The sequence below is a fragment of the Microtus oregoni genome, unplaced genomic scaffold, assembly GCF_018167655.1.
Source record: "Microtus oregoni isolate MIOR12 unplaced genomic scaffold, Mior012 000010F_ref0000083, whole genome shotgun sequence".
Classification (NCBI taxonomy): domain Eukaryota; kingdom Metazoa; phylum Chordata; class Mammalia; order Rodentia; family Cricetidae; genus Microtus; species Microtus oregoni.
The window spans coordinates 27,467,353-27,539,441 of NW_024543069.1; the positions used below are offsets into that span (position 1 = coordinate 27,467,353).

The following is a 72,089-nucleotide window of genomic DNA, read 5'->3' on the forward strand; positions in this document are numbered from 1 at the left end:
AGAGCAATGGCATGCAATACTGAAGTACTTGGCTGAGGGGATTGTTTAGTAACTTAAGCGATGTTTGGCATGTTTCAGTTGAGCCTTTCTATCTATACCAGAAACTGGAACTAAAAACCAAACAAACTTACAGAGTAATGAGTGTTGAGAAACTGTTAATTATTAAATTTTCATATCCCATGAAAGGTAGGTAGTCTCAGACATGCAGAATTATATTGATAGTAAAATGGATTAGGGCAAAGATTTTGGTGCTGTTTTTAGGTTTCAGCCAAATGGCAGGAGGAACAGATCAACTGATTTTAAGGTGGTCTGCAAAATAACCATAATTTTAAATACTGGAAACATACTGTGGAGTTGTGATACTTCATGATACCTTTGTAAATACACTTTATAAAAAAGCAATCTACATGGATCACATATAGGCCATGCAGCATAGCCTCCCTGCTTTTAGAGAAAAAAGGTAAGGTATGCGCCACCATTCTCAATGTATTGATAAAGTTACTTAGATACTGTGTTTTTTTGTCTTCTCATAGGATATGAGATGCACAGTCGGACAGAAATAGGTTATACATTTTGTATAATATTAAATGTAGGTTGGACAAACAAAAATGACACTAATTTTTGAGGTAAAAGATTTGTGCTCATGGTAAATGCAGAAGGAAAAAAAATTAATCTGAATGTCCTTTCAATCATTTTTTCTCCAGACAAGTGGACACTGATGTTTTCAGTATCAATGCGGATTTGGACAGAATTATCTTGTTAGTAAAACTAACTTAATGGAAATAAATTGAAAATGTGTTATTTTAGTACTGATGACCTGGAAAGTAAAACCATCTGAAACCATAGAAGGTATAATATAATCCAGTTGATGTGCTAGAGTAGGTTAGAAACACCTGGTTTAATTTGTATGCAAAAGTGATCTGGCAGACAAAAGAAACTTTTATACAGCTCCATATATGTGGGACATCAAGAGTGAGATGAATCAACCACTATTATTTTTCTAAATATCTGTGAAAGTTTGGGTAAACATTGACTTTGTAAAATAGAAACGATGAATTGATTTTAACGCATTTTTATTTTACAATGTATCTTTCATACTTGTTCTAAATGGCAAAATAATGTTTTTTTCACCTAAATAGTCATTGTATTGAATTAGTTCAGTGATGAGGTGAGTTTCCTCAATGACTTGGATTGGGAAGTTTAACATTTGAAGAAAAAAACATTGCTGGGAAGAAATTTTCTTTTTGCTGCTCTGGCAGCTCTTTCGTATGATGCCTTGCAGAAGCCACAGAGCGAAACATCAGCCTGTAGTCAATGAAGATTGAAAAAAAGATAAGCATAGTTACCTTTTTAAATATTAATGTCATGAGTCTATGAGAGAACAGTGGGACTGAGAAACATGTAGATAACCAAGTAGGTAAAGATAAAATATTTCAATTAGCAGGAGCAAGCAAACACTTGGCTCACAGGAGAAATGAATCTTTCCTGACTCAGCATAAAAATAGCAGAAGGTCAAATAAAATGAAAATAATAGTAGCATACTAAATTATTGTCCAAAGTTCCCCACATAAAGATAATCAAATTTATACGAATGAAGAAGAGGTAGAAATATTGTCACCATCTTAATGTTACACAGGTATGGTTGTTTTTTATACAGAGAAGGTCATTTAGCCAGGACATTGTATGAAATATTTGGTTTTTGCTATTTCTGAATTAACGGAAATCTCATTTGACTATTTAATAATTACATACTTGGGATATTTTACTGAGATAGAATGCATTATAATCATCTCATACGCCTTTAAAAAATTTAACTTGGTAAAATGAAAATATGTAGGTACAAATAATTTTCTTTAAAATGAAAACTATTTTTGCACATTACTTAATTTAATTCCCAGAACTGATTACAGCATTTCTTCATTCATCAACCATAGGTTTAATGGGTGTAATTTTACTTAGAAAGAAATAGTGCTAAAGTAAGAGAAAGTAAAACATTGACTTAAGGGACTTTTCTAGAAATAATTTTGAGTACTAATTAAACTATATTGCAGTTAATGCTTTCTGAAAAAAACATGGGCAAGAAATGCTTATATTTCAAAATGAAATTTAAATATTGTCTATATAAACCATTATAAACACACAATTAGTTCTCTAACAATATGTAAGTGTTATAAAATAGGCAATATTTGTGTTGTGCTAAATTTAAATATAGGTGAAAAATATGGGCTAACATACAGATTTTTTAATATACTAAGTTAATGTAGATATATAAATGCTCATGTTATTCTTATGGAATTTACCTTATTTGAAACTTCTGAAAAGGAATGCTTAAAGATGTGATATGAGAGAAACAGAAATGATGCACAGAGCCCAGCTGAGGCTGAAAACCTGTAATTGGTACTCTTCAAAATGAAGAGATTTAATCTTGGTCCACTAAAGAGTACATACAATTTACTGCATTCATTTGAGGATTAACAAAACAGTAGATGTCCCTTAAAGTTTTGAGTGGACTTAGTTGATAAAAAGGCCTAGAGAGAACTATAAGAGAAGACTGGTGACTCAAATGTGACATTTCGATATCTAAAGAACAGGTAGAAAATTACAACCAGCACATATAGTCAGAAAGGTTAGAGGAAAAATAGAGAAGACTTCAATACAAACAAAATCACAGAGTTGTGCAAGAAGATTGTAACCTTTATTGCAGATGCTACAGAAACCTTAAGGTAAAAAGTATCCCTCTGAATTTCAGACAGTGGGAGGGAGTGCCATTCCTGGAGCAACAAGAGGTCAAAGTTCGAATGGAGACATGCAGAAACCCAGAAAGCACAGGGCATGGAACCATGGAGAAGGAGCCGAGCGCTCAGGGCGATCTTAAGGGTGCAGTAGATACCTACCCTCCAGGGAACAAGGGGCAGAGTGGACACCAGCAGGAACATCAGGAAATGCAAGAAGAGGGCCAGCTTCATTGCTAGATAAGAGGAATAGGTCTGCCTTGTTAAGTGGCAAGAGATGTGCCTCCAAGTTTGTTGTTATTCTGATTTTTACAGTGTTAAGATTCACTCCACACAGAACTAACCATTCTGAAGGCACAAACAGGTGGCTTTGTTACAGTTGTTCTATGACATAGCAAAAAATTTCACTGTTACTGTGTGTCTAGAAATATAATCAAATTATAAAATTCAAACAGTTACTAAAATGATGGTAATGCTAGCCAACTGCTGCCTTTAATGTGGTTCGGGATATCCAAGGAGTGGCACCTCCATCTTGTAGCAAACACCCAATTTTTCAGGAAGCACAAAAATGACTGCTCCCACTCAAGCAAGGCTATGGTGAAGATGAGTTTTCTATAAAAGTACTGTATCCTTATATTTATATATAGTAGATAAAGATAATCCCCTAAACTCCCCTTGTCCTTCTCTCCCCTCCCCTCTCTTATCTGTAATAAAGCAAACATATCTTTCAAAGGAAATTGTAGACAGTCTGCATTTAAATAAACAATTTTGATGTGGGTCTATTGGTCTACACTTGTAATCATAGAACTCAGGAGGCTGAAGCAGGGTTAATGATGACAGTCTGAGGCCAGTTCACAATGTATAGCTAGAATATGATCAAGCAAGACTATTGCCAAACTCTGTCTCAGTAAGCAAAACAGAGAGTGTGCGTACTTTAAATAGTGACAAGAAATTTCTCTTTCAATTAATATTGACAGTAATTTTTAAATATTAATTTATTTTATTATTGGGACTATGTGTTCATCTATGTGAGTTTATGTGTTCCCAAATGCACAGGAACCTTTGGGGGCCAGAAGAAGATGTCAAATTCTGTGGACATGGAATTACAGGAGGTTGTGAATAAAATGTGGGTGCTTGGATTCAAACATTAACAACAGCTAGTACTTTGAAACACTCGGCCCTCTCTTGAAACACACAAAATTTAATTTTTTTTAAAAAAAAAATTGTAATCTTCAGGAAAGATTTTAGTGAGAAGAACAGTGAAAAGGAAAATCTTTTATCCATGATCAATAAGAGCCACTTAATCCTGTTTGAATGTTTTAAGAGAAAACATGGGGTGGGGGAAGAACCAAAAACCAACAAAACAAACCAAAAGCTATGGAAAAGAGAGAAAGGACAAGGGAGGACTGTGAATCAGAACATACCCAGACATGCGGAGTGCAGCCGCTGCTAGGAGACCTGATTGACTATGTACACTCTTTTCTGTTATTCAAATCCATGAGAACTTAGCTCAGGAAGTTCTTTGGAAGAGCAGACTACAGATGAAATAGACCTATAAAACTGAGCCCTAAGTCCAAACTAAGGAGTAAAAGGAAGATTCCTAGGAAAACAAAGGTTGAAGAAAGCAGACATGTTGAGGCCAAGAAATCTGCAGCCAGAGGTGGTTTTTGTTCAGGTCGAGGCTTGAAAGGTTGAGGATTCACTTTCTAAACCACACTAAAGGGAATGAAGTTGATGCAGGCTCCTGCATGTGAGCAACTGGGCTATCTAATCTTGTCTGAGAATATATATGAATATTTTCACTTGGAGATTCTTCATTTATTCAAAAGAGAACAGGAAGTTCTACATACAAAGAGATGCAACATTGAATGCCCATTTTGTGTGTAAAGGTATAAGGGAAGAGAACAGAAGCAAGTTGTGAAAGGACATCAAAGTTTTAGGACCCCACCAACACGCACACAGGTAAGTTTCCTATTTGCAATGTCTGCCTAACAGATCTGCTGAACTCATTCACCCATGCGACCATGCCACAAAGAAGGAAACTGATGTAAAATTCCCCTCTCTATGTATTAAATATGTTTTACTACCATTGGTTAATAAAAAAAAAAGTTGACTTGGTCTATGGTATGGCTGAATAGAGCAAGGCAGGAAAGCTAAACTGAATGCAGAGAGAAAGAAGGCAGAGTCAGGGAAACACCTTGTATCTACTGAAGGAGAAGCAATGCTGGAACCTTACCAGTAGGTCACAGCCTCGTGGTAATACATAAATTAATAAAAATGGATTAATTTAAGGTGTAAGATTTAGTTAATAAGAAGCCTGAGCTAATAGACCAAACAGTGTTGTGGAAGGTCCCTCTCTGTCTATGTGTTACTTTCACTGGTTAATAAAGGAACAGCTTTGGGCCTATAGCAGTGCTATAGGGAAACAGAGCTAGGTGGGGAAAACTAAACAGAATGCTGAGAAGAGGCAGAGAGAAATGACATGGAGCTACCAGAGACAGACGCTGGGAATTTTACCCAGTATGCCACAGCCACATGGCGATATATAGATTAATAGAAATGGGTTAAAGTAATATAAGAGTCAGCCAATAAGAAGCTAGAGCTAATGGGCCAAGCAGTGTTTTAATTAATACATTTTGTGTGTGATTATTTCAGGGCTGAGCAGCTGGGAACAAACAAGCAGCTCTTTCCTCCAACACAGTGTTGTAGTTAATAAAGTTTCCATGAGATTATTTGGGTCTATGTGGCTGGAAATAAAAAGGCAGTCTCTGCTTATAGGAAACAAAGAAAAAAAATTGCAGAGATTTAAAACGCTTTACCAGAAACTATTATAATAGTGATTCCAAGAGATTAGCTAGTTGCAAATAAGAATAATTGGTGTTAACATTTATAAGAGAAGGGTGGGAGTTGTGTATGACTGTAGAGCATTTGCATGAGGCCCTGAATTCAATTTTTTAGACTGTGGGTGGGGAGGAAGATGATTGATTGAATAAGAGCAGTTCCCATGCTTCTAGTTTCTAGAGAAGCAAGTTTAGTTCCAGCACCCATATCCGGCTGCTTGCAACAATCTGTATTTCCACCTCCAGGGCCCTCTCCTGTCCTCCACAGTTCTACAGACACACAAGTGGCATACACAATGAGGACTACTGAGAACACAAGAACAATGGCAATGGGTTTCTGATCCTACTGCACATACTGGCTTTGGGGGAGCCTAGGCAGTTTGGCTGTTCACCTTACTAGACCTGGATGGAGGTGGGCGGTCCTTGGACTTCCCACAGGTCAGAGAACCCTGATTGCTCTTTGAGCTGATGAAGGAGGGGGACTTGATGGGGGAGGGGGAGGGAAATGGGAGGCGGTGGCGGGGAGGAGGCAGAAATCCTTAATAAATAAATAAATTTAAACAAAAAACCCAATAGTCCAAGAATCTCCATTCCAAATAGTTTAGCTAAAATTTATAAACTGATGTGAAAACTGGCATATGATGTATTAATTGAAGATATTCATAAATTATATGGAACAAACTGAAAATACCCTCATATGGTCACTGAGCATGAGGGATCCCAGGTTAGTTATCTGCTGGTAAAATGTCTGTATCATGTCTGTCTGGAGATCCAGAGAAGCAAGGACATCAGTGTGTATCACAATCAAGTGCAGAAGAATATGAGATAAGAAGTTCTAACAAGGTAGCCAAAGGAAATGAATTCTTCCTCCATCTTGGGTCCATATGGGCTTCTGTTGAACAGTGTGGAAAAGGACCATCCAGCTCCTTCCAGTCACCAATTCCAATGAAAATTTCATGACCAATATTCAGAGCTCACCCAGAAATCTTGGGCAATATTAGAACCCTGTGACACACTCACGAAGAAACACAGAATTAAAATTTGTAGTAAAGGTATAGGCCTGGAAGATTAGAAACACACTAACAGAGACCCAATGAAAATAGACGTGTACTCAGGGAAACTGTTTAGTGCGGCACACAGATTAAGAGATTAGCAGGGAGGGGCCCAGCGATCTGCTGGTCATCTACAGTGTTTGGTGACTTTGAGATGGTTACATGCTCATGTTACTACCGATTAATCTTGTGATTAAGAAAGTTTGTGGCCATAAAGTAGTAAAAGCTATTAGTTACAAATACAATATATTGCAAGAATAATATTTAAAATTGTCAATAGAGGAAGATAACATGACATTTTCTATTAACTTTAAAGAAGTAACAACTGGATCGAAAGCATAAAGTAAAACAATTAGAAATTTAGAACACAAATGGCACGGTTGAATTAAGGCAGATATACACCTATATATTGAATACAGGAAATTTATTTTTGATGAAATAAATCATTTTCATGAAAAGAATAATAGCACAAAGCATAATGACAAGGTTTAATATTTAAAATATAAAAAAGGATGAACCAAAATGTTTATATCTATATAAATAAATCTTAAGTAAATGTAATCTTAAATAAATTGTAATAAAATTACCCTATTACAGATTAAGGTGATTAGTGAACAATTGCCACATTTTGCATTCTATTTTGTTATAAACATCATAATCAATAGTTTGGAAAGGAACTGGTTTATTTGACTTACATGTCCCTATTCCAGTCTGTCATTGACTGAAGTCTGAACAGGAACTCAAGCAGTAACCTGGAGGCAGGAACTGAAGCAGAGGCCATGGAAGAGTTCTGTTCATTGGCTTCCTTCATGGCTTGCTCAGTCTGCTTTGTTATACCTCTCAGGACAGTTTGCTCATAGGTGGTACCTCCCACAGTGAACTGGGCCCTCTGATATTAATCATCAATGAAGAAAACGTCCAAAGATTTGAAGTGAGTCCAATCCGATGGAGGTATTTTCTCAATTGAGGTTTTCTCTTCCCAGATGGCTCTAGCTTGTGGCAAGTTGACAAAAGTTAATCAGCACATTGAAAAATCAAAGAAATATTCAGAGCCAGTCATTGTCATCCCTTGCATAATTAACTTTGGGAATAATAGAAAAATTAAACCATATTTAAACCAGAAAAAAGATTTGCTTAATGCTCAAAGAGGATGACTTTTGACAAAGAAGGTATACCCACAGAGGGAATAGGTGAGAGGAGCTAAGAAAAGTATGTGGAGAAAAACTGGTGCAGTGTTCCCTACGTGGTGAGCTAAAATGGAGCCAACGGCAGAACTCACTCAGTTACTGTATGTTTTATATGTACCTATTCCATATATAAAATGGATGGAAAATATTTAATCAAAGCTTGTGACTTGCATCAAAAATTTACAGAAATATGGAAATGAGGTTATAAAAGAAAAATTTAATTTCAGCTTAGGATCTGTAGAGCAACAGAAAACAAAACCTCGCGGTTTGAAAAGAATAAATACTTACTAAAGATAAATGCTTTCAAAGGAAAAACTGTTTATTTCCCAGTTGGTTTTCAGTGAGTCCACATTTAAGGCCTGGGCCTCATGCCTAGCAGTAGATGGCCTGTTCGAAACAAGCTCAGGGATATTCTTGGAGGTTTTTTGTCTCACTGAACTTCCCCTCCACTGGTCTTTTGCTTATAAACTATGGCTTCTCATTTTGTTTTTATGGGATTTCTCTGTGTGTAAATGAGTGTTTTCCTGCATCCATATACGCCTCTTGCGTTTTAACTTGGGATCTTTTTGTTTACTTGTTTGTTTTGTCCTTGTCTGGTTTACTAGTTCCTATTTTTATCTTTTTATTATTGGTTTTAGATGCTTATTTGCATTCTAGTGAGAGAGAAAGAGAAAGATAGGTGGGTATCGGAGTGTGTGGCAAAGGAGGAGGATCTGGGAAGAGTGGGGGGAGGGGAACCATAATCGAATATATTGTATGAAAAAAATTGATTTTTAAGAGAAAGGATAAAAAAGTAAAAGACATTGTCTGGCAGAAGTTACTAACAAAAATAATGAAATGCTCCATCCTTGGAGAATGTAATTACACACACACACTTAGATAAAAGGACTTCAAAAGGGGATGACACCTGATGGGAGCATCAGAAGCAGGCACTGCAGCTCACTGTACAGAGTGAATTGTTCCACACCCTGCAGAGGTAACACCTTTTGAATTACTTCATCTTCTTCCATATGAGTGAGTTTTGTTCCAGCCTCTGATGCTGTTTCTTTCAAACCTCTCTCTTCCTGACTCATTCCTTGACAAGTATGAATCGCTTAGGACTTCACTGAACACTAAATTGAGGCTGAATACAGAGAGCTGGACTTTGCAAAAAAAAAAAAAATCTTTCTAGTCAAGGACTTTCAAATCCAGCCCCTAGTTCTCCCTAAAGCATATACTCAGCTTCCTCAATTCAGTGCGATTTTAGGGTACTGTGCCACAGTTCGAGACTTTTCCTCAAGGCAGAGCTGAGGCTGGCTGCTGTGGAAACTCCTCTTTGTTTCCCTTCTTGTGGTGTTGCTATATTTACTGTCTCATATTCAGTGTGGGAAACCATTTTCCTTTTTATTTATTTATTTTTTTTATTTTTTTTCCATTTTTTTATTGAGAAAAGGAGAGAAAAAAAAACAAGTTTCCACCTCCTCCCAGCCTCCCATTTCCCTCCCCCTCCTCCCACCCTTCTCCCCCTCCTCCCACCTTTCTCCCCCTCCCCCCACTCCTCTCCCCCTCCCTCTCCAGTCCAAAGAGCAGTCAGGGTTCCCTGCCCTGTGGTAAGTCCTAGGTCCTCCCCTCTCCATCCATTTCTAGGAAGGTGAACATCCAAACTGGCTAGGCTCCCACAAAGCCAGCACATTACGTAGGTTCAAAACCCCGTGCCATTGTCCTTGGGATCTCATCAGCCCTCATTGTTCGCCATGCTCAGAGAGTCCAGTTTTATCCCATGCTTTTTCAGTCACAGTCCAGCTGGCCTTGGTGAGCTCCCAATAGATCAGCTCCGCTGTCTCAGTGGGGAGAGTAAAGGGAGAAGGGGAGAATGGGGGGAACTTGGGGAAAAAGGAGGATGGGGATAAAGGAAGGTTGGATAGGGGAGCACGGAAGCACAATTCTTAGTTAAGGGAGCCACCTTAGAGTTGGCAAGAGACTTGAACCTAGAGTGGCTCCCAGATGCCCAAGCCAAGGTCCCCAGTTAGTTCCTTGGGCAGCTGAGGATAGGGAACCTGAAATGACCCTATCCTATAGCAATACTGACGAATATTTTGCATATCATCATAGAACCTTCATCTGGTGATGGATGGAGATAGAAACAGAGACCCATACTGGAGCACTGGACTGAGCTCCCAAGGTCCCAATGAGGAGCAGATGGAGGGAGAACATGAGCAAAGAAGTCGGGACCACGAGGGGTGCACCCATTTTCCTTTTTTCTCTTAGGCCATTTCAAGTGACTTTATAAATCTGTTTCCTGTTATTACATTTACCAGAGCTTTTATTAGATTGAGAATCTCTTATACATGCATGTACCCACACACATACATACACACACAAGCACAGACGTGTATACACTTTGCTTCTGTAATTTACGATTTTTCTGTACTCTTTTTTCCTATAGTGTCTCTAACTCTCTAAACTCCCACACTCCCACCACATGTGCTACGACATCTGGTAACAATTTCCTACAGCAGAAAAGTCTTGATTTATTTATTGTAGTATCCAGGACACATATTTTTTTTCTGAGTGTCTTTCTTTATCAACTTCGCTTATCTTTTCACCTTCTCTCAGACTTCTTGTTTCCTGATTTGTATACATAAAACATATTAAAAACTTTCTTTTTGGATGTTGTGTGTTTATGGTATCTTACTTACATTTATTTAAACATCTGGATTCTTTTGGTGTTTTTCTTGGAATAAATTTATAATTAATATATAGTTTCGTTTCCCTTCTCCTTAGCCATGCCTCCTATCTTTCTGGAATTTTTAAGTGTTTTATGTCAAATGCACCCACTGGTTGACTTATTCAATTTACTTCAGTAATTAGCATTCATTCTCAGGATGAAATGCTTTATTTTGTGAAAGAATACATCTTGATATTCTGATAGCTTCTGAAATAGTAATTCTTTATGTAGGGATTCTGCTTAAAGTTAACTATATTGTCATTAATTCAACTCTTATGAAGAAATTCCCCAGAGTAACTGGTCATTCTCAACTATATATATTTAATTTTTTCATTAGTGTGACACCCAATATTTTAATTAGGGAATTTCTGCCTTTTGGGGAAAGAAAACATGCCTTTTGATTGTTGATTATGGAAAACATCCCAGCTCTGACTGCTTTCGTGTTGAACCTTTGGTGGTCTATTTCAATACATTTTTTTTTTAATTTTTAGACTCATTAGGCTCAATTAAAAAATGTAACCTGCATTTCTTTGTATTTTTTATGTCATACTGGCTTGCTTGCTTTTTAGAATTTGAGTGTAATTTTAAAATGCACAAATTTTGATTTATCAATAATCATCACAGAAATACAAATATATAAATGAGTCTAAGGAAGGAAATATATTATACAACAGAAAAAACTCCTATAGTTATTGAAGATAGAAATAGAATAATGTTAAGTTAAGTCATGTGCTGTGGATAATAAAACTCAGCTATATAGAATTGCTAACTCTAGCCCAGAAAATCTATTCATCACCTGCATTTCGTACAATTTGTTCAATAGTTTCCGAGACAAGGAAAGCCAAAAATTATTAGAGAAGAAGAAAAATAAATAAAGCATATCAGTATACATTAAAATTATATAATTTCTTTTTTATTTGTATTTTTGTATAATTTTAATGATAATATGTTCTGTTTAATTATTTGCATAATTCTAAAAATAAATTAGAAACAAAACATTATTAATGCAGGAATTGTAATGAAATAAGACCATTAATATCATGCTCTACAAACAATACTGATTTTATTGAAGTAAAAATGATAGTGATTATAAAGACATCCAAGCAGATTTCCATTTCCATTAAAAATAACTTTATTAATAGTATTCTGCTCTTGAAAACAAATAATGTAAATGCTGTGTTTAAGCGGCATCAAAGATGAATAATTTTCTTACAGTTAATTAGACTTTCTTCCTCATCTTCTATTCCTTGTTTCTTCCCTTTTGGACTCTTGTTCCTCTCTCTCACTTTTACTTTCTGTTAATCTTCTATGCATCTCACCGCCTGTTTTTCTTCCTTCTCTATTGCCATTTGCATCCTTCACCGTCTATTATTCTCTTCTCTCTCCCTTTTCTGAAATAAGTATGCACATTTCAATCATATATAGTAGAATTAATCAGCGGCTCTTATTTGTGCGTTATGAAGTGATCCACATTTTATAAGCAGAAGAGAATAGAATGTTTATACTGCTTTACTATTGGCCCCTAACTTTCTGCTTTCATTTTGGTGGACAGCGTGGCTTGAGCCTGTGAGGAGTATTTATGACGAGGAACAGCTGGTGCTGGTAAATGATAGAGTCCTTTTGCGGTCCTTACACTGTGCACTTTTCATAATTGCATGGTTCAAGTTTTAATTTAGTTTTTCAGCCTTTCCAAAATGTAACAGCAATTACCAAATGACCAGGCATGAAAAATCTATGACAAGTAATCAATTATGAATTCTACTATAAATACTGCAAAAGCTGCTTGCTTCTTTAAAAGGAGGCACAAAATAAAATGCTCAGTAAGAAGATTAGCTCTAAACAGTGCAGAGAGAAACATAGCTAATTGGAATTTCTCTAGATGTTTTTAGAAATTTTATTTGAGGATGAGTGCTGTGAATATCAGAGATGAATGGGCAGAGGATTCCTGTGAGAAATTAAGAGAGATTGACTATGTGAGCTGCAAGTGGAGTTCAATGATCAGATACACTCCATGAAACCCGTGATCTGAACAGGTGAGCATGGCTGTTCTGTAGCCAATGAGAATAGACAAGATGAACTGATGGTTATAATATTGCACTATCTACAAGACACATGATAGCAACGTGACAAGAATATTATTTGGGTGTTACTCTGATTGCTCTTTCATTGGGTGAGATATTCTTGTAGATAGCAAAATGAAAAGAAAAGTCATAAGTATTTGCGGGAGTTTTCCAAAATCTTGGTCAAGGATCTGTGGAAGAACGATTCTTCACGGGTTCGTGGTGAACTTGCATAGATCTATGAAGGTCTTATGGACAAGATAATCAAACTACCCTTACTCTCTTATGGGATGCTTTTTGATATTCCTTATTTTTAAATTTATTTATTTATTAAAGATTTCTGCCTCCTCCCCGCCACCGCCTCCCATTTCCCTCCCCCTCCTCCGATCAAGTCCCCCTCCCTCATCAGCCCGAAGAACAATCAGGGTTCCCTGACCTTTTTGATATTCTTGAGTGCACACGTGTAGAACGTATACAAGGAGGTTTGATAAGTTTCCCTCGTGGTTTCTCTGAGATCTGATTCTGACAGTTTCACATGACTTGCTGGGTTCTGATGCTGAATTAAGATTCTGAGAAGAGCATGATTGGAAAAACAAAAACAAACGAACACACAAACAAAAAGCTTATCTGGCTGCTACCTGAGGACTATCAGAGGTGATACGTGAAACCTACGATAACACAATGAGCACAGATAGAATGATACAGCTGAATGACAAACTTTCTACTAGAAGAATTGAGCCTATCATAGTCACCCCTATATGTTTGTACATACATGAGAATCACATATCAGGGGCATACTCACTATTAATGCTTGATTGTGTAATGTCAATGTTATAAAAGTAAAGTAAAACACAGGATATTACAGCACAATAGGTCCTAACATGCGGTGGGGATGTTGCCATTACTTTAGAAAGGTGATGCTCTGATGTATTAATGTCATCCTTAACGCAGGTTACATGGCATGATGTTCAATTTTCTTATGTTTACATATTCAGTGGGTACCCAGATGTCTATTTGAATTTAGCTCTGTCTTGGTGAACATTTTCATGAATTGGTAAAAAAGGTTACCATTAATTATGTTGGGGTACTGAGTAGAATAAAATGATAAGGATGAAGATGCTGCTCCTTTCTGAGTTGAATCATCCATTGGTGTCTGTCATTAGGAACCAATGACAGGCACCAATACTTCTTGAACTTCTGTCCTTCGATAGGAACATACATTATGCATAGTAAACATTCAAAACATATATACATGCAATTTTAACCCATTCTATTATCTACTCAATTCATAGACTACTTTCTGTATACATATGATCCTAAAAAAAATTTAGTATGAGTTGGCCTATCTGGGTGCAAGAAATTTGTTTGGAAAATCAATGCAAAATTTCATAGAAAAGTCGAAATGTTTAAGGGATGTATATTTTACTTTGCAAAAATGACTAAAAATAACACCTGAACCAAAAACTTGATTTATTAAATTCAACTCTAGACATTGGTGTCAGTTTGGATGCAGCTATGGTGTTTACTGTGAAGAATTATTCCTGTTTCTGGGGTGTCCGTGTGTTTAGCAGCAGATTATAAAGTATGTGTTAAATGAGCAGTTGGAAGGAATGAGTTTGTGGAGATGCAGCTGATAGTGTTGTAATGTGGTTGGCATTGGTGATGTACTACGTCAATTATTTTCCTGCTTGTTACTTTAAAAACAAATCACGGCTATGTATGGTGACACATACCATTAAACACAGCACTTGAAAACCAGAGTCAGGCAGATATTTTGAGTTCAAGGCCAGCCTCATTTTACATAGTGAGTTCCAGGACGTTCAGAGGCATGTAGTGAGACCCTGTATCATTAAACCTAAAACCAAAAACCAAGGCAAACAAAAACCCAACCCAAACCAATCAAAATGACCAAAACAAAACAATACCCACCAAATCTAATCACTCAATTTATGTTTTGGTGGTATTATCTGTCAATCTTCAGTCCTTATATGTTTTCCTTCTTTAACTGCCAGCTCTTGAGCACACCTACAAAGACGAAAAAGGAAGAGAGAGTGAGGGAGAACTGCTGATTATCACCTGTGTTTACACTGATAGAACTTCAAGGCAGAAGGGACTTGGTTCCCACTCAGGCTTGAGACAGCAACAGAACGCATTGATTGGATGAGTCTAACAGAGACCTCTACTGGACACCTTTGTAAGGCTGCTTAGGATAAATCTGTCTGGAATTGAAATGTACTATCAAGAGAAAAGAAAGATGTGCCCACATATCAGGGACTATTTCCAGAATCAACTCAATAAAATAATCTTGATAATTAGATTAGTATCTCCGAGTTTAAAGAGACTAGTGCTTTTAACTGTTTTAGAATATTCCTTACTCAGTGTTTCTCTTTTACATGCTACTAATGGACTATTAAAGCCATATATAATTCTAAAACAATAATAAAAAGTGGCATAAATGAATATAAAATATAAATGTTATTTGAAAGTCATAATATTAAATAATTCCAAGTATCAGAAAATATAAAGTGTCATCTTTAAATATTAATAATAAAATTTTATGCTGCCACTCTTTTACATAATGTTTTGGTAACATTCAATTCATATATTCCTACCAATAATAGCAAAATGACCATATTCATAATTACAAAAGCCATGTTTTTATAGTCACCATTTCCAAAGATGCCAATAAGAAAATATAATTTAGTAGTAACTTCCATTTTTTCACACATCACACTATACAGTAACAACTTTGAAAAACATAGAAAGGCAGAAAATTAAACCCCAATCATAAAAAAATGAAGACACAAAGTCATCAAATACAAAGATAATATCTGTGCACTTGGCAGAAAGTGAGTTTAGTCACTTGAAAATTCTTTCCTTCTATAACTTATATAAAAATAGTTATCATATTTTTAGAAGTGCTTGATTCTTTCAACCAAGTGTGTTAAAGATAAAAGACTAGACTCTGTTGCAGCAGATCATTTGGTGCAAGCAAGCAACTTATCTGGCTATTCTATCTAAGACTCTCTTCTGTTGGCAAAATTATTTTTAAGAATTGTGTCCTTTATAGTGCACATCCTCAGACCCTCCACCTTCCTGCATCAGTCTCAGTTTGAGTGAAATGCTTGGTGCAGGGATCTTCAGCATTGCACATGAAAAATCTGTTGCTTTTCCTATCTCACAATTTTGTAATGAGTCCTTTGTACCTGAATAGACAAGGACTCACAAAGCAATGTCATATTTGAAAGAAACTGTTGTAGGAGCTGCGGGCCTACGTTCTTGGCACCTGGCCGCCCGCACAGCTAGCTTTATACCTGAAATAATTACACGGAAACTGTATTTATTTAAACACTGCTTGGCCCATTAGTCCCCGCCTCTTATTGGCTAGCTCTTACATATTGATCTAACCCATTTCTAATATTCTATGTAGCACCATAAGCTGGCTTACCAGGAAAGATCTTAACCTGCGTCTGTCTGGAGTAGGAGAATCATGGCGACTGACTGACTTGGCTTCTTTCTCCCAGCATTCTGTTCTGTCTACTCCGCCTACCTAATTTTCTGTCCTATCAGGGCCAAGCAGTTTTCTTTATTAATTAATCAATGAAAGCAACAGATAAATACAAGACTCACCTCCATCAAGAAACAAACCAAGTAAGTTCAGGGTAGATAAGGAAGATTATTCCATTTAGTTATTTTTAATACTTTTTCTTTCTATTTTCTTTCATTAAAATTAAGCTTATTTTGAAAAACATATCTATCTTATGTTATTTAAATGAGATTTTTTCAAATAAGTAATTCTAGGTATAAATACACACTAATCATCATTTTCATCTACATAAGAGTTTTAGATTCTGAAATAATACATGATTTTTTAAGTTTACTTTAATTTATATTAATTTTGTTTGCTTGCTTCATACACTGTTGGTGATCTGCCGTAGCTTGAAATTTTACCTGAAAGTTGCTTTCTAGACATTTTAAACAGCATCTGTCCCCACAGTGCAAACATGTCAAAGTTAGTTTAATATCAGTGTTAAATCCTGGCAACTAATCTTTAACTACAATTTGATTCTTCTCAAATATGAATCAGGTTATTGATGTCTAATTACTCCCTGTTGACATCTGACTTTTCATCCTCTTATATAGTAGCATGAAGCCTTCCTGACAGCACAGACAGGCAATGCTTAACAAACTCATGCTATATTTCCCCAATATATCTATCCTTGCTTATCTGCTTCATAAAACAATGCAATAAATAATTTACATGTTATGAAATATACACATCTTACTTAATTAATTGAGCATAAAAAGACTGTTGCTTTTCTACTTATATCTCCATTATTTAACTTGTTTAAAATGTTGGTTTAATGCTGTATGAACAAAAACAACAGACTTGATAAGCAAGGAAGCCAATGCAATGGATTCTGTTTGCCAACCCTCCTGCATTTGACTGTTGATCAGGATCTAGTACACTCAGTTTGAACATGCCGTTTTCTAAGGACAGCATTCTAACGTTCTGCTGCGCACAGTGCCCCCGTGTCTGCGCTCTGTGCGCTAGCACCCAGTTTGCGAGCTTCAGTCAAGGGGGCTGGAGGTTAAAATACACACACACAGACAGAGAGATAGTGATACACAAACACACAGAGACAGAGAGACAGCGATACACAAATACACACAGACAGAGAGACAGAGACACTGGTTATCCTTGAATTCCCTAAGAATGCCCCCTTTATTTGTGTTCAGGGGCAGATTATATAGAGATAGCCACGCCCCAGCTAAACCCACCAGAAACCATTCTCCTGCCATTAGGAAATCCTGGAAGTCTCGCGCTCAGAGCAGCTGTAGGCACTCAGATCAGGGGATTACAAGAAATTCAGGATCTGGGGTCTCACTGCTCCCAACAATGTTCTCTTGTTCCCCTTGCTTCTGCTGCAAGGACTGTTTTCATACAACAAAATCATCAGTGTTTGGATGAAGGACACCAACCATCTTTCATGCTCAATGTCTCTGTCTTCCGGTAAGTGCCTGGAGGCTGTGCTACTCCTATCTTCATTTTTGCTCTCCCGCATATTGCTACTAAATCAACTTAGCTACATGCTTCTCTACTTGTAATTCCCAAATAAAAAAAAGAGGTATGATTACAGAAAAAATATTAATATATTCTACTGCACCTTCATGGTCCTTAGACCCAACTACAATTTCAAAATTATCGCATTTGTGCATGCACTGTGTTTAATCTTTGTTATTAGTCAAGCTTACTGCTATATTTAAGTTCATTTACTTTCTATTTTTATTCTATCACAATTATCTAACTATATTGAAAACCCTAAATATTCTCTCCCTTTAAATCTTCTGTAGAATGAAATCAGGATCCCACACAGTTTACAGAAGTTCTCCCGCACTGAGCTATAACTCTAGTCCTTGTGAGTACATGAGATGATTTTGTACATAAAACACCCAAAGATGCCAAGGAAACACTAGTAGAACTAGTAACCAATTTATTAAAAGATATAGGAAAATATACTATCAAAATTCTCATTAGTAACTTTTTTATGCATCTGAATTTGTTCATAAACTGTGAAAGCAATCCCATTCTCAGGAGGTACAAAATAATAAATACTTAGAAAAAATTATACTACAAGAGTAAAATTCCTGTATTAAAAATACTAAAATATTTGACTACCTCCCATATTCATAGGTAGGAAGAGTCAATATTGTCAAAATCCTGAGACTACACAAAACTATCTAGAGATTTAATAAAATCACCATCCAACACTGGTAGCACTGAAATCTTCAGGACATTAGCAGGAGGTACAGAGGAAACACTACAAGATATTGAGCAAAGGCTTGTTTTCTGGATAATATAGCAAATACCAGAAGGCAAAAGCAATAATAACCAAAAGGAGCAGAACAGAAGTTTTCAAAATACCAGACTGGAAGATGTAATGTACAGTTGACCATAGAGCAATATTGGATAAAAGCAAAGATATGAACAAATAAAACATGACAAAGAGCCTAAGATGAAGCAGACAACCACAGTCAAAAGTTTCCTGACAAAATGTCAGTCACACGCACACTGTAGAAAGAACACTTACCCAAAATTTGGGGGATAGAGAACTGGACATTCAAATGCAGAAAATTCATACTTGACCCATAACTCTCACTTTTTACAAAAAAAAATCCATCTGATGTCTAAAAGTAACTCCTGAATTATGAAACTGTAAAAAGAAAACACAGAGGATGCTCTTTAAGATATTAGTGAAGAAAACTGATTTCTAGATAGGAACCCAAGCAGGACAGGAAAGAATGAAATATTAAGAAATTGGATTAAATTCAATTAGGAAGCTTATACAGTGCAAAAGAAACAATCAATACTGAGGAGATAATTTACAGGACATGAATAAACAATTGTCATTATTCTTTTGAAAGGGTGTGATAATACACCAATTACATTTTTAAAAGTAAAAATGTAATAAAAATAATCAAGCCAATTAAAAATGGGCAAATGATCTAACCAGGCGCTTCTCAAATGAAGAAATGAAAATGGTCAACAAGCAATAGATTATATACCACTTTTTATATTTACACACACATATATAAAGTATATATATATGTGGTTGTACATATAAACTTTATATAATGTAAACACACAAATATATATAAGTTTCCTACAAACTGTTGAAACCTGATTGGTTATTCAATACCAAGTGGCCATATACACACAAACAAAAAAATAAAAAATGGACTCAGCTGGTTGAATCCATACATACTTTTTTCTATGTGTATGTACCTCTGTGTGTAAAATATTAATAAAGATAAGAATGATGTGGCTGCTTTAATTTAATTGGCTCCCATAATCTCACAAAGAATGGTACTATTAAGAAGTATGGCTTTGTTGGAGTGGGTTTGGCCTTGTTGGAGGAAGTATGTAACTGTGGCTGTGGGCTTTGGGGTTTCCTATGCTTTGGACATGACCCAGTGTTTCAGTTGAATTTCTCTTGCCTACAAGATGTGGCTCTCTCCATTCCAACACCATATCTGCCTGTGTGTTGCCATGCTCCCCTTCATGATGATAATAGACCTGACTCAAACTGTAAGGAATGCACCCAATTAAATATTTTCTTTATAAGAGTTGCCACAGTCATGGTGTCACTTCACAGCAATGTAAACCCTAACTAAGACAGAAGTTAGTCCCAAGGTATTTCTGTGATAGGCCTGAACATGTGTCTATTTGGAAAAATTTAGACTTTGGTACTTTGTGTTTATAAACCAGTGGAATATTTTAGGCCCTGACAAATGGGTCATATTAGTAGAGGTATGGAAGACAGAGGTGCTAAGAGTTATTTGAAATATGGGGAAGGATACTCACTCAAGAGGTTTCAGAGTAGAATTTTAGTATGTTGCCTAGAGATTGCTCTTGTGATATTTTGGTGAAGAAAGTGGCTGCCTTTTGCTCTTGTCTAAAGAACCTAGCTGGCTAAAGTGAAGAGTTTTGAATTAGTTCTGTTGACAGAAGAAATCTCAGAACAGCCCAGTATAGACTCTGTCCTGTTGATATTAGTGATAACTCGGATGAAAATTTACAATAAAAAGGAGCAAGCTGAGAAAGGAAAATATTTAAGGAGAAAAAGAGCACCAGAAAGTGAATGGAGCTAAATTCTGTGTTCAAGAAGACAAATGGATTAAGAAATTGAGTAAAGGGAGTGGTGAACTCAGAGGAAGACCCACCCAGCTATATTGCTAATTTATGAAGAGGAATTAGAGAAAAGCAGGGTATGGTGGTATACACTTCTTTTTAAAATTTACCTGTTTTTTATAATTTATTTTATTTTATTTCTTTTAAAAACGCAAACAATGCTGGGCAATGGTGGTGCATGCCTTTAATCCCAGCACTCAGGAGGCAGAGGCAGGTGGATCTCTGTGAGTTTGAGGCCAGCCTGGTCTGCAATTGCTAGTTCCAGGACTGGCTCCAAAAGCAACACAGAGAAACCCTGTCTCAAAAAAAAATCAAACAAAGTATCTTTTTCCATTTAAATACTAATCCCAGTTCTCACTCCCTCCCCTCCTTCCCTTCCCAACACCTAGCCCTCCACCCCACCCACCCATCCACTCCTTAGAGAGGGTAAGGCACATTACTTTGGGGAAAGTCCAAGGCTCTCGCTACTATATCAAGGCTGAGCAAGGTATCAATTTAAGAATAATGGGTTCCCAAAAAAACCACTACAAGCAGTAGGGATAAATTCTGGTGCCACTGCCAGTGGTCCCATAGTCTGCCCCAGTCATACACCTGTCATCCACTTTCAGATGGTCTAGTTTGGTCCAATGCTGGTTCCTTCCCTGTCTGACTGGAGTTGGTGAGCTCCTATTAGCTCAGGTAAACTGTTTCATAGAATGTCCCCATATGGTCTCAACCTCTTTGTTGGTATTCTCACTCCTCCCACTCTTCAACTGAACTTTGGGAGCTCAGCCCAGTGCTCTGCTACAGGTCTCTCGGCCTCTGTTTCCATCAGTTCTAGCCAAGAGAGTGCAGGCCCAAGACAGTTCTTTATTAATCAATGATAATCACAGCACACAGAGGGGAATCCTGTTGGAGAAGGGAACTACTTATTGGTTCCCGGATGCCCGGCTAGCTTAGACCCCAAATAATCACACAGAAACTGTTTTAATTAAATCACTGCTTTAGCCCACTAGCTCAACTTCTTATTGGCTAACTTTTACATCTGAATTTAACACATTTCTATTAATCTGTATATGACTACATGACTGTGGCTAACCAGCTAAAGTTCCCAGCACCTGTCTCTTGGCTAAAGTTCCCAGCATCTATCTCCAGTGACTCAATGGATACTCTCTGACTCTGCCCTTCTTTCTCTCAGCATTCAGACTAGCTTTTCCTGCCTATCTAAGGTCTGCCTTGCTATAGGTCCAAAAGCAGCTCTTTTTTTTTTATTAATTAATGGTAATCACAGCACACAGAGGGGACTCCCACATCAGAATCCTACACCTGAGGCTGGTGGATCTCTGGAATTGAGGTTGGTTGGGTCTTTAGAGCAAGTTTCAGGAAAACAAAACTTAGGCAATAAAGGTAAATATCAAAAGCAGAGGTATATATTCATGGCCCCACTGTCGCCCTGTGGCTTACAGAGGTGAAAGCCATCCATAGCTCAGCTTTTGTGCTCAAGACCTAAACTAGTATAAAGACATCAGCAGTACAGCAAAAGAGACAATATATTTATCTTCTCAGCCATTAATCCAAGGGACCTGATTTTCTTATTGGAAAATGCTGTACAAGCTAAAATTTGAAAGACAGGAATACTGCTTTTAATGCCAATATTTATTTTGTTTTTACTCACATAAATTTCTTGAGTTCTAGTCAAATTCCTATTTTAAATAGTTGTTCCATCTTGTTACCATGCATATATATATATATGCATATATATATATCACAAATTATAAGTTTTTAACCCTTCACCTGCTTAATATCATCTGTACTATTTTGAATTTGGAGTTATTACAAAAAAAGCCGGTGTGAACATTTAGCTCCCTGAAAATTCTGTTTCATGCAACTTAGATTGAACTAGAAAAATTTTTTCTAGGCTAGATGTATCACTCAACATTTCATTTCAAATAGCAGTGTGTTAGGTGTTGAGCTTCTATGTGTCCTTGTCAGTATTTGATACAACTATCAATTTTCAATGTCTTTTGATGGATGGATAATAGATAAAGAAGGGAGAGAATGAAGGTGCCTTTTAAGAATGCATCAGTGCTTAGGATTAATTTCCTAAGTTCAATACACCAAAATTTGCAGAAACAGTACACAGTAGAATCAACAACTCATTAATATCTTCTCCTCTTATTCCTTCATTTTGAATTTCAGTTCATAACTAACTGTTTCTTTAAAGATTTTTCTGGTCTTAACTGCTAAATTAAGTCACATATTGACAGGATTTTACCAACTCCCTCTTCATATATCCCAGACACCTAAAATTTTGTAATAATAATAATGTTTAATTAGTAAGCATCACTTACCATCAGTTTGAGTAAAGCTCCATGATGACGAAGAAGTTATTTATTTTGTCTATACATTATCTCTAAGACCCTTCTTTAATTCTGTCATAGACATTAAATAAATATTTTTAAATTATTATATAAATATGTTGTTACAAGATAATTCATCTTTCAAATAAGAACCTTCATCTTAAATTTCCACATTCCTGTTTATAAAATAGGCAATTAAGATCAATTCCATGAATTTGAGATGTAGGAGTTGTAAATGTCACAGCTATGAAAAGAAGACATTTTAATGTCAAACTCTATATACTTAGAGATATAATTTTTAACGTTATTAATAAAATATATTACCTAAATATTGCTGTAATATCAAGGTTCAGCATACTTTTCCTTTTACAGAAAATCATTGCTTTCATCCTCCATGGACAAATACTCTCAGACACCTTTATTAATTTAAATTCTCTTTTCACGAGACATTACACTTTAAGTATCATTGGAAAGAATTTGTGATTATATCTTGATAATCATTAGAAGTTAAGACTGGAGACATAAATGTTAGTATACTATTTCCCAATAAATATTTGTCTGTGTTAAATTAAGAATGGAACCTACTAAGCACAATTCTCCTGAATTTTATTGTTACCAGTGCTGTTTTTTTTTTTTTTTTTTTTTTTTTTTTTAATGCTGAAAGATCCCCGCGGCAGTAGGCAGCAGAAATGCTGTAGGTCCCAAATAGTGGCAGCGGGCCATGTGGCGGCAGACAGCAGGCCCTGGGAGCAGCCAGTCCCAGGCAGAAATGGCTGCTGGTCCCCGAGCAATGGCTGGTTCCAGGCAGGGAGACACATGGCAGATGGGCAGAAGACAGAAACATAGATAGGCAGGACATGCAGGGTGAGGTTGGATGTTTATACAGGGGGTTAAGGAGAAGGAAGGGTGAAGGGGGGGACAGAGAGAGAGGGAGAGGGAGAGAGAGAAGAGGAGAAAGAGACAGAGAAGGGGGGAAGCAGAGAAGTGGGGAGAGAGGCAGAAGTGAAGCTGCCTCTCCGAGAGGAAGATAGAAAAGAGAGGACAAGCTCAGGCGGGAAGCTGAAGATCAGCCTGCATCATTGGATGGGGGAGGGAGTGGGCGTGGCTTCGTGGCTTGTCTCTTAAAGGGACCAAAACCATAACAACCAGTTTTGTTTTGGAATCGCCGAAAAACTGGGATTAATACAAATTAAGCTCAATTTATTTATTGAAAACAATTTTATGGACCTGCCACATTGCCATGTGCTGACAATGCGTTGCCATCAGCCTGAGGGAGGGGGGACTTCGTTCTCAAAGGATTTCTTGTTGGGGGCAGGGAGGAGGATGGGGCTTCCGGAGCCAGTGGCTGCCTTGATGGTGACGTCATGCCTGCGTACTTCCGCTTCGCCCTGGCAGAACCTTGGCGTCCAGACCCCGTGGAGCCCGCCAGCGTTGTCTTGGCCTTTTCACCTCTCTGAGCAGTGTCCCTGGGACCAGGTCAGAAATATGAGTGGCAACAACTTAAGTGGGAACGATGAGTTTGATGAGCAGTTGCGACTGCACAAATTGTATGGAGACCCCAAGGATGGTAACACCCAGAATGACCCCTCTGGAGAAACCGATTCTTTGGGACAACTGCCCGCTGACATGCCCTATGAGTGGGACCTTGATAAGAAGGCTTGGTTTCCTAAGATCACCGAAGATTTCATTGCTACATATCAGGCTAATTACGGCTTTTCTAGTGACGGTTCATCTAGTTCCACCGCAAATGCCCAGGACACCAACATGACGACTGGAGAAGAACCGCAAAGAGAAATCCCGGAAGCCACTGACTCCAAAAAAAGGGGAGAAAAGAGAAAGGCCGATTCAGGATGGTTCCATGTTGAAGAAGACAGAAATACAAATGTGTACGTGACAGGTCTGCCTCCAGACATCACAGTGGATGAATTCATACAGCTTATGTCCAAATTTGGCATTATTATGAGAGATCCTCAGACAGAAGAATTTAAGGTCAAGCTTTACAAAGATAATCAAGGCAATCTTAAAGGAGATGGGCTTTGCTGCTATCTAAAGAAAGAATCTGTGGAACTTGCACTAAAACTTTTGGATGAAGATGAAATTAGAGGCTACAAATTGCATGTCGAGGTGGCAAAGTTCCAGCTGAAGGGCGAGTATGATGCCTCAAAAAAGAAGAAGAAGTGTAAAGATTACAAGAAGAAACTGTCTCTGCAACAGAAGCAGTTGGATTGGAGGCCTGAGAGGAGAGCTGGACCATCCCGGATGCGACATGAGCAAGTTGTCATCATCAAAAATATGTTTCACCCCACAGATTTTGAGGATGATCCATTGGTGCTGAATGAGATCAGAGAAGACCTTCGAGCAGAATGTTCCAAGTTTGGACAGATTAGGAAGCTCCTTCTGTTTGATAGGCACCCAGATGGTGTGGCCTCTGTGTCCTTCCGGGAACCAGAGGATGCTGATTATTGCATTCAGACTCTTGATGGAAGGTGGTTTGGTGGCCGTCAAATCACTGCTCAAGCCTGGGATGGGACTACAGATTACCAGGTAGAGGAGACGTCAAGAGAAAGAGAGGAAAGGGTGAGAGGCTGGGAGGCATTCCTCAATGCCCCTGAGGCCAACAGAGGCCTCCAGCACACGGATTCCATCAGTGCTTCAGAAAATGCAGGGCCTTCCAGAGGAAGGCATTTTTCAGAGCATCTGAGCATGTCTAACACAGGTGCTCAGGAAGCTATAACTGGAATGGCATTTGGAGAAACTATCAATGGAAATAAGTTTAAAAAGGCAGAAGATGGATTCAAAATTGAAGGAAAAGCTTTTGAAAAGGATGCTAAAGAAGGTGGGTCTGATGAAGATGACCCTGAGAGAGAGTGTGAAGAGGGCTGCACCAAGAGAGAGAGTGAAGAAGCCCTCCCTGAGAGCGAGCTTGAAGAAGGTAATCCTAAAAAGGAGTCTCAAGAGCATGGTCCTGAAAGAGAATCTAAGAAGAAAGGCAAAGATAATTATGAAAAGAATGGCCTTGCCAAAGTGTCTGAAGACAGTGACCACAGCGGAGAGGCAGAGGCAGACAGCCTCAAGAAAGAGTCAGAAGGTGATGACTCAGCATCTGAGGAAGACTGCTTAGAGAAGCAGTCTGAAGATGGCGTTGACAAAGACTTAGAAGAAAATGGTGTTAAAAAAGCTTTCGACCAGGATTCCTCCGACAAGGAGTCGCCTGAACACACTGAGAATGGATCAGAAGACAATGACAGTGACAAATCAGAATTTGAAAAAGGCTCTGAGAGAGAGTTTGATGAAGTCTTGGATGAAAAGGAGGAGGAAGCAGTTGTATATGAAAGGGTTTTTAAGAATGAGTCTGATGAGAATGATGACGACTTAGAAGCAGAGAAGGAGTGTGGGGATGCTGATGACAAAGAGGAAGAAGATGACATAGATGAGAAGCTCTTTGATGACTCTGATGAAAAGGAAGAGGAAGAAGATACTGATGTAAAGAAAGATGAAGATACCAATGAGAAGGTATTTAAAGATGCTTTTAGTGAGAAGTTTTTTGAGGAGGAAGGTCTTAATGAGAAATTATTTGGTGATTCTGATGAGAGAGGGACTGTGGGGAATGTGAAAGAAGATGGGTCTCAGTCCACAGACAGCAGCTTTGCCCTGAGTAGTGATGATGATGATGATGATGATGAGGAGGAGGAGGAGGAGGAGGAGGAGATGGAATCCTTTCCACTTGCTTTTTAGGGAAGCCCTGTGTCTCTATCTGCCTGTGCTTCAGGGTCAGTAGTAGTGCATAGCAGTATGATGCCATCAGACTAACATCTCAAAGGTTTCTGTTCTCACCGGTACCATTGCATTTAAATATGTTTATTGGTTCTTCAGTTAAAACTTCATAGTTACAATGCAGGTAAACTGGATACCTGTTTTCTGTTGGATTTGTTAAATGTATACAAAAAAATATTTTTAAAATATCCTGATTGGAATTTGTGATATTCAGAAATAAAGATGAATTGATAATATGCAGAAAAAAACAATTTTATGCACAAATTTATCTTCAAATTTATGGATAGGCCGATACAAATTAAATTATGAGACATGGTCCAGGACAGGCAATGAATTAAGCCTACTGTGCTTGAATGTGTTTAGTGACAGATAAATCATCCAACATAAACCGTTACTGAACAGCATCCTATAGATAGGAAAGAAAACTAATAATAAAAAGGTTTACAAAGTAATGGTTCCTGATAAAGTTCTTTCAAATAAATATAGACTATCCTTCAAATTAATTGTATTTACAATGAAGCAATTTTCAATTAATTTTGTCATTGGTTATTCATAAGGAGTAATAGAGCATGATTATATGCTTAAAAAATTAGTTTTCCTATTTTTAATTACACATTTGTAATTGTGTCTGTGTATAAACACATCATGAATACAGCTGCTCAAGGAGGCCCGGGGCACTTGATACTCTTGGAGGTGGAGTCACAGAAGATTGTGATCCACTTGATATTGTTGCTCATAATCAAACTCAGGTCCTCGGCAAGTGCAGTACCAACATGTAACGGCTATCTTCCAAGCCCCCAAATTTCATCTTTATGCATAGAAAAAACACAAATGAACTTAAAAAATTCAATGATTTAATATCATAACTGGTAATGCAGATCAGATTTCTATACATCTAAGTAGATGTCACTTTAGGCTTCTTGTTCTTATTCTGAGTTGGAGAGCTGATCAAGCTAGCTGTCTTTGAATGTGACCTATCTTCTTTTAATCATACATTGGAAAGGTGCTTGCATACAAGCTGTGTTCTTAGTTATATTTAACTTATATTCCTCAGTAATTATACTGTTTCATATACACAGCCTGATAGAAGCATGCCTCCCAGTCTCTCGTTCTTCTGGGATGATAATGGTGTATAGGTTGACAAGACAACTTTGTGGGTTAAATGTTGTAATCATGTACAATAGAACTTCTAAAGTACCAATGATTATATTACTAATGTCATCTAATTATTAGCTATTGCTTATTGTTCTTATGAATTAAAGTATTAAGACAACTTTAAGAAAACTGTAAATATTGGTAGGATTTCCTATGAGTTGTGAAATGTGTTCTTGATTTTCTTCTAGTATAAGATAAACCAATAATGTAATATTAACAGTTGCAAGATTTACTATGTTAAAAATAAGTATAAATTTCAAATACTGATATTTTATATTTATTTATTTATTTATTTATTTTGGTTTTTCGAGACAGGGTTTCTCTGTGGTTTTGGAGCCTGTCCTGGAACTAGCTCTTGTAGACCAGGCTGGTCTCGAACTCACAGAGATCCGCCTGCCTCTGCCTCCCAAGTGCTGGGATTAAAGGCGTGCGCCACCACCGCCCGGCACAAATACTGATAATTTAAAGTAATTTATTTTGTGAACATTTAAGAGATGTGTAATATTCTCTACGTTTTGTCCTATCTCTCTATCAGTATTGTTTAAGGTGCAACTGAGGAGTTTAATGAATTAAGATGAAGTTTGGATGGGTGCACCCCTCGTGATCCTGACTTCCTTGCTCATATTCTCCCTCCTTCTGCTCCTCATTTGGATATTAAGAGCTCAGTCCGGTGCTCCAATTTGGATCTCTGTCTCGATCTCGATCCATCGCCAGATGAAGGTTCTAAGGTGATATGCAAGATATTCATCAGTATGGCTATCGGTTAGGGTCTGGACCTGGATAGAAGTGGGAGGACCTTGGACTTACTGCAGGGCAGGGAATCTGGACTGCTCTTCATTCTCGAGAGGGAGGGGGAATGGAGTGGGGGGGAGTGAGAGAGGGGGAGGGGAGAGGGGGAGGGGGCGATGTGTGGGAGGAGGGAGAGGGAAATGGGAAATGGGGAGGAGGTGGAAATTTTTTTTTCAACAACTAAAAAAAATAATAATGAAAATAAATAAATAAATTTAAAAAAAAAGATGAAGTTTGGAGTTCTAACCAAGGACCATGTTAAAGCAGAACTGCAGAGGGCATCAGGATCAAAGCTTTCTTCTCAACCCAGTCAAATCGTTATCCTCAGTTCACAATGAAGATCCAGTTTACCAGTCAAGCCAAGGTATTTTCTATCAGATCATACTGCTTTTCCCCAATTGTCTAAGGAGCGTATAAACTTCAGAACAGCACAGCAAGTCTATTATGTCTGTATGTATTGGTGTTTGTGTGGGAATTGGAATCTGGGAAATCTCAATTTCCATTAAAGATAACACATGAATTACAATATAATCAACTTGGTATTGCTTTCCATACAAAGCAACATTTAAACTTAGCAACTGATATCTTTCAATTTTTTTTAAAAAAAATCTGAGTCGTATTGTGAATTGGCACAAGGATTTATACCCTAAATGTTAAATACTAGGATGCTCAGGATTTTATTAGCAACACCAAGATCAGAGACTTGGGAAAGAGTGGTGTTAGGATGTAGGGGTACATGACTCCCTTTGAGTAAGAACTCTGTGAGTGTTTCCCACTGATGAAGCTTTGACTCTGCATAACTGTTATTCTGGCTTACATTTTGTTGCTGATAAAACACCCTGATGAGAAGTGACGTAGGGAAGAAATGTTTATTTTAGTTTCCAGAGGGAGAATTCGTCATTTTGGAAGACACATGGCAAAAGAATGCCATAACAGGAAGTTGAGAGACAGACATCCTCCAGCAAGGCTCTACTTCTTAAATATTCCATTCTCTCTTCAAATAGCATCACAAACCAGGACCAATTGCTTTAGCACAAGAGCCTATGGGGAGCAGCTGTAGATCAAACTACCACAGTAATCCTTATTATCCATGACTCAGTTTATATTGCAATGCCAGGTTAAATGAGTATTGTTTTCTGAAGTAATAAAATATGCTTTTCTTCCAAGATTATACTCACTGACATTACCTAAAGAAGCAGAGATTTAACAATGTTCAACAGTGGTTAAAATCAGTATAACCTTATTCAAGAAACTAGTAAACAAGAAATAGAAACTAAAACTTTGGATCTTATATATTGTGCACATGTATTTGTCGTATTAACATTAGAGAAATCTGTGGGTTGCAGAACCCCTTCAACATTGGTATCTTCCAAGATGGAATACTGCATTGGATAAAGAACACGCGTTTAGAATCTCTCTTGCGAATTTAAAACTCTCATTGAAGGAAATGGGAAACTGAAGCAGAATAGAGAATGAAGAATGAGAACGTATGGTCTGGAATTGATGTTAGCTTCATTAAATATACATGGGCTACTAATCTCTTTTTAAATGAGGCATGAACATGCATCTGAGTGACATAAAACTAATTTACACAGAATGCAGGCCCTTAGAATTGATTTTATCCTTGAAGCATGTGCTAATACAGAACAAAATTATGTGAGTGACACACAGGACTTTATATATATATATATATATATATATATATATATATACACACACACACACACACACACACACACAGATAAAGAGAGAACAAGAATGAGAGATAGGGAGAAGAAAGAGAAACTTACTCAAATAGCTCTTTGAATGCTATGTTCGAAAGAATGATGCTAAGACAATTACCATGAATATGAGAGTAAAAATATGGTTAATAGGTCAAAACATTTCAGTATTTTTAGTGTTTTTCTCCTTTCAAAGAATTTGTTGGAACTTGATCAAAGAAAGGGTTAAAACTCCTTTCTTCTGGGCATGGCATGTTTAATGGAAGATACTCTCCTGCACCAGTGCCAAAAATAATAAGTGGAGAAGGCTGGGCATTTGCCCAGTTTTTCCAATTTTAACATCCTTGGGGAAATATCTTCTATTTTTTTCGATTTTCTCCTGGGGTATTTTTAGTAACTATGCATCTTACTAAGCTTTCTTAGGAAGGGGAAGCAATACCATAGGCATTGGATGTCTCTCCCTTACCACTGTCTTTCCCTCCACCATAACGGACTTCCCATTTTCTTATCAAAATTTTAGTTGATGTTGAAATCATATTTATTGAAAATAAAAAAAGAAAAAGAAAATAATCAGTGTGGTGAGAAAAAACTAAGTCAAAGTATCTAAAACAATCTCAAATATTAGGATCTGTGGCATCATTAGGATTACAACATATAAGTAGTGCAAAGAACAGAGTAATATAGGTGGAAAAGAAGCATCGGCAACAGCTCCATTAAATATTTAAATAAAGTACACATGATGAATTGTTACATAGCATTGTCTTGATTCATAGATAGAGAAGGTGTAAAGAGATGAATGAAAAATCAACATGGTTACCCAAACACTGGGCCTAATATACAGTAGATATAAAGTCTTGTATTGAAGACATATCATTAAAACTACTTATGAGACAAAAGCTAGGTCATAGAGACAGATGCCAAAGTGAATGTCTCTTTAAATATTCCTTACATCAGTATACGCATTATGATTACAGTAGAAAACAAAAAGATAACTTTTATAAATTAGTTCAAAATTTAAAAAAATTAAGTTTTAATTATGATTTTATGAGTATGGATGTTTTGCCTGCATGTTTGTCTGAACACCATGTACTCTTGGAGGCTGTGGACCAGAAGAGAGAATTAAATTCCATGAAATTGGTGTTACAGATCATTGTAAGTCACCATGTGAGTTCTGGGAATTTAACCTGGGAACCATGGAAGACTAGGTAGTGCTTTTGACTGCTAAGCCAAGTCTTTCTCCCCCAAAAAGTTTTATGTTATATATGTATGTATGTATGTATGTGCATGTGTGTATGTTTGTGTGTGTGTGTTTTGCTTGCAAAGGCCACAAGAGAGCCTCAAATTTCGTGGAACTGGAGGTACAGTCTCCAGAAAGCTGCCATTTGAGTGCTGGGAATCAAACCTGGGTCCTTTGGAAGAGCAGCTTGTACCCTTAGCCATAACGACATATCTCCAGTTCCATAAAGAGTGGTAGCTATTCAACACATGATGGAAAAATCTTACTTCTAAGATGTTATGATACATGTTGTTCTGCATAGACAGAATTTGATAGATTAAGGAAAAGTAAATGTCATGTCAGTAAAATAATGAAAGCATCAAATTCCCATCATCAAAGTTAGTAAAATAAATAATATTATTATTACAAAGCACAAATTTAGAGAAAGAAAACCTCCCATTTAGATACTTTCTGATGAAAGAAAAACAAGCATCCAGAATGAGCAAGATAATACTTTCGGGAGAAATGGAAAAAGTAAGTATATATATTTGTATTTCCACAAATCAAGCCAAGAGTGAAGAACCTACAAGCATGAATGATGGCAACTGCTGAGGGAACAAGGTAAGATTTCCCAATGTTTGTAGTTTATTGCATTTAAACGTGAATGTGATACTTATTATTATTGGATGAAAATATTGATAAACTTAAGATATTTATGAACCAAACATACTCTGCCTGCAAGATCCACATGGAAATGCATTCAAATTTTACCTCAAAATGTCCTATGTTATAAATGGGATATATCAAAATGAAATCAATGGGAGTTGTGCAAGAACAGGATTAAGATGGAATAAAAGAAATTTCCTTGTGGCTCAGGGCCTGCCACTCATGCATGAAATCTGAGGTTCAATCCCCAGTACTTCAAATACTATTAATATTATTACTCGTAATAATAGACAAACAAGTGATTTAAAATGAAATCATTTATGTGAGGTAGCATTTTTTTTTTTTAATTTCCGACAGGGTTTCTCCGTAGCTTTTGGTTCCTGTCCTGGAACTAGCTCTTGTAGACAAGGCTGGCCTCGAACTCACAGAGATCCGCCTGCCTCTGCCTCCCGAGTGCTGGGATTAAAGGTGTGCACCACCACCACCTGGCTTATGTGAGTATGCTGTATCTGGAGATGTTATTTCTAAATACCCTTTTAGATCTATAAATAGATGTGAAAATCTTCAGTATTCCCATTGGAAACTGTGAAATTGTCAAAAAAAATTAATAGAAAAAATGATTTACAAATGGCCAAAACATAATGAAAGAGACTTCTGTCATCTAGTGGTGTTATCAAGTAATACAATATATATATGTCAGATATTAAGAGAGAAGCCATGTTTGGTATTTGTCTGGGTTATTACTTCCTGTTCCTAATATTGCAAAAATTATTTTGAACATCACACTAATTAATATGAATTGTTTATAAATAACCAACTGAAAACCCTCGGCTGAAGCTTTTGCTATCTATCTTACTCAGAGTTGGGGACACAAAGCAGAGCCATTCCCTATGTTACTGCATTCAAGACTGAGAAAAGATAAGAGAGACCACACTGGTTTGCTTTCTTTCCTTTAATCTCTCTGGAAGTAGAAACCAGAATATAAAGTTCTACCTGAGGCAGAAAGGAACAAGTGAAATAAAATGAATCCTAACACTGCCATAAGCAGGAACAATCACCTGTCAAGCATCCTTTATGCTTGTTTATGGATCATATTTGTTTGTAATTTTGTGATACAGTGGGGTTGTTGCCGGTTGCTCTTGGGGCTTCGTGGAGACTGGTTTCATTTTTCTATTTTCTCCTTACCTGTGGAAAATATTTGCTTGAGAAATAATTATTGTCTGGAAGAACCAGAAGAAACGGAAAGGGGTTTTGTGTAGAATGGGTAAAGCAGGACCATGAATAATGATGAAAGATCTTATTTCTTTCCTAAGTCATTCACCCGCTTTTACTGGAACAAAAACAAATGGAATGTCTATAGCAAAACTTTACTCTGGAGTAATAAATGTACTAGGTTTGTATGAAGTATCTTTTGCTTCGTCTCAATAGATGTCAATCATGGCCTGGAGAAAAGATAAAGCATGTTTCCAATCAAAATAGAATCAATATTGTGTTCAAATTCAAACAGTAAGCAACAAGTCTTCATAAATCCAAACACAGTCTAGCATAAATCTGAGCAATTGCATTCCTGTCTAGCACACTGCCTTGGTACTTCTTTGACAGAAGCATCAAGTATTCCATCATGCGCTTTTGTTTGACGACTACTGAGTCAAACTGAGTTGTTTGACTTTCGTTGCTTTCAAACTTCTGTTGGATGGATTCTTTCCTTACATACTTTAGCACTCTGTTTTCATATCCATTGTCAAACATGGAACAAACCCATTACACTAACAGCAAACTATGTAAATCAGTATCAAATTATATTTAATTGAGGTTATTTATGTATTGTGCATGTGTGTGGACATATACATGCCAGGGAAAATATGAGGTCAGGGATCAATTTATGGAAGTCAATTATCCCTTATGACTATAATTCACAACAGGTAGTATCTTTTTCTACTAAGCCATTTCATTGACAAAGTATGATACCAATCTGACCTGCTCTGATTTGCTCTAAAAGTCCAGCCTCCTGCCATGCCATTTTCCTAAACTGTTTAAATAATTTCAGTAATACTTACTATCTTCTAATACTCTATCCTTTCATAATATTTGTCTATCTCAATTACCACATAAACGCCACAGACGAAAGACATTTGCTCATTTTGTTCTAAGATGTATTTCAAGAGTCTAAAGCAAATCCCTGGTAGGCAGTCAGCAAATGTGTTTAAGAGAATAAATCATTGGATGTATCACTGCTGATTAAGCATGCATTTGTGTACCATTTCATTCTATGAAGAAGAAGATACTCTAGGCAAGAATCTTAACCAGTGCTCTTGGCTTCAAAGCATATATTGATTAGGATGGGAAGTAAAATACAGATGATTCATAAAATATGCAAATGTGTTGAGAGTTTACAGATCGGTCAGACTTGACAAGTGGGTCATAAAAGTGGAGACAGAGAATTATGTAAAGCTAGTCCTTAAAAACTGAAGGTGATTATCTTTCACTCTGTTTCATCAGTGTTTTCAATATTAAAATCCTAAACTTTTGTGGTGGGCTCAGTATTAACGTTAATTTTCCAGGCAAAGAAAATGGCTCGTGCATGGTCCTTTATTTGGTTAAACAGGGAAACAGGGCAATAAATAGGAATGAACCAAGGACAGCCAAATCTGCGACAACAGTGTGTTGAACAGTGTCTTAGACTGTGGGTTGTCAGAAAGCCCTGCTGCTTATGGTTGTAGTCCATGATGTTTAGACAGGTCTTTTAGCTTGTTGCAAAATGGAAGATTCCCTTCCCCAACAGGGGCTTCTTACTCCCTACCTGTTCTTCTGCTTGGATGCCTGATTTATCTTAAGTGTGACCTTTGATACAGTACCCTGCAAATGTTCTCCCCCTGCCACCATATGATAATTACGCATTGTGCTTCAGTCTGTGTGATAGAACCCTGCTGCCAAATGCAAACGAAGCATACTATGAGCATCCATTAGGTGATGTCCCAATTGCTGTCCCCATCCTATATACTTCCCTCACTCTGGAGTAAAGCTGAGCTGTCTCACTGAAGCTGACTCGTGCAATACACACAATCATACAGAGCCCTACATGCAACTTCTGCTCCCTTTGTCCCCAAGTACTGGTGGCCAATGGATGGCAAGGAAAAGGGAGACTTCACAGTGGGTGAGACCCCATAGGGAGTCATATAATTGAGTATGGTTTGTTTAAAAAAAAATTAGCAAAAAATATAAGCTTTTTGAAATCACAATGACCTTAAACTAATTAAAGATAAAATGTACAATGAATCAAAGTGTTTGTTGCAAAGCTCACATGTATTTCATTCCCATCTTCCCTGCAGGCTTAGTTCCAAACACACAGCGCGCTTGCTTGCATTGCACATGACGTTAGTGAGTATGACTTGAAACACTGCAGTTCAGATTTGAGTTGCTTATATATTACAAACTGCAGTTTCACCATACATACTATGTTTTCTGCTTTTACGAAAAGATAATTATGCAAAATGAAAACCTTTAATGTTTTCTTTTTGACGTTTTTGCATACAAGAATAAAATTAGCCTATCTATGGATTTTATTTGAAAAAATTGTTTTAAATTTTAGTCTTGCTGTTACTGATTTGAATTCTACAGGAAATTATTTTTTAAAGATTTATTATTTATTATGTATACAGTATTCTGTCTGCATGTATACCTACAGGCCAGAGAAAGTACCAGGTCTCATCATGGATGGTTGTGAGTTGGAAATTGAACTAAGGACCTCTGGAAGACTAGTTAGAGCTCTTAACCTCTGAGCCATCTCTCCAGCTCCTGCAGGAAATTATTAAGTGAATTGTGGTATGGGGTTAGGATAGAACTTCAGACACATTCTGGAATGGCCCTAAATACCCGCTTGCTATTTGGTACCAATCATTTATGTGAAGTGTCTTTCTCAGTATTGACTATTATAAAATCAAAATATTCAACCCTAAAAGATGCAGAGCATACATTTTGTAGCAACAATTATTCAGCAGTGGTTTAATTCTTCAGGCCAAAATAAACAAGTATTTCAAAGATATTGACATATATATTTGCTTTCATCTGCATTTCACACATTGACCTGGAACTTTCTCTGTAGACCAGGCTGGCCTTGAACTCAAAGAGATCTGCCTGCCTCTGCCTTCTGAAAGTGTGTGCTGGGATTAAAGGAGTGTATCACCACCACCAGTGTTGCCTTTATCTTTAATAGTTAAGTTCAATATATATCAAATAATCATTAAAAAATCTTTGTTCTTAATAACCATTAATTGTTTGATTTACATACCTATTTTAATAGCCGTATTCCTAGGGTTGTGTATCAACTTCTTAGACAAAAAGGCAAACTAGAAAAGCCCATTGACTAGGAAATGATGTCAGAAGAGTAAGAGCTTTCACCTTTTATCTGGGTGAAATACAGAGATTCAAAAGTGGTTTTGGCAAGTAGTAGATTTTTGTAAAAAAGGCATCTGAATGTACCAAGAACTAGTGATGTCAGAGGTAGAAGCAGAAACTCTTAAGAGGAGCCTGTTTGGAGGAATAATGTGATGTAAAGTCAAAAAGGGGGCCATAAATGTGGTGAGCACTGATAGGCAGCTTGGCAGTGGGTTTGGAGGACAATATGAGGTTACTTTAAGATGTGGCAATAATGAGGGTTCTTAGGCACAAACGTATTTTTATAGGTGTAGCTTTTATATAGTCATATGTTGTGCCGATGCTGCCTACTCAACATATATACAGCTCAGTACATTGTCTTTTTTTAAAAAAAAGTGTGTTAGTCAGTGTTCTATTGCTATGAAGAGGCACTGTGACAACAGCAACTATAATAGAAAGAAAATATTTAGTTGGAGCTTGCTTAAAGTTTCAGAGGTTTACTCCATTGTCCTCAAGGCAGGGAGCCTGGTGGCTCATAGCTTCGAGTTCTACATCAGGATCTGAAGACAACAGAAAGAGAGAGGGAGAGGGAGCCACTGAGCTTGACTTGAATTCCTAAAACCTCATAGCCTACCCTCAGTGATACACTTCCTTCAACAAGGGTACTCCTACTCCAACAAGGACATATCTCCTATTCTCTCTCAATTGGTACCAGTCCCTAATGATCAAGAATTCCAATATATGAGCCAAATGGGGCCAATCTTACTCATACCACAACAGTAAGGAATATCATAAAAGAGCAAGAAATGCTTATATTCTACAGTATGGAAGAAAATTTAACTCCTTGATGCTGGCAGTTTTTCTGCTACATGCTTTTTTTAATTTCTGATTCTTCAGTAAGGGTTCATAAAAATGCACCATATTAGTAAATAAGAATTTAAAATATTAAAATCACATTTCTCATTGACTATGGAAATTTTTTAAATGTTTGGGTTTTTTTTTCAGTGTGATACCTGTAAGTTACAATAACCATATTAGCCTTTTGGTAAAAAGTTAGGTGTCTTAAAACGTAGTATAACAAATGAATCAGACACACATAGGTAACGCCTTTGTTAGCTCAGAAAATGTATGCAGTGCTTCTATGCCTGAGAACCCCTTTATTCTTTTCATGATTTATCATGAAAATGTGAGTTGACAGTTTTATGTATGGAATGCAAATCTGGCTCACTTTATCAATCTCATGCATATTAATATGTGAGCATGGTAATTCGTGTTGCTTGTGGAATGGCCTTTAGACATTGTTTCAGTGCTATGCAATTTAATGTTGGATGTTGGGAAGGATACATTTCACAGCTTGTATTTATTAAAGTAGGAAACTGTGAAAGTTTACTAGATGATTGTCTTTCTATAATATTCTGATACATGACAAAAGCCAACAGGTAAAATGTACTCGTGTGTGTGTGTACACATGCATAATATCTTTATAAATGTAATTTTTTCTTAGAAATTCAAAACCATTGGTGAAGCAAGAGAATCACTGGGGAAGAGTAAGTTTACAAAACGAAGGCATACACTTTCATAAAGATGCAGAAACTATCTGAATTATGGTAATTATAATCACTAAGTGAGTCTTAGCTTTCTAATATAATTATGAGAGAAAATAAAACTTTATAATCTGATTATTTTTCCTACAGTAAACTATCGTATCAGCTAGAATTTGTTATGGAGAGGAAACACTCCCATCTCATGGTCACTGATATATTTTAAGGACCAGATCTCATATTTTTTTAGTTAAAGAGAACATCTCTGAACCCAATATCCAAGCTATTTTAGTCCTTTGTGGGGAAAATTGCTCTAATTCTGAAGCTTCAGATTCTTCAGATGTGAGTTATACTCATGTTTAATATTTCCTAATGTCAACCCATTGAATAACTGAGGAAGGGAGGCAACTGGTAACTCTTGAATACAACAACATGGACAGAATTTTCTTTGTTAAACATCATCATATGAACAAGCCATGAGGAGCAAGTCACTAAGAACCACTCTTCCATGGCCATCAGCTCCTGCCACCAGGTTCTTGCTTTGACTGGATTTCAGTCCTGACTTCCCTCCATGCTGATCAGTGATATGGGATGTGTAAGCCAAACAAACCCTTCCCTTCCTAATTGGCTTTTGTCATGATGTGTCTTCACTGCACTAGTAACACCTAACTACGACAGAGATCTCTAAGTTCCAACTGAAAATAATGAAGAATCCTCTGAGAAATAGCTGGAATAGCATGTAAATCCTAAAATACAATGAAAAACGATAACAGCCTTATGGCATGAAATCTGTATGAGAAGAGAATACTCAATGTCAAGCTGAAGAGTGTAATGGTGGGTTTCTTCATTCGATAGGAGTTAGTAGTGTAATATGGTTTCCCTGTTTTGTCCTGTGGTGAGGAAGTACCCTTCCCAAACTCAAGCTAACATGAGTGGTTTTCAAATGACCCGAGATGCCATTCAAGTCTGAAGTCTGAGTCCAAGGCAGTAGTTGGCATCCTTTGAAAAGCATGAAAAGGTGGGTGTTGTGGAATAATCCTCTTGTATACTGTAAATATTTGTCACTCAAATTGGCTCAATAAAAAGGCCAATTGGCCAGTAGCCAGGTATTGCAGGAGGTCCTCCCACTCCTCCAGCCTATAGCTGCTGAGATACCAGTCCATTGGGGCGTGGTCTCTCTCCCTTTAAAAAAGCAGCCACTTCCCTCTCCTCTCTCTCTCTTCACTTCCTGCTCCTCCGGCGACTAGACTACCTTCCTGGTTGTGTAGAGGGCTGTTGTCTGGAACGGTGATCTGTAAGTTTTTTCCCCTTTAAATAAATACCACCCTATTAATCATAATTCCAAATTGGTGTGGCATTGTTTGTGATTTACGCCTTCAGCCAGGCAGGAAATATAGGAGTGGTGACCAAACTAAGGACAATAGGAAGCAGAAGCAAGAGATGCTGGCTAGATGCAGAAAGAGAAAGATGGTCATGCCTACTGAGAGAAGGTACTGCCACATGGCAGAACATAAATAAGGAATATGGGTTAACTTATATAGTTAATAACAAGCCTGAGCTATTAGTCAAACATTTATAAGTAATATTAAGGCTCTGTGTGGTAATTTAGGAAGTGACCTCTGGGTATTTGGGACCTAATGGCTCAGACGGAGGAAACTTCTACCTACAGATGGGCTGTTAGGCAAGAGTAAGCTTCATCTTTACTTGATTTTAGGCACAGATACAGATTTATTTTCTTGGCTATAGGGCATTAGAAAGGAGATCAACAAGGTAACCATATGTAAGGGACATCACATGAGCCAGGCGTGGAGCATCTTCAACCAAGGAAACTGGAAGTCTAGAATGGCCCTTAAGATCAGGGCATGGTTCTGACATACAAAACCACATGGGAGACTAAGAACCAAGTTCACATGGAAAGCTCCGTTAGTTACCTGATTCTGAAAAAGCATCATAAAAGAGGGAACATTTTCATATTCTTAAACATGTATTTGTAATGGCTAGATTGCTACCTTCCAAGACAAGAGAGACCTTTCCTGTGCTACCCTTTCCCCCCTATCTTTAATTCCAAACAAGAAAACTCTCCTCAGTACACAATAAGGGCAAATAATCAAACAGTGAGAAACAGGTTTGCTTTTCCTGGAGAGTCCACACGCATGCTGGGGTAAGACCTATTTTCCTCCTCTCCTTCACTCCTGTGTGGCTCACTGTCTTCTCAGTTGCTTTCATTTCTTAATTCCTTTATTTAAGTCTATATTAAATAATCATTACAAAATTTACAACTCTGCTTCACTATTTAAAAAAAATGAAGACAGGGAGATGAGTTGTCTTCTGTCTTTCAGATACGTATTAGTAGAGAAGCCACAGAGGTGAAAGAAAGGCAAAATATATAATGCTATATAGGAATTTGTGTTATCTAAAGGAACCTGAAATCCACAATTCTTCCCGAGAATTAAGTTAGAAGAGAAAAATAGTTGGCATGAGGCACCAGAAAGGAAACAGTGATGAGCGATTAGATTCCCCTGACTGCACTCTACCACATACAATTATGCAACAGACAATTTTATAAATTTCATTAAGATCTTAATTGGAATATAATTGATTCTATTGGGAACATTGTTGATTAAATTAGCTTTTTTACTTTTTATTAAATTAGAGATCAGTGTGCTCAGTAAGAATAATTTAACAAATGAATCTCAATGATGTCACTGTGAATAACTGCGAATGGCTTAGCAATGGACATTCCGCCTAGTGCATCCTTTTCCATCTGTGAGCAGTGTACCAGCTGTACATCGTGGCCATGAATCCTCCACAGAAGCAACGGGAAATGGATCTTGTCCTGTTGGACGTACTATCCATTCCTTTCTCCTCTCTCCGAGGAAGTTAATATTATGCTTAATGCTGCTCATTACTGTGTGGATCTCAGCTTTCCTTTGAGTGTCGTTGAATATCTGGCATCTCGGTTTATAAATGAGTTAAGAAAAGGGTATGCCATGTATAAACTTTAGAAATGTTTTGTTATCTCTAAAGTCTAGCGTTCTAGTAAGATGCCCATTGGGCTCCACAGAATAACACTTACTAAGGGAATTATTTCATTCCACTAGTCTGCTCATGCTCTCCTGGCCTCCACAGATACTTATATGGCTCGAGAATTTCACTGTCTTTGCTTCTCTTCTTTTTTACTCTGTTGACTTTGTGCCTTTTTGGTGTCTGTTTTTCTTATTTTGTGCATATTCTCACATGACAGTGGGAACTGAGAAATTGGTTTCTTTATTTGCTAATTATCGTAGATTAGTAGTTCTTTTTGTTGTTTCTTTTATTACTTTATAAATAATACCAATCAAAATTCCCACTTCCTCCTCTCCTCCCACTTCTCTCCTCTTCCCCCACCCTCTCCCCCCACTCTTATCCAGTCCTAAGAAAGGGCAAGTCACCCTGCCCTGTGGGAAGCCCAAGGCCCTATCCCCTACATCCAGGCTTAGGAAGGTATGCATCCAAAGAGACTAGGATCTCAAAAAGCCAGTAAATGCAGTAGAGAAAAATCCCAGTGCCATTATCATTGGCCACACAGTCTGCCCCAACTGTCAATTACTCCAATTTGATCCTATGCTTGTTCATTCCCAGTCCAGCTGGAGCTAATGAGCTCCTATTATCTCAGGCATACTGTCTCAGTGGGTGAACCAACCCCTCGTGGTCCTGAAGAAAAACATATATAGATCTTCCTGGAAATTGGAAGCAGACAAGATAGCAAGGCAAAAGTTGGGAGCATGAGGGTGGCGGGGGGGGGGGTAGAGGGAACAGGAGAGAGGGAGAAAGAGAGAAGAAGGGGAGGGTTGGGGAGACCTCGGGGCAGTGGTATGGTTGAGATGGAGGAAGGATGGATATGGTAGCAGGGAAGTAGATATCTTAATTAAGGAAGCTATTTTGGGGTTGGCAAGAGGCTTGGCTCTGGAGGGGTTTCCAGGCGTCCACGGGGATGACCTCAGGTAGGACCCTGGGCAGTGGAGGAGAGGGTACCTGAACTGGCCTTGCCTTGTAGTAAGACTGATAACTATCTTGGATATCACCATAGAGCCTTCTTCCAGCAATGGATGGAGACAGAGACAGATCTACATCAGAGCACTGGACTAAGCTCCCAAGGTCCAGTTGAAGAGCAAAGGAGAGAGAATATGAGCAAGGAAATCAGATCAGTAGTTTTTAACCTTTCTAATTCTGCAACCACTTAATGCAGTTTCTAAGATGGAATGACCCCCCAACCATAAAAATTATTTTTGTTGCTACTTCATAACTGTAATTTTGCTACTGTTATGAATCATAATGTGAGTATTTTTGGAGACAGAGGTTTGCCAAAGGGGCCAGGTTGAAAAACCACTGCTGTAGATGAATCACAGACTCTGTCCTCTGTTGCATTGGAGTTGAGAACAAAGAAAGCTTGTTATTCTTTATGATTATTGTTAGGAAAGACTGAAGTCAAATAAATTATATGCATGTGTTCACAACAGAGAAAGGTGATTTATATGATCTATGTGTCTGTTTACTCTTTTTTTTTTTTGGTAAGGCATTTTCTTTTTTTTATTGATTTTTATTGAGCTCTACATTTTTATCTGCTCCCCTCCCAGTCTCTCCCCTCCTTTTTAGCCCTTTCCCAAGGTTCCCATGCTCGCACTTTACTCAGGAGATCTTGTCCTTTTCTACCTCCCATGTAGATTAGATCTATGTATGTCTCTTATGGTTTTCATTGTTGTCTAGGTTCTCTGAGGTTGTGGTTTGTAGGCTGGCTTTCTTTGCTTTATGTTTAAAAACCACCTATGAGTGAGTACATGTGATAATTGTCTTTCTGTGTCTGAGTTGCCTCACTTAAAATAATGTTTTCTAGGTCAATCCATTTTCCTGCAAAATTCAAGATGTCATTATTTTTTTGTGCTGTGTGGTACTCAATTGTGTAAATGTACCACATTTTCCTTATTCATTCATTGGTTGAAGGGCATTTGATTGTTTCCAGGTTCTGGCTATGACAAATAATGGTGTTATGAATATAGTTGAGCACATGTCCTTGTGGCATGATTGAGCACCCTTTAAATATATACACAAAAGTGGTATTACTGAGTCTGTTTACTCTTGACTTGTGGCTTTAACTATATACATTAGAGCTATAAGTGTTCAATGTAATGATTTTCATATGTCTTTAATCTAGAAAAGTGCTTATACTTCATAGTGAGAAGCTGAAGATTTGATTGCTTTTGTGAATATTGTTGTCCTGCATTGCAAAGCCTCATAAATTATAGAAGTTCTGTTTCGACTGGCAAAGATAGATTTCATAAAACAGATATAGATTCAAGTTGAATATTTCTAGATTTCAGGAAATTAAAAAACTAATACATTTCATACCACAATTACAAAGAAACCTCTTAAAGAAAACAGCTCATAAACACTCATGTAAGTAGATTAATATAATTAGTATAACCTTTGATAGACAAATCTGATTGAGTGATATATTTTAAATGTTAATGATGTCTTATTAGTGTTAAATCTAATGAATCCTATATCTTATTCTAATTGGATATATTTTCCAAAACTTGCTAAATTTTATTGCTAAAATGGAATAATGATTATTTATTTCTAGTGTTTAAACTTAAGAAAAAGGTAAACTTGATCTCCTAATTCATCATAACTGTGAAGAACCTGGAGACTTATCTAGGGAACCATTAACAACATCTAAATTGACTCATCTTGCTTTCTAGCTGTCCACACTCCAACAAGCCCCTCCCCTCAGCTGGCATAGTTTGGTACAGTTTTCAGAATCATTTGCTTTATCGTCTGATCCAGGAAGTTGTATTCGTTTTTATTTTGCTTTCCATTTCTTTTTTAAAATAAAAATAGAATGCTTATCGAGTGGACTTTCTTACCTGCTTCAGCGATCTGAAGAATTGCCCATGGTGCTGAGTTCTAAGAAAACACATTGAATGTCTGCTATGAAAGTTTCTTTGTTTTGCTGTTTCTGTTGTTGTTTCTTTATTTTTTTCTTTTGACCTAAATTGCTTTGCTATTGCATTGTGGTAATTTCAAAATTTCTTTGAACTATAACTCTAGGTTTTCAAGAACTGCTTCTGTGACAAAAAAGTAAAGCATTATTTCTCCATGTCTCCAAAATCTACTACAAAGTTCCCACTTGCCTTGAGATGAATGCCACTTTTGCCATTCTGCTATCCAAATAATTTCCAAAAGGAAAAAAAAAACAAAAAACTTTCCATGAAGTCACCGTTGTTTGAAATTGTTTAAAATTGAACATTCTCTCTTGTGAGCAACCCCAGTACTCCAGTTCATTTCTGTGTGCTCAAGACAGCAGAACATCCTCTTGAATGGGTAATTGAATGGCTTTTACTCTGATCCCTGGCTGAGGCTTACTTTGAAAAGTTGTAAAAGTTCCCTAAATATGCATACTGTCTTAGCCTCTTTGAGAACAGAGAGACTGTGTTTCTCTCTCTTTCCTCTTTAACTCCATGTGTAGTTTGCAACTATTCCAGGTCTTGCTATAAAGGACACCTTGTAAGTATTCCTATGCTCAATCCTTTTCAACCAAAAGTCCTCCAGACCTTGGACAAAGATGTGTATGAGAAAGTACAGCTGTACTTGGTCTTCTCATTTTGTTCATGGCCTCATGATTCTTGAATCATGTTTTTCTCTGCTGCCAATGTTTGCGTGTTTAAGTGTTTGCTATACAATTGTCACTATATTTAACAATACTGAAGTCTGTTGCAAGGAGGAGGATCCACTTCTTGTTCTGGCCACCCCCTAGCTTAGCCCCAAAATAACCACACAGAAACTGTCTTAATTAAATCACTGCTTGGCCCATTAGCTCTAGTTTCTTATTGGCTATTTCTTAATCTTAATTTATCCCATTTCTATTAACCTGTGTATTGCCACATAGCAGTGGCTTACTGGGTAAAATTCCAAGCATATGTCTCTTGCGGATACATGGCATCTCTCTGACTCTGCTTTCTTCCTCCCAGAATTCAGTTCTGTCTTCTCCACCTACGTAAGTTCTGTCCTATCAGGCCAAGGCAGTTTCTTTTTTAACTAACCAATACAAACAAGACAGAGAGGGGACTCCCACATCAGAAATCTGTGCTGTTTTACCCTCTACTTGCCCCTTTGTACCACTGAAGTAAACAATTACTTTAAACAATTAACTTAGTCTAATCCTACGTTTTGTTGTTACCCTGAGGAAACAATTATATAATAATATCTCCAAATGTATAGGTAAATTCTTCCAGAATACTATCCAGCACATTTTGGGTTTATAAGCTTAGCTATAAAATTATAAAATAAAATTAAAAAAATGATGGAGCATCATTCTTTGCTCCTAATCTTCAGATGCAGGGTCTCAAACATCATATGGGATGCTTTGACTCAGCTCCACCTACCTCCACATGTTTCTGTCAACATAAAGATGTAAGGATTGTTTTTGCGATAAAGATTTCAAAACTTACTTTCTTTGCAAAAGGATATTGTATTCATGTATACCTCCCAATACTTATTGGACAAATGGAAGAGAATCTTAATTTTTATGCAGCATAGTCCTTGAATTTCTTGTATATATGTTATCCCTTCTTTCTGCTATCTGAATTCTAATTTATTATTCAACTTTAAGACTCTCCAGTTTCCAATGCTTTGTTATAGAGTGCTATAAAACACCTTATTCTTACTGATGTCACATTTGCTTGACTTAATTTTATTCTAGATGTTTCACCAGCAATATGATAGATTACTATGACAATTCTTGAATTCTTTCTATATGCCAGACATTAAAGTAATGCAATTATTTAAATAAGATATTAGAATTGGTTGAAGAACTCTACCAACCACAGAGATCAATCTGAGGTCTAAATTCCTCATGGTGTAATGAAGTGGTATGGCATGATTTTAGTTTTTACAATTGTATTGTGTGTGTGTGTGTGTGTGTGTGTGTGTGTGCTCATGTACATCACTGATACATGTAGATATTAGGTGGCATCTAGGAAGAGTTGGTTCTTTCTTTCCACCTTATGGTTTTAGGAACTAAATCTCTGGTTTAGCAACAATCGCCTATATCCCTGAGCCACTTCCTCTGCCTGACCCCTTGCTAAATGATTCCTTCCACATATTCTTTGTGCTTTCATGTTCTCATGCTTTTGAAATTAAGAAAGCATTAACTCTGCAAAAAGACCTTTAAGTATATGCTAGTACACATATAAATATATGACTGTATTTACAATATTTACATGTAATTATCAAGGAAATACATAAAAACTTAAACTGCTATGTTATCTACATATATACGAGTATATGCACATGAATACATATGCATGCTCATTAAAATGAAGCTATGCAGAAAATTAAATGAGAAAAAAATTCTTCTAAATCACTGAGAAGTTATGAGTGGGGCAAAAAAGATTGTATTATATCTGGGGAGAGAACTAGAAGCCCAAAGCTTTCTGAACAAAAGATTATTTTATAACACAGAAGTAGATTTGGGTAGATGCTCAGTCAGCCACAAGTAGAATGGTTAGTTTATATGAAATAAATGATTTTTCCTGTTTCCTACTCTTGTTCTTCCAGTATTTAGCATGAACTTTATTTTTGTCCCTATTAATGTTTGTAGCAATCTATAATAATGTTTAGAATAAATGTAAGTATGTTTTGATTTTATGAAACATAACCAATTATTTAAACTCAGTCTAGGAACACCGTATCAACTTTACTTGTTTAATTTATCTTCCATTTGTGCTATATCTCTGTTTATGTATTTATGTACTTGTGCGTTTCTATAGATATACAAGTGTGTGCTATTTGTTATACTATTTCTTATATATGGAGGCAAGAGATCAAGCTTACTTAGGGAGACCAGATTCCTCATTGACTTGAAGCTCACTCTTTAGGCTAGAGAGATTAGCTGATGAACCCAAGGTGTTAACCGGTCTCCTATGTCCCCTGTGCTAGAGACAGAAGTCTGTTTTATCCTTCATGTTTTTTTTACCATGATTTCTGGACATTGAACTCGGGTTCTCGCGGTTTCATTCAAGCACTTTATTGATCATACTATCTCTGCCATCCTGAATATATTTTCTTAATCTGAAAGGCTCAGTACTTGAGCTAGCATGCTGCTTTAATTCCTCTTCTTAATCAATGGTCTAGTCATGCAATGTCCAACATGCGCAGGTCAGCTTTATCTGCACTGTCACTTACGCAACACCAACTGGTTTATTTCAGATTTGTTTCAGCTCATACATCTAACAACACATTTATCAGACCCAAGAAATGGTGGCTCCTAAAGAGTCAGCATACTAGACGTCATGCACTGGTGAGGGAAATTCAAATTATTCTTGACAAAAGGCATTCTCAGCACAACTTCTGATAAAATAAAAAAGTTAGTTTTCTCCAAGAAACTGAAAGATGATATACAAGGTGCCTTCATGTTTCCAAGGAAGCAGAGTTCAATTAAAAGCATGTGACCCTTTCTGATAGACAGCAATTATTATGAAATTACTTTCCATCTGCCATCCAAATAGAAAAATAAACTTAAACGTTTTCAAAACCAAAAGAGAAAGTGTAACAAATATATAAAAGAATAACTGAATGAAAGTGTAAACATAACTTCATGAAAAAGACCTTTTCTTTGTCTACATAGTTGGGAATACAAAGATAAGTTGCAGCTGGACTGCCACATTTAAATGTGATCTGCAAACTCAAAATGGAATTTTGAATTTATTGTTTATTTGAAAATACTATATAGAAATTGTAGTGATTTCATATTGTTTTCACATGTGTATATGAATGCGGAGAGTTATTCCCAAATGATTGCAATTGTGAATTATTTTGAATTGTTTATCAATTTTCATTTAATGAGAAATATAAGTAAAAATCACGCTTAGGATTTTCACTTCTTGGAGCTGAAAGTTTTTGAATATTTGTTGTTCTTGTAGAGAATCAGAGTTTAATACCCAGCACCTACATCAGGAATCCCTCAAGTACCTTTGACTTCAGCTCCAGAGACTCAAGATACTCTTCTGGCTTCTACAGGCACTGCATACTGTGACTAACACATAGAGCCAATCACACATATGCAAAATAGAAAAAATAATTTAAACTGCTTTATTCTTCCATTTTTTTCTGAAATACAGTGTGCTGCATCCAGCTTAGAGTACAATGGTATCACATTGTACTGTTCAAATTTAATTACATAAAAATTTGATTAAATTAGCGTAAAAAATTAAAAGTGTGTAGCTCTCTTATTTGTATCATGAAACAACCAATTATTTCATTTATAAAGACAAAAATACAGACATTCTTATGTTGCAAATATACAAAGGGCAAATTCTCATACATATTAACTTGACACAAAGTCCTGTGTCAACAGATTTTCACTGTCACCTGCATTCCCTTCTGTAACCTGTATGTGATTCCTTAACTAAGTGTGATTCTTATCCATGTTTCTCTTCAAATAAATACTTATTTGTCAGCAATTCAAGCTAACCCACAATTTTACTACATTTAGGAAATAAATAGTAGAATACAACCATTGATTATTTTTTTAGTGAGAGTCAAGAAATAAAAATACCAGAGAGGTGGTGCACATGCAGGAGACACTAGTTACCGACTCTCTGAATAAACTCGAAAATACAAATTTTTCTTCACTGTTCTGTTATCTTTCCATAAAATCACACAGTAGCTAATGTGGAGGTTTTGACTCAATCAATAGATGGCATTGCCAGCACACTGAGTGGTATCTATTTAAAAATAATAGTACTTTTGTGAGAACAGATATTCATTTAAAGCTTTAATTTATCATTTGATTTGAACATTAAATTCTAGTTTTGTATGTCATGATTTCCCTCAGACAGAAGCCTAACCCATAATAAGTATCAAAATCTGTTACAAAATTCTAGTCTGATATGAATTTCAGCCGAAGAAGAAAAGTATTCGGGCAAGCTGTTCTTCAAGGCACTGAAATTTAATGATATAATTTAAGTGTTATAACATTTTGAAAGGACATTAGAGGTCAAAGTGAAACTCCCTCATTTTCAGATGAAGAGACAGTAGAACAATACATTTCAATAATTTGTTCAAGGTCATTTTAGTTTTTATTGGATATAGATTGCACATTTTATTCGGTTCCCAAAGTTTCATATGAATAGTGATATTTTTCAAAAGATTTCCAGTCTTGTATAAGATTATTCATCGTTTAAGTGAGAGGCATGCAATGTTATCCCACCAAAAATTAAATAATGTGGCAATTAAGAGGCATAGCTGAGAGATGAAAGGTTCCTGACTTTCCCTTCTCACACTTCACAACTTGGGTGATGTGATTTCCTGTGACACCTTATGAATATGTGTGCATTATACTGCACTGGCAAGATCACTGATCTAAACCATCTGTAAGCACATTAATGAAAGAGAGAAAGAGAAAATGAAGGGGAGGTTAAGCACGCTCAGAATTACAATCGTTGGCATGGAGTCAACCCATAAAAGAAATTGGCATCAAATCTGAAGACCTGAGTTCAATGACCAGTCCTGCATAATGAGAGGCAAGTTGTTTCTGACCTCCAAACTCATGATATGGCATGAGCACATGTACACACTTGTGTGCACACATACAGACATGCAAACGAGCACAAACACATGCTCATATGGACACATGTATGCACACACAGATGTTCAAACATGTGCACACAGATAAACTCATGCATATATAGACACAAACACACACGCACATGCAAAAGCAAAATAAATAGCAAATAAACAAAGCAATAAATGTAACTTCAAATACTTGTCAGTTGCTGAGCTGCAATGGTCTCATTTCTAGGTGACTAAGAAATCAAGAATCAAGTCCTTCCCACACTTGCCACCCACCATTGTGGGAATTAATCAGAATGGCCATCTAATACCTAAGAAAGATTTGGTGACTATGTAATTAATTAGGTGATTCCTTAGGAATTTTGTGGGAATCCTTTTGATTATTTTAATAGAAGAAGTGAGGAATTTGAATAGAGGTCTGAAAATTCAGAGATTGGTGGGCTGTGGGGTGAGTTACTATACACAGAAGGGTCTTTTTAAGGGTTGCTAACAGCTGAGTCTGACTTTTGTTTCACTGTCTTAACAAGTTTAATGATAGTGCCAGGATAATAGAGGTCATTGGTCTGACATCAGGAAGATGGAAATTCTATCCACCAATGCATCCCAGGAAGAAGTGACCTGATTACATTTGAGCAGGCACAGAAGGATAAATGGCACAAGGCAGGAAAAGCAAACTGTTAGGGTAAATGAAATTCAGTGCATATAGGCATAATTTTGTCATTGTGATAAAAGCAAGACCATTCCCATTATTCCTCTTGCACATTGCACATTTATACTCATCCTATGCCTTTTTAGAAAAGTACCAAAGTGATTCTGACCTGAAGTTTGTATCTTTCCATTATTCTCTCAGAAGGCTCCCTGTACGAAGAATGACTATATCACGTCGGCCACACTGTGAAAGCTCTACTAATGTTTCTTAACAGCACAGGTTTGGGCAGTAGATAGAGAACTGTTCATCACTATATTCCTTTATCAAAGTTGTCTTTGAAACTTCAAGAGAAGAATGTTTTGATATTGCCCTTTGGGATCTGTAAACAAAGAGAGCTTACCCCTTATGAAGGAGCGCTTACTCCTGGAGAATACAGCAGCCTGGGGAAGAGAGAACACAAACCCTGTGTTTAAAGCACAGGGTCTCTACGGAGTAAGCATTGACTACTAGGTTTAGATACAAACTGAAAAGATTTTTCCTATTCCTATTTCTTATGACTTACTTATAAAATAGATAAGAAAAACCAATATGTGCTTCATGTGTGTGTATGTAGATTTGTATATAAAGTCCTTAATTATCCTAAGACATTCTCACTTCTTGGCTGTGTATAACAGAGATCTGGAGAAAAGGATATCAGTCTTGATGGAGGATCTTGATTCCTCTCTGTACCATGTTCCACATCTTACTGCTCTCTTTGTTTAGTTAGTACAGGATCCTTTGAAGCATATTTTTATTGTCAGCCAGGATATTACCATACAGGTATATCCCTCCTTGAATATAAAGGCCGTTGTTCTTCTTTTAATCTTTATTATTTTTTTAGACCTTAGGATTCTCAAAATGCCTTTGTTGAAATTGTATATTGATTACAAGGAGACATTGGATTTGAAGATTATGCTATAGTTCATTTTTCTGAGAAAATGAAGCATAGAGCTTTGTGAGCTTTCAAAATATGAGATGTGGTGCTCCCTGAATGATGTGTGGTGCTCCCTGAATGATGTGTGGTGCTCCCTGAATGATGTGTGTTGCTCCCTGAATGATGTGTGGTGCTCCCTGAATGATGTGTTGTGCTCCCTGACACTTCAGGCCACCTCCTCAATTCTACAACTTCCAAAATTCTTCTAACAATTGAGAGAAGAGAAAGGAGAGAAGCGAGAGAGAGTTATTGCCAGGTCTACTACTTAATGCAAATTACTTGTTCATAGGTGTTGGGACCAATTAAGTCATGGCCTTCAGCTGCTCTTCCCTGTCTAGAGCCTTCAATTTGAAGTTACTAGAAGCTGTGCCTCGCTTAGAGGATCAGAGGATGGGATTTTCACCTGTTGGCCATTGACTGCAGAGTTTTAAGTCTTCATGGTGCTATTAAAGAGGGGGCTTTTGCTACCACTGTTGGAAGGTCTGTGTGTCGGTGTGTCTCTGCGTGTATATTCTCAACCTCCAGTCCGTTGCCCAAAGCTCACGGACTGGGTTCTAGCGCATAGAGCACAGAAGGAGCTGTGGTACGAGGCACATAGGCAGATATAAAATATGAAGACAGATTTCCGGTTTCACCAGTGAATTCAATAAACAGACATTCTCTGGCATCATATGACACATGATTGTGTCATTGCTTTTCTAATTAAGAGATGAATAATATATTTTATGGTTATTTTTAAAACTAATTTTATTCATCTGAATGAAGAATATAATCTTGAAAAGATTAGAAAAATAATTTACTTGAAAGTATGTCTATATAGAACAGAGCTATATGATTGAGCAATATAGAGGAAAACAGCACTTTAATTTTTTATCAATTTACTTTTCATTTCTTTTTCTTTTATTTTTGGGTAGTAACATAACCACACCATTTTATTTCCATTACTCTCTGCAAACCTGCCCATATACCTCTTCTTGTTCTCTCTCAAATTCATAACCTTTGCATTATTTGTTGTTACATGCTTATATGGATATGCATATACATATTTATTCCTAAGTTGTTATTCTTCAGTCTATATGGTGTTATATGAATGTATCTTTTCAGAGTTAAATATTTAGTACTGAAAAGCCATTTGGTGTGCTTTTCCTAAATGAAGATCATTTCACCTGCTCTGAGCATTACATAGTTGTTTACATTACCTTGTGTCTGCTTGAATCCTCCAGACACACCCTCAACTTGGTCCACTTTGCTATATCTCCTGCTGTTGTCCCTATTCAGCTCATGTTAAGGCAACTATGTTGGTGAGGCTTTGTTAATGCTGCTTCTGGGATTCGTAGGAGACTCAGTCTCACAAAAAATGCCTTGTACCTCTGTATCTTACTATTTTTGGCTCCCTTTTCTGCAATGATCCCTGAGCCTAAAGAGAAGCAATTATTTTGTATATGTATTCACTGGGACTGGGCTCCACAGCTTTGCATTTCTGTTAATTGTAATTCTCTATAATGGTCTCTGTCTGCTGAAGACAGAAGTTTCACTGATGAGAGGTGAGGACTACAGCATCTGTGGAATATGGTTATGTGTTACTTATTAGTAAAGCAGTGGTTGTAGGTTCTCCTCTATTTCATATTACCATGAAGTGTTCTACTTAAAGTAATATTATGAGAAAACTCAACTAACCATTGATAGGAGGATAATGCTATTTTAACTAGTCTAAACATTCAGCGTCACTGAATAAATATAAGAATACAGATAACTGACAACATTCCCATTTTGACTAAAGTAATGAAAACTATAAATATAAGAAATATGGAGGTGGTTTACCATAGCCAAGATCTGTGTTGATGTCTGTGGCCCATGTTGACACCAAAGGCCACATAGATGCTTGGGATCTGGGCCCCCACCTGTGGCCATGCTAATGTCCAAGGGCTTTTCCACCACCAGGGCAATGCTGAGCTGAGTGGCCTATACTGCTACCTGGGGCCATGATGACATCTGGGCACTGTGTACCTGAGGGCAATTTTCATGTCTGTGGTATTAATGCAAAGAGGGTTTCCACTAAAGGTCATGCAGATGCTCCAAGTCTGGGTTTCCACCTGAGGCTGCCCCCAGGTTGATATCTGAAGGTCAGGCTGCATCAGGGCCATATAGATCTGAGTGACCTGCCGTGTCATCTGGAGCCATGGTGACCAAGCCTGGGGTGAAGCCAAGGGCCATATCTAGGTCTGTGCCCCTACTGCAGCCAGGGTCTGTGTTGATGTCTGTGTGTCTTGTTATCACTGAAGGCTGTACAGATGTCTGGAGTCTGAGCTGTCACACGGGGCCATGTTGGTATCACATGCTTCTCAAGATAATAACAACAAAATAGTAAGAGGTCCAGGGAATGAACATTGAAAAAGATTTGGGGAACATATTTTATTCTCTCAGTATATGAACCATTATGTCTTGTTTATTGTTTTTATTGAGCTATTCATTTTTCTTCACTTCCCTCCCTTCCTTTCCCTCTCTTTCTACTCTCTCCTGTGACACTCATACTCCCAATTTACTCAGGAGATCTTGTCTTTCTTTACTTTCCATGTAGATTAGATCCATGTGTGTCTGTCTCAGAGTCTTCAACTGAAGAATGGTTAAGGAAAATGTGATACATTTACACATTGGTGTACTACACAGAAGTAAAAAAAAATAATAATGCGATCTTTAAATTTCCAGGCAAATGGATGGATCTAAAAAAAATATTGATTGAGGTAATCCAAACCCAGAAAGCAAATATAATATATACTCACACCTAAGTGGCTTTTAGACACAAAGCAAAGAAAAACCAGCCTACGGCCACAACCCCAGAAAAACTCGACAACAATGAATCATTACATCTCGTTGTCAATAACTTATAGATAACATGTTGAAGGTACAAGCTCCTTATGAACATTGCCTTCAAGGTATAACCTCCATTTTTCCAGTGCAGTATTTAGGTGCATTCTTTTTTACTTGAGTGAAAAATCAACACGATACTGTTTGAGGAAGAGATTTTGGTTGAGTAACTGTGTCACACTCTTCGCTAACTGCAACCAGCACAACACCTTTTCTGCTTTGAATTATCTAGAATATTTGCCAGGCAGTTCAAGTTTGTCAAAAGCCATTTGCTTAGTGAGCCACTTTGAATCTTATAAAATGATGCTATTTCTTCTATTGTCAGACATCTTATTTTAACAGGCTGTATTTTTTTCATTTTATTTTATTTTGTCTTATTTGCCTAAAAGGTCTCCAAGGTTGAAATTCTTTCTGTCATTGATTTTGACATGGACATTTGGCAGTGCCATGTTTCCCCTCTGAAGGTTTGTAATATACAACAAACTTATATAGTTTTTTTTCCCATGTCACCTCATATCTGAAATCTTTCCTGATGTTACTAGGCATCATTATCCATCTCAAATTCTTGGCACCTGTGTGCCCTAATAATTCAGATGTTGGAGATCACTCTTCTTGCAGCTGTGTGTATTAACAAGAAGAAACAAATATTTCTCAAAATGCCTCACATCTCTTGCCATTGGTGAAATTTTCCTATTTAGTTAGCAGTGAAGGAAGGTGAATGGGAAAGAAGCCCAAGTGTTCACATAACATAGTCCACTCACATACCAGTGTGCACAAGAATGATACATTATCTAACTCAGAAGGCTTTCTTTAAAAGAAAATATCAACTATGAAAACACGTAGTTTAATTCTAGCATTTTTTTCATGTCATCTGAGAGGGATAACGATTCTGAACCTGTAATAATATTTCAGAAATGAAAAGATGAAGGTTTCACTTCCCAGTTTTAGAAATAGTTTCTCAGGAATCTGGCATGCACACACTTAACAAGTTTTTTGCCGTTATTCTTTCTAACCAGGTGTTGGTGGAGAATGTCTTCATGGAATGTCCTCCGGGCAGCAGATCTCTGAGCAACATCTTTTTCATTGTACAATGAAATGCATCTGAAGTGAGTGTGATATCAGGAGAATAAGGAGCATGTTTTGAGTAAATTGACTGTGGCCATTAAAGATGCTTCACTGCAGTGGTCCTCTGCCTTCCTAATGCTTCAGACTTTAATATAGTTTCTCATGTTGTGGTCATCCTCAACTATACAATCATTCTCATTGCTACTTTATAACTGAAGTTTTAATACTGTCATAAATCTCGATGTAAATATCGGTGTTTTCTGATTATCTTAGGCAACAACCAGAGAAGGGTCTATTGACCCCAATTGGGGTCTTGACCAACAGGTTGAGAACCTCTGCACTATCTTGTGTCAGCTGCTGCTTGTAAATCCTAAGATTTCTTGACAGGGTAAGACTCAAAAGGAGAAAAACAATGGGTGCTTCCTAACTTCTTTAGTTAGGGCATTGGCTTTCAAATATGTGTGTCTTAGTCACCAGGACTGATAAGTGACATGTTCTGATCATTACTGCCAACATTAGCAGTAATTAATTAGATGGGTTTGCCTCCCTTGAACAGGCCTTTTCAGAGGAGGCTGCATTTATTTTTCCAAGCTGATATGGAAAAGAAGGTTCTTTTTGGTTAAGTCAGGATCATGTGACCTGATGCCCGATACATTTTCCGTGTCTGGGAAGTTCAAGAAGGATAGGTGAGAAGTGAGAGGCAGAAATCTGCAGAGGGTACCTACCAGGTTTCACTTATAAATCTTTGAAAGGAAACAAAAAAGCAAATGAAAACACAAACACAATCAGAACTCTGCAAAACCACAGTGTTTAGCCTCTGGTCACCCAAGTGTGAGCCTCCAAGTTGGTATTAATATGTTACAATATCAAAAGAAAATTAAAAGCCCTGCCTAATTTTGGAAGTGAAGACTTGGGATTTACTAACTTGAAAATGGCGCATCATCATTTTCTCCCTCAGAAAAGCTTCCTTAATTTATCTTCCTGTCCTAACAGAATCTTAGACCAACTGCATTCATCCATAGCACCTACCAGAAAAGGGGGCAGAAAGAATGTGGTTATGTGTGTGTGTGTGTGTGTGTGTGTGTGTGTGTAACATAAGCCTACATAAGGTTACTTTTGTGCTCCCTATGAGTAATGGGGGAAGCAGTCAATTGGAACACAACATCTGACATTTAAGAGACAGAACATGCTACTAGAGGCAGATCTCTATGAAAATAAAAGCTGATAAGTGATCTCATTACTTCATACTACGCAACCATATGCCTATGTTTATAACAATTTTTAAATAAGTGACTTACACGCCTTTCCCCAGTTTCGCATTGTTAGTTGATAGTCTTGATCACAGAGTCACTTTACCATGGGACTGCTGTGTCTGGTTACAACAGTTCTACTAGTTAGGAAGAGGGAATAAATATGATCGATTCTCTTTTGTTACAGTGAATCAAAATAGTGAAAATCATAATCCCGATGACTTTAGAAATATGTATTGGAGTAGGAAATGTAGAAATCTTAAATTTGCATTAACAATAGTCAATATAATTATGTTTGACCTTGTATTACGTAAACATTGTACCATAGAGCTTTCATGTTTTTCTCTCTTCAGTTTTCTACTCTGATTAAAAACATAATTTTCTAAGAATTCCTGTCTCCACAAAGCTTGCCCAGTAGTTACTAAGGTTACCTTATACTCTGTTGATGTATTCAAGGACTAGAAGTCTTTGGCCCTGAGTTCATAAAGTTCTGAGAACAATTTTGGCAAAAGCATGTAACAGGACTGCTACAGTGACCATTAAGGCTTCCTGGAAGACTGATAGTGAAGATCAAGCTCCCAATTTCTTGAAATGCAGTCAGCTTCCTGGGGACAAATGGATCTCCAGTGGAAAATTCTAACTGTCAATGAGGAAAGTGAGGCAGGGAGGTGAATAAAATAACGTGAAGTTCATCTAGAATTGTCAAGAGGAAATATATTACATTTGTATGGTCCTCGAGTTAAGGGGTTTGATTTTCTGTATTTTTTTTTTTAAATCACTGTTGATCGCTGTGGAATTCTTGCTATGATCTCAGGATTTTAAATAATACCGTATAAATATTAGTGACTGCTTGCTAACAATTATGGAAAATTCACATGGCTCTCTGGATATAACAATTTTTGAATATTGAATAAGCAGAAAATATAGAAAATAATTATTAAGATATTTTCTTAGATAACAGCATCACAGAATAATATTTTCAAAATGTGATGAATTTCTAGTAAAGTATAGTGTAACAAGTGCCTGTCAATCTTAACATTTATGAACAAAAATGGAGAATTTATTTAAGTTCAGTCCAGTTTTGTTTACATGGCAATGCTCATGACTCAAGCCCCAGCAACCCTTATACTGCACAAAAGAGGGCATGCTTATGATCCTAAAACCCAGGATATGGGGGCAGCAGGATCAAAAGTTAAATATCATCCTCAGGTGCATAACAAGTTTGAGGCCAGGTTGGGTTAATTGAAACAGTCTCACCAAAAACATGTTAAGCATAAAATCAAATTACATGTGTAGTCTTATCTAAAGAATATGCATGTGTCAATTTCTTATGAAGAAAATAACTTACAGAAATTTTGCTAATAAGAATATTTAAGAAGTCCAAGACTAATCTGTCTTCTGTAACAGAAACAGGAAAACTTCCTGGGGTTTGTGTATAGAGGGCACTGCAGGTGAGCCTTGGTAACAATTTTTAACTTTCATAAGAATGTTGCATGAGTGTTTATTCTTTGTTCTACCATTTTGTTTGTGATAACTTTCATATAAGATATATATAGTGTTGCAATTCTGTGGTCAATTCTCTCATTGAGTGTTTGGAAACCCTGGAGACCACACTAGGCTCCCAACACTTACAGATTTAATTCCAGAGCATGCCACACAGAAAAGGGTGGCATTTTAGAGGAAAAATAGTAAGCGAGTAGGGAAACTAAGCATGTTGTCATCAGTCAAATGTGTTTTCATCCCCCCAAACCACTTTTCTTTTACAAGTTTTCCAATCGATCATGACTTTCTTTTTTCCATATTTATTCTCAAATAGTCATTGCTACATTATATATTAGATTCCGTTTTCATTTACTTTTCCTTTTAGAGTTTTTTATGGGGATAGGCAGTAGGATCTGGCTATGAGGTTATCACTAGATCATTCCTTTTCTGTTCAATCTCATCCTACTAGACTTCCTCCTTCCTTCTTACTCTTTTCCTTTCCCTCTCTTCCTTTTGAAAAACAAATGTCACTTGTTCTCTCACCTCTCAGGCTGCTAGCTCCAAGTCTTCTCTTTTAGAGAACTAGGAATACATCCCCATGTTTCACAGGACTTTGCTCTTGAGCCATATTTTTAGCCCACAGCATCCTTTCTCTTTTTTTTTACTTCAATGCAAACAATTTTGCAGTCTGCATTAATACTGTCCAAAAATCCTTTGATTATTAACAAATGACCAGAGAAACAGTGATAACAAAAGATGACACACACACAGTGTCAACAGACTGTGTCTGTGTTACCTGTTTGTTTGACCACGTTTTAATATCTTTTCAGCAATGATGAAAACACTGTTCTAATGTCAACAGCTCAATGCAAAAGAAAACACAAAAATTTGGACAAATAATGAAAAAGCAATTAATGAAAACACATATATTGCTGAAGTCTTTTCATTATCTTAATTATCTAATGAATAAAAATTAAAACAATAGTAAAACTTATAACATCACTATATATAGCCGTATATTTATAGTATTATTTAATATATACTTTTAATATATATTAGTTATATATACATATATAAATATACAGCTATAATAAAATGGATATGGGGACAAAGTCAGCTCTTTTTGTCAGTGGCTGGATGAAGTGGCTGAGCACATTGGGTCTAGATGAGGAAATATTCAGAGGAATACTGGTGCTTAGTCAAGTCACTTTCTCCTTTTTCTTTTTTATTTAGTCAGAGACCCCATGCCATAGGATGTTAAACCTCTCTGGAAATTGCCTTAGTGACATAACTAGACATGTGTCCTGGATCACTCAAAATCTAGCTAGGCCGTGAAGACTGGCCATCACACTATAACATGTTAACAAAACTTATCACTGTTACTCTAAAAAGGTGTTAAAATATGTAGAATGACACTAGGAGGATGATTATGCAAATTAAGGACATAAAATCCTTTTCTGTAGCAAATTCTTCATTCCCTTCTGTGCTATATGAGCATGTGTATGCTCACAGAAGGCTACCACTGTGGTTGGCATTACTTTGTGTTGGAGAGTGCTTACTTTGGATTGGAGAGATGGCTCCGACCCAAAAGCCATTAAAAGTACTCACTGCTCTTCCAGAGATCCTGAGTTCAGTTCCCAGCAACAACATTGTAGCTCACAACCATATGTAATGGGATCTGGTGCCCTCTGCAGGCACAGCATTGTATACACAGTAAATAAATCTTTTTTTTAAAAAAAAAAAAGAAAGAAAGAAAGAAAGAAAGAAATGAGTGCTTATGTTGTGTTGGACCCTGAACTGAAGAGTTCCTCAGGATAATTCTTATGAAATCTTCATAATAACTATATGGTACAGATACAAACCAATACTACCTGCAATGTGACCAATCAATGAGCTCAGAGAGACCAAGTTTACAGGTTGGTTTCCATGGGATCCAGAATGTGAATCACAGGTATCAGACTCCAGGCCTACATGCTTCACCACGGTGCTGTCTGGAGGTCAACTGACACTCCAAATTATGATAAAAATGTAAGTGGAGATTGGAGTCACGATCCTGCACCAAATGGGAGGGCTAATACTGTCACTAACATTATGCAAATTCCCTGTGGCTCATATAACCACCGTCCTTTGATTCATAAAGGTGATACTCATTATAGCAACAGAAACCTTGACTATAAGGCATCTTGGGTTGCCTGACACTGGAAAAATGGGGCTTGTGGATGTTTCTTTCAAGTTTGTCCTTTCTCACCTCATTTTGCTAACTCTGTGTTCATCTTTGTCTCTTCTTTTTTTCTGCTGTATCCTTGTTTATGAATGTTGAGAATAATTTAGCTATGATTTCTTCCTTTCTTATGAGACCTGAGATCAGCTTTCCAGACATATGATCAAATGGAAACAGGATTTAAAAAGGAGTTGGTGCTTTTCTTAACTATGTGTCTATTACATTAAATGGAGATGCACATATAAACATAATATTCACATGAAACATGTATAAACCATACATATAGAGTAGAATATATATACATATAAACATACACAAATTGGAACATGTGAAAGAACTTATGAACATGATGATTTCATTTATGCATATCTCAAAAATATAATTGAAAGATAAAAATAAACAATTAATATAAAATTTGATGACTTTCAGTCACAGTAGGAATTTCTAAAAGCAAAAACATAAATAAATATCAATATAATTATATTGACATGTTACCTAAGAAACCAGGAAAGGCTTTTAAAGGTATAATGCATGTCCAATACTCAATATGTTTTATCATAGTTCTCAAATGTTGTACCACTTCTGACAAGTATCTAGCTTTGTATTATGATGAATTCTTACACAAAACTCAAAAATTTTAACCCAATAATCTTGAATGTATCTTCTAGATGCAAACCAGAGAGCTAGGAATCGTGTAGGTAGGTGTTTCAACTATCACGCACTGTTGCTGTATGAGTTGTTAAATGTGGAGAGGAGCAGTTACACACTGCCAGTAACGTTTCACAAGAAAATATTCTGGGGATAAGTATTAGAACAGTTAGTGATAAACACCCTATAATTATTTTTAACTACTGTAAGGAAAACATATGTTTATTTTCCTCAGATCTCTACCACATCTATATCTATCTATCTATCTATCTATCTATCTATCTATCTATCTATCTGTGTGTGTATTTCTATATCAATGTATATGTGTGTATACACACATACATACATACATACATACATATGTATTTCTGATAACACAAATACACCCTGTTCACTCTATTTAATGTTAATATATATTTTGGATTGACATTTTTACTGGAAAATCAGTTCTCAGGGAGGGCTAATTTTCCTGTTCTCAGTGTTCCTTATTTGTCTGTAATACTCTCCAGAGTTGGAGCTCCTGGGCTTCACACTGTCTGTATTAGCATGTTTATTTTTGTCTTTGTCTCATAACCTGACTACCTAAACATGAACAAGAGCAGGTCAACAACAGTCATCCTAACATAAATGCAATGCTTATGCTTTTAAGTCACCAAACACCTTAGAGAAGAAAGCAAAAGAAAAGTTTCCACAGTCACTCCTTCTGTGCTCAAGTTGTTCCGAATCCTGTGATGGACTGTGTTTATCTGGAAAAGTATGAAATATTAGCTCCTGGTGTATGAGCTTTTTATCACTGATTATTGATCTACTGATGCATTAAGTGCAAGGAGAAGTTTGCAGGGAGCTTATAGCTTATTTTTAAGATTCCAGGTGTTCTGTTCATCTGCATCTGAATATGACACCCACACAAGCATATCAGTTGATTCTGCAGAGTAAATGAGGACCTGCACCTCTATATGTTATAATTTCTTCTGAGATCAGTCCAACACAAGGCACATTATTTATTCAGGGTGACTTTAGGGTGCTTACTATTTGCAGGAATAGGCATATTGATGATGTTAATTCCAGCACTTCCCTTGCTGCAGAACACTTAAATACAGAAGAGGATGACGTGACATTTCCTGTGCATTTTCCATTTCAATGTTTGATTATAGCTTTCTATTTGTGGCATGTTACTTCTGCAAGATTTCCCAGAATTAATTTAAATTTTTAAATATTTTATTTCTCAATTTCTGCATAAGTAACCCAGCAGGCTTTGAGCATCACTTACCTTTTATTGAAGTAGATAGCTATCATTGGAATACACATAAGGCCTCCAATTTTAATCTAAAGGTATTCTAAAATAGAAAAGAAAAAAGAAAGCACTGAGCAACATCAGGAACGTTTTCATATTCATATAAATATCCATGTGAAATACAGCTACGGAAGAAGCAGATGGGTCTTTTCACAGTGAGCTGAGCATTTTTATGGTCCACTGGAGCACACAAAGGTTGAATTAAGGAGGTTAGTCCCTAAAGCAAGAGATTGTCTTCATTATGAAGAAGAAAGAATTCAAGGATGAACCCAAGTGTTTGGCCATTCTGTTACACAAACAGCAGATAGAAGAGTTATGTGGGACGGAGGTAAGTCCATTCTTCCATTGGTTCTTCGTTTCTGAGGCAAGTACTTGCTACTGCCAGCTTGAAGTTAATATCATTAAAACATTTAACTTGAGAGATCCAAGCTTTGAAATGTTTAATAATCACCCAAATATAAATATAAGACAGTTCCATATCTAAAGTAGTAATTTTTGATAAGACATATAGTGACTGCTTAATAACTATTAATAATTAGCAAGTCGAATATTATAAATGAATTTTAAACTACAGGAAAAAGAAATGTTCCTCAAATGTTTATAAAAAGATTGACGAAAGACAAGAGGGTTAAAAATTATCTGAGATCATATAAAGAAAACATAATATAAAATTTATCAATGCCCCATGGCAAATGTTAGCCAGTTTGCCAAATACAAGCACAAAAGTAGTAATTTAGGGGCTAAGAAAAGAGCTCAGTGGTAAGAGGGTCTGGTAAGAATGAGTTCACACCTCCAGCACCCAAGTCAAAATCTGGGAGTGGTCACTCACATCTATAAGGCCAGCACTGAGGATAAAGGGCAGACGAAGGTGGATAGCTGGGGCTTGTTGGCCACCAGGTTAGCTGCAAAGAGGTGGGCTGCACAATGGGCTGCATCACTTGCCTCCAGGCAAAAAAAAAAACCCAGAGAAATAGAGCAGAATATCCAACATTCTAGCTTTCCTGGGAAAGCACATGGGTGCATACACGACTACCCTCCAACACAGTTATATACAAATGAATCTCCAGACACACAATCAAAGACTTTGTGTTTCAGAATAGAAATCTTATTGAGCAGTGGCATTACACTCTATCAAAACAAATAAATTCAATAACAAACTAAAACATATTCCACATAATTAAAGAACAAATGCTATACCGAGCATAGTAACAGAATCTTTAATTCTTTTATGTATTTTTAAAATTTCGTTTTTAAGATTTGTGTCTCTACATAGCTGGCTGTTCTTGAACTGAATATGTAATCCAGTCAGGCCTCAAACTCACAGAGATTCACCTGCATCCCCCATCCAAGTGTTGGGAGTAGAGGCTTGCACCTGATGCCCAGTGTGACAGAGTTTTTACCTCAACTTTTGAAAAGGGTGGAAGAAGCAGCAGCAGTGATGACCATATTCCCAGGCTTTAAGAAGGACAGACATGCTGAACATTTAGAGTAGTGGAGACTGAACTGCACACAGGATGTCAAATAGGCGATGCAAACAGCCCCTCATCAGAAAAGTCTCTTTTTTCAGTAGATAGGGTCATTACACAGATTCACAATCGGTCAAAATGAAGACAAAATGATCTTGTGGTTGTTAACACATAGTCTACAACAGAATGCCTACAACCCAGGCTTCGCCAGGGGCAGACTCTAGCTTGAAGAACCACTTCTTTTGTTCTGTACGGAGTAACTTCTCAGTTACTCAAGGTCATCAAGAGTGCTGCAATTCAGTTTCATCTAACTTCCCTTTCTGAGTATCATTCCTTCGTTTTTCCCATATCTACAGTTAAGGACTTCAAAGTAATCTATAATATTTGGCATCATTTTATTCGGACCTACCGTTAATATTGATTTTTTTGTGTTCCTTTTATACATCACAAAACTAAACCTGTAAATTCCTCCCAGAATATTTTTTATTTTCTTCTCTTAAATTCACCAGAGGAATCACTGTCTATGGGCACTGGACCCATATGAAATACAGTTTTTTTTTCAGTGAGAAGAATTACAAGGCAACATGACTCATTGATTCATAGGCTTCAGAATAAATGTGTTATGAAGCTCAGAAATTGTTATTCATATTCATCTCAGCGGAAATCTTGAGAGATCAAGTCCCCATTGTCAATGAGAAGTAAGAATTTTAAAGCAATGTTTTATTCTCTGAGCAGGAAACCTCAATCCTAGACCTTAAGTATTCAGCAATCAATGTATAAACAGTGCATGGACAACCAGGATTTCTGTGTTTATTTGTTGAGCATAGGCAGAGAGTACTTAATACAGTTCATTGATTTAGGATTTTGGAATACAAAATGATAGTTAACATCAAGTCACCGTGTGCATTAGTCACTCACAAAGGATTATCCTGGTTCTGTAAATTTGGGGGACAGACCTAGACTTCTTGCTAGACACAAAAGTCGTACATGTGATATTCTTCTAACGGTCTACTCTCTCGGTGACCTTGAAATCTGTTGTTGATAGTGGTCACCTTCATCAATATCTCAATTTGGTCTTTTAGTTAACTTGCTGGAGATTTTATACTAGCATTTCTATGTTACCTTGAGTTTTATGTCACGGAGATGGCTTTGCTCATCAAACCCCATGTATAGCTTCAGATAACTGCCAAAGTTTATTCTGTATGTAATTGAATGCAGAATGTCTGGTTTGATTTTTCTAATTAGGGGACTAAATCTTTTCAATGTTAATTAAAAGTCTAATGCACATTCTTATATAATGCCTCCACTTTCACTAAAGTAATAATTTTCATTTTCTTCAAGAATTTTGCCTTTGCATTCACGACTTGCTTGTCTGGCACTAGGGGCCGGGATCTCAGCCTCTGTTGGCCTTTAGCATTCCTTGATCAGAGCGTAGGCTCATGGACTTGGTATGGGATTATTCATTGGCCTTATTTTAAATAATGGTGTATAGTAGGAGACAGGTGGGCCACAGCAGGTGGCTGGTATAGTATTATGAGAACCTACAATATTAAGTTTCCTATTCTACACAGGCAGAATAAAGGGTTGAAACAGCTACAATAGTAACAGGAAGGGCCAATGGGCACTGATCACCATAGCAAATATAGCAATCATAACAGAATTAGAAATATTTTGATAATTCCCAATATGTGACACAGAGACATGAAGTTAGCACATTCTGTTACTCAAAAAAAATAATAATCAAACAAGCAAGTAAATGATGTCAGTGGACTTAAGTGGCACAAGGTTGTCATGAACTTGCAGCTTCAAAAATAAGTTTAGTATTACAAAGTACAATAATGTGAAGTGCAGTAACAAGTTGCATGCTTACCAGAGATATAAGACTAGATAAAAAAATAACATTTCGTGCAGATTCATTATAAATCACATTTAATAGTTCTCTTTTCTATACAGATTTCCAACACACTGCATACGCATTTTATCCTTTGTATAACAGCCACTCTAATGATTGAGGCTGCCCATATAATTGTTGGTTTTGTACTACGAACAAGTACAGATGGTGACAGTTTTCATATATGTGTTGACTGAAACCTTTTCTGAAGTGAGGATACATAGGTCTTTGTCTGTTATCTTCTTGGCTACATGTTTTCTTACCATTGAATTGTTTGAGAGCCATGTATATTTTGATCCTTAGCCCCTTATCAGAGATATGACTTGGAAAATTTCTCCTAATCTGTTGATTGATTACCTGTTTATTCAACTTGATATGACAAGTATCAGCATTCAGAGAATTATATGAAAAGAAATTCTTAAATAGTACAAACTTGTTAATTTTGCAAATACATTAGTGTGCTTGTCAAGAAACTTGGTATAGACATCACTGGGAAGTCGGAGATGAAACAAATAAAGATTTAAGTAAGGTTCAGAATTAAAACCAATTGTTTGAAAGAAATTACCCTTTGTTAATATCACATGATCATTTAAATAATTGACTACTATGCTTATTCAAAAATTTATTTTTTGTTGCCAATATTTTGTGCTAGGTAAATATATTTTCTATAACATATTTTTACAACTTACAAGTTTTAGAGAACATTTTGGAAATTCTTACAGTGGTTCACCTATTACATATTTATATATGTTCACATAAACCAAATTCTGTGTTAACAATAGAACAAATGCTTTATTTAAAAATAAACTAAAGACTAGATTGTGCTGTTTTAAATCTACATGAAGAATTACACAAAACACACCAGATCATTCCAAATATTGAAATGCATCTGAATAGTGGCATGCGGTAGTGTGCTTCTTGGTTGTCATAGCAACTGCATCCCAAATTATGGCATCAAATCTTCGTTTTCTATAGTTTTTCAAAAGACAAGGACATATAAAATATCAAGTTCTATAATTCTTTTTTTTACATCTGGTTCAGCAAATGTTCATAAATTTCACATGATGAAATACAGAAGAAATAAAGGGATATATGTTATAGGTACTGGAAGTGTACAGTTTAGACCTGGAGTAAAAATAAAATGTATTCATTCATTCTTAACAGCCGAGAATTGAGAAAGTTGTATATTAGCTTTTACCAAATCATTCTTCTCTTCTGCTTACAACTTGTTCTCTGGTCAAGAACTGGATAAAGTTTCTGAAGATGTGGCAATTATGATCATGTGTGTTTATATCTTACCCTCATCCATGCCATAAATCACACAAGAACTTGGCTTCCACTAATTTTCCATATTTACTTTTGACACTCAAAGCCTTATGTGCTAAAAATCCATTACACATATACTGTTTTCTGTGGATTAATGGCTATCTCTGTACTGGAACAATGGGAAAGACAGGCCAGTATGTTGCTTATTGCAAATACCATACAAAAATGTCATGAATTTTTCAATTTTAGTGTATTTCTCACTTATAGCACAAAGTTTTTGTTATGGAATTAGGACATTTTTTTTAGTACTGCATACTGAATGAATTCTAAGCAATTTCTTTACTACTCTGCAACACAACCAGACTTTTCAACTGTATTTTGAGGCAGGAGGACAGACTATTAATCTGTGATCCTACTGTCTCAACCACCTAAAAAGATATAAATATAGGCATGAGGCACCATATCCTTTGTGAAATTATAATTATACTAACAAAATATCTAAGAAAATGAGCTTTGAAAAAAATCTAAAGACAGATTTCCTTGGATTCAAATTATCTGTTTGCTGTGTAGGTAGAGACACATGTAGTCATGAGGGAAGGCCAGAGGTGAATGTGCATAATTCTCAAGAGAATTTATTGCTTTTGGTCACTGTGATGATTTTTTTTTTGCCCTGATGAACAATAAAACTCTGACTTACTTGAATTTGTAGATAATTTCATAAAATTAGGTACCATGTTATATATTTGTAAAAAGAAAATCACAGCAAGGAAGTTAATAGAGATTACGATCTAATAGATGCTAACATAGCTTTGTTATTCATGACTATTTTCCTCAGAAATAGTATACCATAGTATACCAATATATATACAGGTAATTAGAAGATAAATTTTGTACATCAAAATTGGCCTCCTCTAGAAAAAAAACGTCCTATGAATATTTCAGGCAATGCAGGGCAGAAAGTGGCAGCATCGATATCCTGTTCAGTAAGGAACTGGAATTCAGCATGCCACAGCATGCAGTGGTATGCTGACAGAGACAGTCTCCTCTTCTATCTGTGACTGTGCACAGCTCGGGAATGAACCATTTGGGCTTAAGTTATTGGTTCTCTCGCTTTTCTTATGTTGCTGAATTCACTATTTAAAAAAAATCAAATCAATAAGCTATTCAGGCAAACTCAGCAGATAGGACTTTTTATTCTTAAGTCTATTTGACATGTGATGGGTTTTAGTGGGAATCTAATCAGAGGAGAGGCCCCTTTCCAAGCAGGGAGCTTCAGGCTAAGATTTCTCATACAAGTCAGTCTAGAAAATATTCTCCTTAAATATGACTCTGCTATAAACAGTGGAAGAATGAAGTTAGGGTCAATATTCTAATTAACTGTGACTCTGTTGGTATGCGAATGCATGCCTTTACACAACAAAACACAATATCAAGCTAATCTTGATCATATATATTAAAACTCAGAAGTATCTTATGAGTGGTAAATATAGTAGTAAAACTCATCCTATAATGCCTAGACTGGAGCAAGCATTTAATAATTATCATTCTTGGATTTCTTCCATCTCCCCCATCTGTTCTCAGAGCATTGGCTTTGGACTTTCCTGACATTTATACAGTTATCAGGACAGCAAGAAAAGGATTGGAAGAAAAGATGATTTGCATGAAGAGGTAAAATAGCTCTGAGCAATCATGTCAGGAAGGTTATAAATATGGCAATAGAACAAATGTACTGGTCGTTTAGGAGCAACTACACAAATTAGTAACGATCCAAGCAAACAGAAGACTGGGGAGGGTGATTGTTTCTTCTGTAGATATTCAGCAAAAGTAGCTGCCCTTTGGTTTATGTAATTTTATCATTATTCTGTGACCGCTTTCCGTCTGAATTATTCATTCATCATAAGCTAGCGGTAAAGACAAGTCTTTCTTCAGTTAACATCTCCCAGACATTAAGGTCGCTTAAATGACCCATAGAGTTTTTCTTTTTCTCCCTCTTTATTTTTTAAATTTTCCTTCTTTCTCCATGTTATGGTATGAATAGTTGTTGTTCTTGGGCAGACCATGTCTTGCGAGCGTTGAATATCGACTTTCAGGAATGCTGTATACACACCAATTGAATAGAGTTGTCTCAGAGTCATGTCCTTGAATGGCCACTAATTTATTTTCTCAGCTCCCTGCTCATCTGGTGAGAGTTTCAGTGAAAGACCTGTAATGAAAACAACAGCAGCGTTGTTGCCTTATGCTGTGAAAGTTACTCCAGATGGCTAAATTTTTCTGAAAAGTGTATTTGCACATATGATTAACTTCCTGGGTTATGGATTCATATGTGAAGTCCAGGAATAATGAGGTGCTAACGTAATATTTTGAGTCATATCAAGAAAATTTATATTGTTACCTATAGAAACTCAATTTTCATATTTAATATTTTGTATGTGTGTCTATAAATTTATGAATGTTAATCCTCCCCGAAATATATGTGACTGTGCAGGGGATTGCTGGATGATAAGCATGGGTATCATTCCTCAAGAACTGGTAACAAATATGATTTTGTAATATGAAATTTTCTTAGACCAATGAAGGTAGGGAAGGGAGACTCAGAAATCTGGTTTCCTCTACTTCCCCATCTTGGGATTACAGGTACATATTAACATGCCTGACTTTTCTTTTTATACAGGTGCTGGAATTTTAAATAGTTTCTCATATTTGAGCAGCAAGGGTGGTAAGCAGTGTCAGCCTTCCCAAGGCTTCGTCATCAAGGTCCACTATGCCAGGGAGAATTATGGGAGGGGCCAGCTCAGCATGGCCCTTGTACTTCAACAAATGGTCCGTCATATAGTTCTGCATATGACTTGCATGGGCCTCTGTGCTAACATAGGAAACGGACACCAATATGGACCCTAGCTTGCAAAAGGACCATAGACTGGATCATGGCCATCAGCATCAACTTGAGTCCAGATGTTACCGTAGTCTAGATGGCAGTGCAACCCTCTCAAATCATCATGGGTCCATTAGTAACAAAGTCCCCAGACTCCAATATGAACCCAAGTGACATCTCAGACCCTGGGCAGTCACATCGTCTTTGATGGTAACAGGAGCTATGAAGATCAACATAGATTCTGGATATGGCAGGAACACATATTTTAGTAATCTTTAAAGCAATATTAAGTCCTTTGATTTTTTTTTTGTTTAGTAACTATAGTTTACAAGGTATTTGGGTCAAACTCATCCTTCTTGTTGAATGAGTTAATTGTACAGTCAAAGCTTCAAAACATTGATGATACACATTAAGAAATAGAAGATGCAGGAAAAACATTTTATATTCCTGGATTAAGAAAAAAAGTTTCTCTAGTATGCATATTTCTCTTCAAATTCCTCATCAAAATGCCAATGTACCACACACCACGGCCCGGTCTGAGCTCTTTGCGCTAGACCCCAGTTCGCGAGCTTCGGGCAAGGGGCTGGAGTTTGAGAATACACACGCAAAGACAGACCGACACGCAGACCTTTTAACACTGATACCAAAGCCCCTCTTTATTAGCACCATATAGGCTTAAATACACTGCAGTCAATGGCCAACAGGTGAAAATCCCATCCCCTGATCCTCTAAGCTAGGCACAGCTTGAAGTAACTTTAATTAGAAGGTTCTAGGAGGGAAGAGCAGCCGAAGGCCTGGACTCATTAATCCCAACACCAATGCTTATCAAATTAAGAAAAAACATCAAATTTCTCATGTAGCATAGAGATATCTCATGTAGTCAATGAAAGATTGAGAAAGAAAAAGATAGAAATATATCATTTTAAAATCTCAAAATAGGTTATAAAGTCACGAAAACTATAATATTCAGCTACTGCCAAAACAAACAAGCAAACAAAAATGACATACAGACCCAAGAAACAAAACAGAAATCTCAAAGCTAAAGAAGTTGGTATCCACTCAGGGGACTTCTGAGACAGATTTCATGAACACACAGTAAGGAGAATATTCTCCCACACAAATGGTGTGAAAACTGTGATATCCATATTTTTAAAAGAATGAAATAAGAGCCAGACGATGGTGGCACAGGCCTTTAATCCCAGCACTCAGGAGGCCGAGGCAGGTGTATCTCTGTGAGTTCAAGGCCAGCCTGATCTACAAGAGCTAGTTCCAGGAAGGCTCCAAAGCTACAGTGAAACTCAGTCTTGAAAAACAAACAAACAAAAATGAATGAAATTAGACTCTCATATTATACCAAAGAGAAAACCCAGCCAACATGATATGCACAGATGACGTATAAGTGTGAAAGTCCTAAGAAAAACAAGGAAAGTTTCTCAGCATTGATTTGTCCAGTGAATACACCTGACACCCACAATCCAGCCAACATGCACAAAACAAACAGCTATAATGATATGAAAACAGAAAGTCTCAGTACAAAGAACTAGTATCTTGAAAAAGACATCACTGCAATAGAAATTTATGAGTAGTTTAGTCACATTTTTATATCCAAAAGTTATGAATAACTCCTACAACTCAATAGAATGAAACATCAATACCTTGACTGAAAATGAACAAATATATTTCTGAGAAGAAATGTAAATGAAAAATAGCTAATTAGGAGCATTAATCAGAAAAATATAAATAAAATCCACATCCTGCTATCACCTCACAGATGTCATTATTGCTAATAAAAAGATAAGAAGACAAAACAATAAAAGGAAAAAACCTGTTGGTAAAACTGAAGACATTTGAAGCCTTGCCCATTATTGGTGGAACACAGTAAATGCTACAGCTATAGTAGGGAACACTAATGGGAGAATCAACAAATTTAAAATAGTACTTTGGGGAAGTGTTTTCACTTCTGGATATAGATCCAGAAGACCTGAAATCAAAAATCTGAAAAAGATGCTGGCTCTTGACAGTCATATACTTCACAAAAATTGTATGAAAATGTGAGTGATCATTTGGAAACAAACGAACTACAAATGTATAACATTACTTATTAGAGAAGAAAGAAGGGATAAGGAGGATATTCGGTGAGCAATGTTTTTTTCTATACATGCATGCAGACCTGAGTTCAAATCCCAAGAATCCATGAAAAGGCGTGCATAATTGACAAAAAAAGTATGCCAATAGGAAAATGCAAAGCTACATTACAAAACTCACTCACATGTGCTCTAGTAAATACTGTTATTCTGATGAAAAGATACTGGTTCTCCAACAAATGCTGCCACAGGCATTGCCATTTGTTTCCCATCTACTCCTGAAATTTTTTGGTATTTACAGTTTATCTTATCAACTTTAAACTAGAAATAATTATCTCTGTTTCTCAAAGTTAGGAAACATGCATCCCAGAGGCCCAAAGGCATCTTGCCAAAAATGAAAGAATCAGAATACAAGTTTTATTTTATGTGACATTATGCCAATTTCTCTCTATTGATCAGTTAGCAACCCATCCATTCTTAGATCAACAGGATGAGATTTTTAAATGCTTAAGTCAGTACATGTAATTCATTTATAGCATCCCCAAATTTATCGACATAAATTATCCATTTGTTATGTACATGGAATCATAGGCTAAGAATTAAGTTA

At 36.7% G+C, this 72,089-nt stretch overlaps 1 protein-coding gene across 1 annotated transcript; it reads left to right on the forward strand.

Annotated features, from left to right (window-relative positions):
- Window positions 1-24,095: 24,095 nt before the first annotated feature.
- LOC121452999 (HIV Tat-specific factor 1 homolog) lies at window positions 24,096-28,184 on the forward strand. Its single transcript, XM_041659509.1, has 2 exons — window positions 24,096-26,123; window positions 28,075-28,184. The coding sequence occupies exons 1-2, from the start codon at window positions 24,096-24,098 to the stop codon at window positions 28,093-28,095; spliced, it is 2,049 nt and encodes a 682-aa protein (XP_041515443.1). The 3' UTR covers window positions 28,096-28,184.
- The last annotated feature ends 43,905 nt before the right edge of the window (window positions 28,185-72,089 follow it).

What these genes read in the sequence shown, in the direction of transcription:
- LOC121452999 (XM_041659509.1), top strand. Translation starts at nt 24,096, where the DNA reads ATGAGTGGCAACAACTTAAGTGGGAACGATGAGTTTGATGAGCAGTTG. An exon ending in ATGAAGATACCAATGAGAAG is followed by an intron (nt 26,124 to 28,074) that starts GTATTTAAAGAT and finishes TCTCTCTATCAG; the next exon opens with TATTGTTTAAGGTGCAACTG.